Here is a 67853-nt window from a genome sequence, read left to right on the forward strand (position 1 = left end):
ATATTATTAATATATATATATATATATATAATATATATATATGTACTGTATATATATACTGTATATAGAATATATAGAGATGAGAAACCTACATGCATAATGGTGGCATGCCGGCTTCACATATTGGTTCTCATGTCTCAGAATAGCCATATTTCTTTCCTGTGATTTAGCCTAAATAGTGAAATAATTAGCAGTTAAGTGTCTAATAAAACATAAAAAAACTTGTCTTTGTCTTTTAAATGACATTTTGTTATTGGAATAGAAATACTAGTGCGTAGACATCATTACATTTTAATGGGTATACAGAATAAACAATATAATTAAACTAAATTTAATGATTAATTAATAAAAATATATATATACAGTATATATTACAAAAATTGGTTACACTTTATTTAAAGTGTCTTGTGTTATGGTGTAATCATATATTTAAGTACCAAGTATTAATAATTTTATTATAGGGTTAGAATTAGGGTGTGGTTTAGGGTTAGTTACGTGTCATTATTCACAATTTATAGTAAATACTTGTAACAGGGACACCGTAAAATAAAAGTGTCACCAAAAAATTTAAATAAGGAGTAAAAAATATATCAAATGTAGACTTCACAAACACTTACATTACATTACGATTATTCATTTAGCAGAAGGTTTTATCCAAAGTGACTTACAAATGAGAGAGCTTCAACACAAACAGCAGCATTTCCTGAGAATGCCCCTTAAGCATTTCTAATGCTCTTGATTCAAATATGAAAAAGATCAGTATCATATTATAAGGCCGGTGTCCAGACCAGCTTACTCTCAAATGTTCCTTTAATGCAGTTTCCCTGCACTTTCTCCACCGCGTGCAGTTTTCAAAAAGCTGCTGAAGACACACACATACAGTACATCGGCATCCCAAACGTCACTTTTCATCAACAGACAAGTTAAAATAGAAGCAAGAATCTCCAGGTCTCTAAAAATGCACCGCGTTTCTTCTGGAATTCCTTTGGTGTGAAAACACAGGCGACGGTGATGCGCCTTGAAGAGAAAGACGGGGAGAAAAAGGAGAGACATTTCTCAGCCGAGCCGTTCCAACAAATCTTAAATAAACACAGATGCAAACAAACCGTCCTCTTTGCGCAGAGCGGCGGTGCAGTGTTTGAGGTGCAGAGCTCTGTGGGTCGGTTCCACATGAAGAAACAATTGATGAAATACCACAAGACAGCTTGAACACATTTCCAGAAAAACCTTATCGCTTATTATGCTTCACCTTATTGTGTGCCGCATGGGATTGTTTAGCCAAATCAAAAGCATGCGAATCAATATTCCACCACTGTCCTTGGAGGTGGGCCAGAAATGATTAGAAAAAGTCACCCAAGCTATCTGCAGACCCCCAAACTCCAGCCAAATTAAACATGTGTGCCAGCTCCCCCCCCCCCACCCAATTACACCCGAGTTTCGTGCAGAAAAACAGAAACGCACACGCGGGCTTCAAAAAGATTTCACATCTTCCCCTACACACGCTGTCACAGAAAGCTAATATTTTTCCGTACAAATTGGGCTCACCATTCGAAGAACACAGCGTGCATTATTTGATCAGCTTTTTGAGGAGTATCGCACGGATTCTCATGACTCTATCGCAGGCCCAGAGAAGGTTGCCTTTGTGACAGCGTTCTTGTAAAGCTCTCTGCGAGAGGCAGCCCTCTGCGGAGAGGAATCTGACGCTATCTCTGGCTGTTTGTCAGATACTGGAGTCTCGCGAGTCTAGAGCCACTTCAAAAGGGCGAGGAGAGACGCGAAGCCGAAGAAAAGATTTGAGGGAAAAGAAAGAGCAGCTGAGTTTTCTGGCAGAGGCCTCGGAACAACGAAATACTAATCCGTTAGAACGAAATACTAATCCGTTAGAACGAAATACTAATCCGTTAGAACGAAATACTAATCCGTTAAAACGAAATACTAATCCGTTAAAACGAAATACTAATCCGTTAGAACGAAATACTAATCCGTTAGAACGAAATACTAATCCGTTAAAACGAAATAACATCTCTTTATGTCAACTCCTTGATACCGGAGTTAGTGGCGTTTCATGACAGACGCTTTTACTTTGCTGCTGTGCTGACACAATAGAGGACAATTGTGTTAGATCTCTATTCATTCATTTATGTTTCATTTAGTGTATGTGCCACGTGACGTATAAACGCACAACGTGCTTGAAAAGACCGTTAAATGAGTCATATCTAAAAGCTGGTTATCCATACTTGCGCGTTCTCAGATCACACACCAGTGGTAGCCGATCGGACACTAGAGGGCAGTGTAATACAGGGGGAGCTCTCGACCTGATGTTAAACATCATCATAGTGCTCAAAATTTCTCAATAATTGTACACTATAAACGTCTATTAATTAGTTTTATATTGTAGCACTTGAACATCTTTTTGGCTTGCACTGTATTGTAGCCGTTCTTACATTATCATTAATTTACATCAGGCATATACATGGGGTATATGTTTAAGGTCCTACTGCACCAGAAGTGCTGCTCTAGACATTTATTATAGATTGTTTATAATGGATCTTAATCGGATTGTAGGTTTTTATTTTTATTTGGGTTTACAGCAAAGGGAGATTCTGGAGGTTATTAGCCATCAGCACGGCATAATAATGTGTCTTAGAACGCTTCAATCGATACTAAGGAAGAACAGGCTTTGCAGAAGAAAGGACTTTACTGACGTGTCAGATGTCGCTTGCTTTATTATACAGCAACTTGAAACATCGGGCCAGATGCTAGGATACAGGACGATGCACCTGAAGTGCATTCAGGAGGGACTTGTTGTGCAAAGGGAAACGGTCAGACTGCTCTTAAGTGTTTTGGATCCAGTTGGAGTAGCATACCGGCGAGCGCGAAAACTACGACTGAGGAGATACCACAATCCAGGGCCAAATTTCATGTGGCATCTCGATTCTTATGATAAATTAAAACCTTACGGCCTCTGCATAAATGGATGTATCGACTGTTTTTCACGGCATCTGATGTGGTTAAAAGTGTATTCTACAAACAGCGACCCGAAGGTCATTTCAGCATACTACATTCAAGCCGTAAAAGAAAGGCGAGGATGCCCTCGAAGGATCCGTGCTGATCGGGGAACAGAGAACGTCGGTGTTGAACAGATGCAGATGTTCCTTCGACGTGATGCTACAGATGACTTTTCCTACCACCGCAGTTTCATATACGGTTCAAGTAACCACAACCAAAGGATTGAAAGCTTTTGGAGTACAATGCGCAAGCAAAACGTTCATTTTTGGATGAATTTCTTTCAGACTCTGAAAGAAGAAGGATATTTTACTGGGGATTTCCTTGATCGATCACTTGTGCAGTTTTGCTTCATGGGAATTTTACAGGTAACGTTAACGCTTTATGAAACAATCAACAAATGTTATGTGCAGTCACATGGTTTTTGCGATGCGCGGCTGGAGGGCAGCAAGTGATTTTCCTCCATAGGAATTCACTGTCACAAACTCTAAGTACCTATGTTTAACGACCTGAACAACGACTAGGTATGGCCAAATTTATGTCAAACCTTACTTGTAATGAATACTAGCTTCCGTTAAAAGAACGAGCCCTTATTAAATGGAGAAAGTGAAAAATCTCGCGTTAAGCGTTTCTTCCCCATAGAAGTCCATTATAAGGAAACAGCTTAACGTACCAAAACAACAGCCACGGAAAACCAAAATAAATATATTTGTTTATCACTGATATCAGTGCTCGAATTGAAGGGGGCTGGGGGGATCCGGGACTCCCCATAAGGCATTATGGACCCCATAAGAAGTCAAAAATAGACATAGGGGGTCCTTCAGATATTTTTATTTGAGTAAAAATGATAATGACAAATGTGATTAAATTCATGCAATGGATATGGCAAATTTCGTGAATTAATTATTTACAATAATTTATATTACGTTTGTTTATGGGCTAGTTGTCATATCTCTTTAATTTTTAAACGCCCCACATCGTTGCATGAATTCGGGAAGAGGAAGCTTGTATTATTATTAAGGGTAATTTTCTCTCTCTATATATATATCTATCCACTATATTTATCAACTCTATGTCGGGACTTTTGTATTCCTTGCGTAAATTATTATTAGGCCTGGTTCTGGGGAGCTAGAGATTATAAAGTGAGTGCTCCTTGTGCGGTTTCTGTGCTATATATAAATTAATCCATTCAGAATTGTATAAAACTTGTTTTTCATGCTGCTAAGACCAACTGCCACATACACGCTGCAAAGTTTCGGGAATTACATCGGCATATAAATGCGGGATTCACTCTTGAAATAGCTATGATTGACATATTGATAGCATACAGTTAGTTCCTGAATAAAGCACTCACTCATAACAGTCCCTTGCCGCCTACTGGACGTAACTATTTAAACTGCACTGAAATCGTTGAAAAATCCCCACAACACTAACACACAGACTAACATCTGGTCTTGTCACAATTTGTATTTTTAATATCTAATAAACTAGTTTCTTGCATTTAAAACAAGTCTTTTGGTACAAACATTGTTATCACAAAGTGTCAATCATCCAGTTGTTTTTAGGGAAAATAGTAAGATACATTGGTAAATAATGATAGAATTATTCTGTTGGACGTACACTACTGTTCAAAAGTCTTTTCTGTTCACCAAGCCTGCATTGATTTGATCCAAAATACAGTAAAAGAAGCCTGTTCTTTTATGTAAGCCTGTTTTTAATAAAAAGCAGGGCTCGACATAAGGAAGCAGGGCTCGACATTTACTGGCCTTTCAGGGCTAGTAAAAATTGGAATCACTTGCCCGACTGGGCCAGTAGAAAAAACGCAAAACATAGGTATTTTGAGTTTGTTATAGTGAATTCCTATGGATAAAATGAATCATTTCCTGCCCTCCATCGGCACTTCGCGCAGTGCCGTGACGTCATATGCAAACCATGCATGCACATATTCTGTTATGTCTTCGTATTTATTTTACCCATATTTTTATGTAGACTATTTGTGTTTCGACCATATTTTAGGTGGAGCTCGATGAGTTTGCTCAGATGTGGAATGCACATCGGATAAGAACACAACGGAATACCATTGCACCGCATGGACGACCGACCGTAATGTATATGGCTCCTCATCTGTACGGATCTGCAGATCATATCTTTCACAGTGACCCCGCCGACGTTCAAAACTGCCAAGAAGAGTGTGTAACGCCGACTCATCCGTGTGACGACACAGTTTTTGAACTCTGTTGCCTGATAATGGAAGAACTTAATTTCATTGTCCCAGAGGATGCAAAGAGTGGCAGAGAGCTTTATTTAAGGCTTAGGCAAGAGATGCTACTTATGCTGTAATTTATATCTTTGGGATTGAAAGCCTGTAATCAATTACGATTTGAAGTATGAGTAGGAACATGAGATTTAGGTTTTAAAAGCTGCCGTATAGCCATATTCTACCATACTTCACAATGTATTTTTGATTACTTCTGTTATAAAGTCTATATCAAGAAAGTTTTAAAAAAGACTTAAAAAATATGTTTTATAAACATAAAACATCAATTAAAGTTAAAACATCTGAATGTTGTAGTTCTTTAAAGGTATAATGCACACATTATCAAATAAGACTGCTTTAAGAATAGCATTACAATGTTTATTTAACAAAGATGCACTGTAGACATTTAAGACTTATTCAGTCAGAACAGTCTTTAAATGCAAATGTAGCTACAGGAAATTAGAACCAGTTCCAAAATGACCATCACTTTAAATAACATTGCAGGCAGGCCATCTCTTTTTCCAGTTAAAATAATTTGTAACACTTCGAAATTTCTAGGAACAACTGGTTTTCAACAGACCATATTAAAACTGAATCACATGGGACTGTTACCACATCGACCTTACTATGACTTGTAAATGTAAACACTTAAATGTGTAAGCTGAACAAATAAAGATTACTACAATGTATGATTATCAAAACAGACTAGTTTGGTCACTTCTATGTTTGTCCCAAATAAAACAAATGAATACTGTATTTTAAATGGAAGACTGATTGTCTCACTGTTGTCATAAGAACATTTCAGAACCTTGTTTTTAACTAAACACATGTATCATTTACTTTACAACATACGGTCACCTTTATAACAGATCCATCTTCAAGTAGTTTGAATCCAAGACACTCCCAAACTCCCTACGAAATTCTGAGTAGGTACTGTATGTGCAGGGTATCTGTAACAACGGACCACATGTATGCGCCACTGGACACCTCAGTAAACCCTTCAGATCTGTAAACTCTACATCAATATGTACAACACATATAATATCAGCACCAGTGGTGAAGCGCAGAAATTTTTGTAACTTTTCTCGATCAAGTGAGCGAATGAACAGCTTCAGAAACTGCATTGTTTTGCTGTGAGCAGGTTGTTTCTCATCGGCTCTAAGCAGCGCAATGATGCCATTTGCTGTTGGAATTTTTGCTTCATAAAGGGCTGAAATTGCAGCCACTTTAGGAAGGAAACCTTTCAAAGTAGATTGAGCACTTCCAGCCATCATCTTAAGAGCATACATAGGCTCTTGTATTAATTGTTTGTGCGCTGTCTGTATGATGGTGTCTTTTATGGCATCTCTGTCAGGTACAGTGTGTCCACCCATTCTGGAAAGCAGGTCGAGTAGGTCATCCCTGTCATACTCTCGTCCTTCTAGCACAGATGTGATTATGTCCTTCTCAAATTGAGTGACAAACCTTGTACGAAAAAGTTTTAAAATGATTATTAACAAATATCTATCATACCATTCACTTGTAAAACTGGTAACAATATTACATACCTCAAAAAAGATTCAATCAGCATGTCTGGTGTCACTTTGGATTCCCCATGAAGAAGACAGACTACAAAGGCCAACGACAGCTTCACTGGAAAGAATCCATGATCTTTGTATCCTTTTAGAAGAATTCTGCCTACTGCTTCCCATTCTTCTTTTCCGTACTCAGGCTGAAGTGCTGGGACATAATCAATTTCTCCATCTGCACAATTTAGAAAAAAAGCTTCCCAAAAACCAGAGTATGCATCCCGGGCAACACCTGAGGCATCAATGCCACATTCATCAACAAAGAAAATCTACAGGTTGGCCTCCACAACACTGGCATCTTTAAACTTTTCTACCATATCATGAACAATGTTGACACGACACAGTCTCAGCACCTTTGGAGCAGATTCTTGATGGGTTATCAAATGTGATACCTCTCTTGATGTAGATGGCATTTCTTCTTGAGACATTGATGGTCTCTCCTCTTGAGACGTGGATGGTATCTCTTCTTGAGATGAACCAATGGGAAGAGTATCGTCAGAAGTGTAGTTAGGAGACTCCATTGGCATTGGGCCAAAGTGTATTTCATCATCAGATGAGAAATAGGTCTCCCCCGTTATGTAACAATCATCCTTTTGTTCGGATGGGGTGTCTGAACTATGAGTATCTTCAGAAGCATCAGATTCTTCAAGCTCAAATGTTGCCAAGTAGAATCTTAGTACTCCCAGTTTAGCGGATTCGTACAGTTCTCCAACTGTGATATCATGTGACATTTCACATTCTTGAAAATCATATATCTTGAAAGAGAAATTGGCTTCTGGGCCTTTCTTTGACTGACCCTTAGGGAAAAAAAGCTCCTTTCCCAGATTGATGAGGTCATCACAACACATAGTTTTCTGAACAGTCACCTTTCTTGTCCCGCCACCACATCTGGCTCGAACTTGCTTTCCATTGTGTAGCCATCCAATTTCGATCCGTCTTCTGTTTTTACAAGCATTTTTGTTTCCAATCAGTAACTTTCCTCTGGTTCCACTTCCCGTCTCTTCACTTGTGTCCTCTGAAATGTTTGAGGCATGTCCAAGTTTCATTTTCTTCCTTAGTTTTTCTAGAAGATTTAGTTTTCTAGATTGTTTTTCATAGTTGCTGTTGCCGCCACAGTAATTCCTTAGGGCAACCCTATCACCTATGGCAGGCAGGAATCTCTCCAGAGAGTTGTCATCCATTGTAACTACTGTTGATTTGTCAATCTGAGACCATACAAATGTACACGTTTAGGGATACATACAATCTGCAGTTTCAATCATCATGAGCAAATTACAGACACTTAAAACTTACAATGAAATTGTTCAAAGACAGACTATAGATAATGTTTTTTAGTTACACTTTTAGCTTTACATTATAAGATACATTATATAATGTTTTAATTTATAAAACAAAGCAATATGTGCAAACAAAAAAGTGAAAAGAAAGCAATGTAAAAAAAAGTAGGCTTACAGAACAAGCTACAGAATGCAACCAGGTAAGGTTGCACCAGCCATTCGTAAGTTCTTTCTTAAATGTGAACGTAAAGTCCACACTAGAGGCTTAGTAACTACTAGCTAGTTTGTAACTTAATCTGTATGTTATTCGGTTGCACCATGTAGTCTTAAGGCTGAACTTAGCTACTAGTTAGTAGTTTGTAAACTCTCCGTAAAGTAATGCGTAGTCGCACAATATGACGTTTACTTTAATAGTCCAATAGCAGCCTTTAAATTCGTGAGAAATAGTTGTTGAAATGTTGTGAATTTCAAAACATTCATGATTTAAACTTATTTTACCTCACGTAAAAAAAAGAACGGTAAAATATATGTATTTTATTAAATGGAATATTACCTATCATGAATAACATATTTCAAATAAGATTAATAAACAAATGCTGATTAAAAACAATACAGCCTAATTATGTAAGGAATAATTGACTCTGGGCCATTCAATTATTCGAAAGTTAATGCACACTCCAGGTGGTGCATTAACTTTGGTCCTTTCAATTATTCGAGAGTCAATTAATCTGCTTATACCACTGTTACCACACCTCAGGACATTTAATTTCAATGTTTGTCATGTTATCGTGTTTAAAATGCTGTTGATTGTAGGACTACTTCCTTGCGCATCTCATTTCCGTATGGACTCGGAAACTTCAGCCACGTGGTGTGTGTGAGAGATCCTGCTCACACCTGTATGTTTGCAGAAATGTGACAGAAACAATACGAGGAATAAATTATTTATTATCACTGGCTTTTCCATCTTCAGCAGTAAAAATAAAAACACGCAAACTTTTGAAAGAGTAGGTTTATCAAAATATATTTGTTATCAGTTATAAGCAGCATGAAGAGGAAAACGAACCAGTAGGCTATCAGTGTTTATTAATGCATTTTTTTTTCAATTTAGTTAATTTATTCAATTTCAGTATATGCATTTCTTGTTTTTGAAATGCTTTACTGTTAATGGAAACGTGTATAGTTTCGTTTCAATAAATAAAGTTTGACATTATAAACGTCAGATCAAGAGCAGGGTGCTGTGTGCGGTGGTGGCCTGTAGGCTACACTATAACCTTTCTGTTGTGTAAACTTGGCGAAGTGATCTAGAACACCTTCAAAGGTGTGGCTTTTACTGAAAGTTAATGCATACCCTATAGAATGTTTGTCAACCAATCAGATTGAAGCATTCAACAGCCCCGTGGCATAACGCAATAATAAATGACATGCAATATGGGTGATTTCATTTTACTGCCGCCTTTCAGTTTACTGATTTTATTTTGATCGTGTAACGTTATATCGTGCACAGATATACACACACGGAGGCGTGCTAGGACGGTTCTTCTTAGAACCGTCGAAATTAAATGTCATTACATAATGTTCTCTTATTTTAACAGATAAGTGGCTGTAAATATCAGCATTATCATGTGTGTAAATCATTGAAGAATGTGAAACACGAGCATTTAGTTAGTTCAGTGATCTGCTATTTTATTCTAGTTACTCCTGACGGGAGGCTTCCGTAAATATTTAGTTTATACGTAACATTACGCTTCAACTAAGTTGAAATGGTGCAATTCAAAAATATTTAGTAGTGCGTAAGTTGTAACTTAGTGCCCGTTTAAGTCTAAACAGGCTAAATTGTAATTTACGCACAACTGGTGCAACTGGCCCGTGATCTCGCGCAGAGCGAACAAAAAGTCGCTAATAAAGCAGACTGCCCATATTAATTTAGCCTATAGGCATACAGTAGGTCATAAACAATCGAGTCCGCATGTCATTGTGTTCTTGTTGAAGAAAAAGCAAGCATTATGCTCGGATGAAAGTCGGCTCAATGTTTGTGAACAATAACTTCTTCTGAGCAATCTGCACAGACTTAAGGTGCTACGTTACACAGATAACGGTGCTACGTTACCAGTTTTATTCAAAAAATAAAACTGTTATTCAAGCGCTTTTTTGTTATAAACATTACAATCAAATTAATTTCTAAATGCTTTCAATCTAGAATCCGAGACATTCTCACCTCAGTTTTAGTCCATGTGCTCAAGATGCATTCACCGCATTTACAGCTCATTCTGCCATCAAATAACGTCAATCTGTCTTTAATGCATTGAAATTAAAATATTGAAATATTGAGTTATAAAGAAGTAATGGTTAACATAACTGCAGGTAGCAGTTCATGCATCTACTTTTACGTGTTATGCCTGCATTCCGCGCTTTTGTTCGCGTTTTCCGCTACAACCAAATACAACTTACATTTTGAGATTTAAGACAACTGTGAGGATATCTTAACTTTAAGATATTCACAGCCACTTTTTCGAGAATTTTTCGTGTTTTCCTAAGATCTCTAAGTCTTCAGCGGCTTTTAACGTCACTTGAAGTCGCGATACTTTGACGTCATAAAAACGGTCTGAGCAGCAAAGCCGCATGGCGGCATGAAGTCTGTAACACGTGTAATACTTGCTAACTGAACACACAACGAGAAACTGCACACGTCGCGGCGAAACACCAAAGTTGTCACGAAATTGTCAACACTGTCTGTTACCGTGTTGTTTGTGTGGGTAAAATTAAGCGAAAGCACTGGACTAAGTTCCATCAAAAAAAGGAAGAAATTATGAATTGTAACTTTTTCAAACTACTATGATTCCAACAACTTAAACTGCTTGGCATTTACAGCCCAAAACATCATCTCGGTCCAGACTCTCGAGCCGTACATGCGGAATATGGCTAAGGCTAACCGCGTGTTTCCTAGCAAAATAGGTATCATGAATGTGTCAGATGCATTTACAAATATATAAGTGACATAGTTAGGTTAAATCACCTTTTGCTCAACCATGCGCTTTACAGTGTCCTCTGGCACTCCTCGATTGCGCAGGAAATCAAATAACCCATCCTCCTTTGCCGCCATCACTGCGATGATCTGCGCAGATAAATGGAATGTAGTGTGTGACGTATCGTTTGCGACTGGATGGGAGGCTCTCCCGTGTCTTGTGACCGAATGCGTCATTTCGTTGGCTTTGAACGTGAAACGGTATTGGCTCCCGCGACCGACTGCATCTAGCTGTTCCGGTTTATCTTTTGAATTAGCGATGGGAAGTCCGGCTCTTTTCTGCGAACCGGTTCTTTCGGACAGTTCGTTTCAATGGACCGGTTCAAAAGACTGGTTCACCGATTCTCTTACGCCCAGACGTAATGACATCACTCGCCGTGACGAATAGCAGCCGACTTCATGCATTCACGGACACGCACCATAAACTATAAAGTTATCGTACGGCTTTGGTGCAAAAAGGTCTTCGAAACGAGTTATATTTTGTAATGCTTTTGGTCAATTTGTGTAATAAATACCTGTGACTGTACTTTTATTCGCGTGTTGTGTTTTATATGGCTGATAAGTGGTTAGGGTGAGGTTGGGGTTAGGTGCTACAAAACATTAAAACCATAAATAATTATGAAATGCTAAGAATTTTACGCATCTCGGTCTGGAGCATTTAGCAAACAGCGACGCCAAAGGGGTACTGCGCGTTCAAAAGTGTACACTGATTTTACTCCCTGTCCATTGAAGTGGACTTTGCTGACAATAATCGCTCATTTGGAATGCCCTGCAATGTCATCAAAGGCAAGATTGTGTAATATGATAAGTATTGTAATGTAGGCCTACTTTTAAAATAAATATAACATAACACGTGTAGGCCTATAATCAATAATCATAGCTTTTGTTTATGCAAACAATAACCTAATAAACATAATAACAATAAAAAAAACATATTACATTGCGTGACTGTACCCCTCTGACCACCTCGAACATTTCTCTATAGATTTTATGATGACCTTGCATGACACAATGTAAGTTATGCAAATTAACTTTAAGTCATTAAGGACAAGGAGCTATTCGAGTTGGAAGGGGACGTGGTGAAGTGAAAAACCTACCTTAGAAAAAAACTTTCGCCGATATCTTCGGACTGGAGAAGTGCATGTACTTCAAATTTACCACAATCGAAGAGGGCGCTACGCACAAATATCACATATCAGACTTGTTGCGCACGCAAGTTTTTTAAGGTGTTTCAAATGTACAACTGTACAGCTGTACCTGCATGGTCTACCCTAAACCTAAAAGAATAGCCTAAAAATAATGTATGCGTCTTAAAGTTAAACTTTTACATTAGTTTGTATTAGGCTATACCCAGCAAACACAGGTTCTGACGACGTCGCCAGTTCGTCTTCGTTTGGTCACCGTGCCATTACTTTGTGACCACGTTCTGAGGACGTCCTGGTATGGGATCAGAATTGTTGCAATCCGCAACAAGCTCTGTGCATTCGTGGATTTTGAAACATTTCTAACGTCAAAACGCGCGCACAATCCACAAATAGGTGGACTCCGCCCACTATCTACGCAAGCCAATCGGGTAACTTCCGCTTTCGTTGTCCAATAGGGCACGTTCTAACTTCAGCCAATCACGTTTTGTTCTGCACTAAGATTCAGGGAGCTAACATGGCGGCTAGTGGCGGTCTAAAATGCGTGATATACTAAGAAATGTGAATGGCCTCTTCTTTATACTACTCAGTAATGATTGTTTGTGTTTATATGCATTGTCCGTATGTTAGTGACAAAAATCCACAAATGTTAGTTTTAAAATCCACAAATGCACAGAGAGCCATCCACAAATGCGTGCACTGATCCACAAATGCGTGCAGCGATTCACAAATGCACAGAAAGCGATCCACAAATGTGCAGAAAGTGATTTTATTTGCAAATCTCATTGTATTTATTTGTGAATTCCATTTCTTTTTGTGGAACGTCTAACATTTATGGTTCGCTTTTTGTGCATATGTGGATTTAAAAAAATGTTTGTGAAACTCTATATTTATTTGCGGATTTATTTATTCAGAATATTGCAACAATTCTGATCCCATATCCTGGCAACCTTCCGTTTCTTAGAATTTTTGCTTACATTCGAGAAACGTCCTAGCCACGTCCTCATATAACGTCGTGAATAAATCCCATGGAGAACGTTGCGTTTCCCGAAACCTTCTTAACACTACGTCGTTCTTAAGTTATACCTTAAGCTGTACCTTATCGTTAATATGTGTTTTCCGAAACCTTCTTAGTTAAGCATACTGTTCCTTCTGTAAGTCGTACTTTCGTAAGGTTGGTCTGGACCGCTCTTACCTTATCGCCGTTGATGGTTCATACCTCTATGCAAAAAGCTTTTCTACATCTCAATNAGGTTATTGTTAAGGACATAAATCTGCCATAAAGAAAATGATGTTTCAAATGTATCTGATGATGCTTGTGCTTGTGCTATTCATTAAATAAAACCGACTAAAATGATGAAACTACATTCAAGGTTTTAAAATAGACTTTTCAGCTGTTTAAGCTCATTTCATGCTTTTCAGAAAGGTTGCCAAGAGTTTTCTGGGAAGGTCATCAATGTGACAGCCATCTAGGGATGTTCATCTACAGTATATAAGGATTCGGCACTTTAAATTAATAATGAGTACATTGACTTAAGTAGTTAGGGGTCCGTGCACACAAGGTACTTGTTCACATTTTTATTACTCTTTCTGCCATAAAGTGTCTTGGTGTCAGAGACCATAATGGTAGAGCCCCCCAAAACTTTGATTGTCCCAATTCCAACCCATTACATACACGAACATCTATTCAACACTAGGTGCCACTATAGAAAAATCACTTAACACTATCACACTTCAAAGTGTAGAATACCTTAATTTACCCCAAACAACTCATAAATTAACAGCTGTTAAATGAACTCTTCCATATGAATCCCAGGATGTCAACTGCTGAATGGTGATCTTGATCTCCTGCCGGTATTGTTTTTATTGGCAGTTTAGAATAAAGTATTGTCATCATTATAGAGGATGGACAGTGAAGCATGACTCATTTCCCTCTGGTAGATGAAAGGACCGGAATCACCTTCCTATTTCAATCACAGTCCAGCCATTCCAACTCCACATTTATTATGAAGGATGAACGAGGTCATCAAAACAAAGTCGAACATCTTCAATAAATAACAAAGGCAAACCATAGTAAAAGTTGAATCGAACCCATCTCAAGCATTAAAGCAGATCTTTCTGCTTGCATCACTGCCATGATGGACGACCAGGGTGCGAATCAAAAATAGATCATGACTTGCAAACATAAAGTGAAGACACCAAAACCGCATCTTTACAGTAGCTAGTAGTGCTATTTTAACTAAATAACTTTTTTATCAAACACAACGAGTCAAGAGAAGATTTGCAATCCCTAAAGAGACATAATATAAACATCATAAAAATAATTGAGATGCTCTTTACTTTATTTTACAATGTTTCCAGTGCAATTAAATGCCCTGCTTCATTTTAGCATAGTTGTACGGATTATATAGGAAATCTAAAATTAGTTATTTATTTACTGTCTCTTTAGCATGTTTTGACCGACATGTTAAAGGAATAGTTCACCCAAAAATGAATTTTAATCAATACTTACCCTAATGCTATCAGGTGTATGACTTTCTTCAGCTGGACACAATTTGAGTCATTTGAACAACATTTTTGTTGTTGTTTATTAAATGTTTTGAGCGTATTTAGCAAATATAAGCTGCGTTAAAGACTTACTATATATATATATATTATATATATAATTATATAATATAATATTATATATATGTACTGTATATATATACTGTATATAGAATATATAGAGATGAGAAACCTACATGCATAATGGTGGCATGCCGGCTTCACATATTGGTTCTCATGTCTCAGAATAGCCATATTTCTTTCCTGTGATTTAGCCTAAATAGTGAAATAATTAGCAGTTAAGTGTCTAATAAAACATAAAAAAACTTGTCTTTGTCTTTTAAATGACATTTTGTTATTGGAATAGAAATACTAGTGCGTAGACATCATTACATTTTAATGGGTATACAGAATAAACAATATAATTAAACTAAATTTAATGATTAATTAATAAAAATATATATATACAGTATATATTACAAAAATTGGTTACACTTTATTTAAAGTGTCTTGTGTTATGGTGTAATCATATATTTAAGTACCAAGTATTAATAATTTTATTATAGGGTTAGAATTAGGGTGTGGTTTAGGGTTAGTTACGTGTCATTATTCACAATTTATAGTAAATACTTGTAACAGGGACACCGTAAAATAAAAGTGTCACCAAAAAATTTAAATAAGGAGTAAAAAATATATCAAATGTAGACTTCACAAACACTTACATTACATTACGATTATTCATTTAGCAGAAGGTTTTATCCAAAGTGACTTACAAATGAGAGAGCTTCAACACAAACAGCAGCATTTCCTGAGAATGCCCCTTAAGCATTTCTAATGCTCTTGATTCAAATATGAAAAAGATCAGTATCATATTATAAGGCCGGTGTCCAGACCAGCTTACTCTCAAATGTTCCTTTAATGCAGTTTCCCTGCACTTTCTCCACCGCGTGCAGTTTTCAAAAAGCTGCTGAAGACACACACATACAGTACATCGGCATCCCAAACGTCACTTTTCATCAACAGACAAGTTAAAATAGAAGCAAGAATCTCCAGGTCTCTAAAAATGCACCGCGTTTCTTCTGGAATTCCTTTGGTGTGAAAACACAGGCGACGGTGATGCGCCTTGAAGAGAAAGACGGGGAGAAAAAGGAGAGACATTTCTCAGCCGAGCCGTTCCAACAAATCTTAAATAAACACAGATGCAAACAAACCGTCCTCTTTGCGCAGAGCGGCGGTGCAGTGTTTGAGGTGCAGAGCTCTGTGGGTCGGTTCCACATGAAGAAACAATTGATGAAATACCACAAGACAGCTTGAACACATTTCCAGAAAAACCTTATCGCTTATTATGCTTCACCTTATTGTGTGCCGCATGGGATTGTTTAGCCAAATCAAAAGCATGCGAATCAATATTCCACCACTGTCCTTGGAGGTGGGCCAGAAATGATTAGAAAAAGTCACCCAAGCTATCTGCAGACCCCCAAACTCCAGCCAAATTAAACATGTGTGCCAGCTCCCCCCCCCCCACCCAATTACACCCGAGTTTCGTGCAGAAAAACAGAAACGCACACGCGGGCTTCAAAAAGATTTCACATCTTCCCCTACACACGCTGTCACAGAAAGCTAATATTTTTCCGTACAAATTGGGCTCACCATTCGAAGAACACAGCGTGCATTATTTGATCAGCTTTTTGAGGAGTATCGCACGGATTCTCATGACTCTATCGCAGGCCCAGAGAAGGTTGCCTTTGTGACAGCGTTCTTGTAAAGCTCTCTGCGAGAGGCAGCCCTCTGCGGAGAGGAATCTGACGCTATCTCTGGCTGTTTGTCAGATACTGGAGTCTCGCGAGTCTAGAGCCACTTCAAAAGGGCGAGGAGAGACGCGAAGCCGAAGAAAAGATTTGAGGGAAAAGAAAGAGCAGCTGAGTTTTCTGGCAGAGGCCTCGGAACGGTACAAAGAAAATGAGCCGAAGATCCCGACACCTCATGTTTTCATCGCTCAGATGCCTACGTCTCATATTGTAATTATAGCATCAATATCAATCAGCAGCTCGGAGGGAAAAAGCATCTGACTCCTGGGCAGACGGTCTCAAAATGAAAGTGTTTATCGCTTTCAGCTCCTATTACCTTGTTCTTGGTTTGAGAAAGGGGTAGAGTTCACATTACGCCCAGGGCGTTTCAGGCAGGGTTGATGAATTATAAGCACATAAGACGGATCTGACAGAATAATGGAATTCGGCCGCAAAACAGGTGCTTGTTGGCTGCATATCATTTTGAGGGAAACCGCAACACTTCAGTGAATTCTGGCATGTGTCAACACTGTCAGAATGGAATGGGCCTGTTGAATTGGCTTCACTGTCGAACGCAGACATCATATCAAATACACGTCTCTTACTGTAATGGAATCTGAATATTTTCTTAAAATATTGCAATAAAATGTGATCCTGTGACTATCTGTGCCGTTTTTAAACTGTTTTTATGTAAACAAGCACTAAATGGATGTTTTTCACTGTTGCTAACAAAAGGTCAGGCTGGTTAGTGTGGACCAGTTAACTTCTGCTAATAGATAACTACAACCCCTGAACAAAGCTGCTGTGTACACAGACTAGGCTTTTAAATCACTTACAAAAATATATATATTTACAAGGTGCCGATTAATTTGATTTATCACAATTAATATCAATTAATAACAGAGAGAATTAAAGTTTTTCAAATGTTCTCATTACATTAGACCATTGTCACAGTTGAGAACAAAAATAATAGGGCTGCGCAATAAATCGAAAATAAACCGCACGCGATTTGGCGGTTGCCTGCAATTATTTTGAACAGTTTGTCAGTGCAGTACATGTTAAATGCTGTTGCATCTAAAAGCCAGATGGCGCTCTCGCACAGAAACTCCAAATATATGCCACCTTTTCAAATGCTTGTATAAGCGACTCAAACTCGGAATGATTTCGGATTGAGCAGCATTTCCTACCGATCACAGAGTCGTGCTTCACAGACAAACTGTGCATAAAACATTTGCGATATCAAGAAAAGTTCATCTGAAAAACAAAATTGTGTTATTTTTTACTCACCCACATGACGTTCAACGTGTTTTAAGACCGGCGGGAGGTCTTAAAGCATGTTGAACATCATGTGAGTGAGTAAACACAATTTTGATTTTGAGATTAACATTTCTTTTAAGACAGGGGATTTGAAACTTTATGATGCCAGGTGTCATGATTCTCGGTGAGACACGGTGACAAGGAACAAAGGACCCAAGTGCAGACAGGAGGTAAGGGGTTAAACAGACTTTTAATAAATAATTAACAAAACAAAGACCCACGTGGGGGTAAAATAACAAACTGTAAACATGACATATAACAAGAACATGGACTAACTACACTAAACTAAACTAAACTAAACTAAACTAGAGACAACATTTGAATTAAATACAAAAAACTACACTACACTGACAAGACAGGAACTCACCAGACAAAAGACACGCACACAACAGTACAATGATCCAGCACAAGACAGAGGACAAAGGGGCATTAAATAAGGGATCAAATCAAGAGGGGACAGGTGCGGGGCATGAACTAATAATTATCACTAACGAGGAAACAAGAGGGCAGGAACAATGACGAGACCTGGAGAGTATGGAAGGCCATCAGCGCCAAAATCCCCCTCTCCACATGAAACAGGAGGTTCTGTCAGAACCATGACAGCCAGGGACCCCAAATCCAATGAACTTCTTGTGAGGACCCCCCATCCTAGAATACATATCCACATATCTGAAAGCTGAATAAATGTGCTTTNCCATTGATTTAAGGACAATATTTGACTGATATATAGTCCTTAGTAGGGATGTAACGATTCACCGTGAGCCGGTTGAAAATCGGTTATAATGAGTGACGATTCAATTCGGTTGAGGCTTGAACTGAATCGCAATACATTTTTTGAACAGCAGGGGCCGCTATTTTCACTGCAAACCTAAATGTGGATGCTGATATTTCTTAAATGCAAAAAAATCCAAGAAAAGCACAGACAGTATTAGTTTGTTTAGATTAAAGAGACTTTTTCTATTATTAATTTGTTATAAAATCGCAGTTTACTTTTGTTATTTGAAATAAAACATTATTTTATTATGCAAAGAAACGTAAAGCATTTAAGAAATAATGCAAGGGAAGTTGTTCATTTCTAATTTGTTTCAACTCATTTTTTAAAAATAAATCGTGAATAAATCGCATCGTGAGATCAGAATCGTGAATCGCATCGCATCGTGAGCTGAGTGAATCGTTACATCCCTAGTCCTTAGCATAACATATTACTCACAAAAATAAAGTTTAGATATATGGTAGGAAATTTACAAAATATCTTCATGGATCATGATCTTTACTTATAAAAGAAAAATCGATCATTTTGACCCATACAACTTGGCTTTTGCCAAAAATATTCCCGTGCTACTTAAGACTGGTTTGTGATCGAGGGTCACAAATATATTTGTCCAAAGGAACATTTATACTATGTAGAAAAATAGTAAGTATCATATAAAAATTTCTCTTTGGCAATTTTCATGACAGTCTTAGAAGGAACAAACCTGTGAGTGAGATAAAGGGAAATGCAGTGAGAAAACTCATTATAAAGAAACAAAACAAAATTCTGGATAGTACAGTATGTAGCAAGAAATAAGAGATAAATACTTAAATATGAACACTTATGAATGAAACGGTAATAATACTCACTTTCACCATTTGTTCTTTGTCTTTTAATTTCTCTGAACTTTTCTGAGGACCCCTTAGAACCTTCTGGAGCCCCCCTGGGGTCCCCGAACCCTAGTTTGAAAACTCTTGGCTTAAGATAATATACAAATTTGTTTGTTTTATTTAATAAAACTTCTGCATATCCTGGATTGCCGTGGCCCACAGTCCCCAACGGTCCATTTAGCATTTGTGTTTGATGATCTGTCCATTCACACAACACAAGTTATTGCTTTCAAGCTGCAGTTAAAAACTCAAGATCATGTCCTGTATAAACGGCTCATTCTCGCTCACTTGTAAGTGTGGTTTGGTGAGAAACACGCTTTACTGGACAAAACCATGAAGGTGGTACTTCAGGCTTGAATTGCCTTTTCTGAAGTCCTCTTAACAGCATAAAATGGATTTGGTTTTTTCCTGTGTCTACCTTTCCCATCACAGCTCAGGACAGACTCTTGTGTGACTTCTTGGGACTACCATATGTGTGATCTTATGGTTTACTCGCACTGTCATAACTTTCCTTCTGTCCAGATATGATAGACTTCCTCGTGATCTACTGTGGAAATTTACTAACGGATTAGTATTTCGTTCTAACGGATTAGTATTTCGTTTTAACGGATTAGTATTTCGTTCTAACGGATTAGTATTTCGTTTTAACGGATTAGTATTTCGTTATAACGGATTAGTATTTCGTTTTAACGGATTAGTATTTCGTTATAACGGATTAGTATTTCGTTTTAACGGATTAGTATTTCGTTATAACGGATTAGTATCTCGTTTTAACGGATTAATATATCGTTAAAACGAATTAAATTTTTTGTAATATTTCGTTTTAACAAATTAAAATTTATTGTAATATCTCGTTATAACGAATTAATATCTCGTTTTAACGGATTAATATTTCGTTATAACGAATTAATATCTCGTTTTAACGGATTAATATGTCGTTATAACGGATTAGTATCTCGTTTTAACGGATTAATATTTCGTTATAACGAATTAATATAATTTTTTTATCACTTGCGGTTCAGAGCCACCGTAATAACATATTACTCACAAAAATAAAGTTTAGATATATGGTAGGAAATTTACAAAATATCTTCATGGATCATGATCTTTACTTATAAAAGAAAAATCGATCATTTTGACCCATACAACTTGGCTTTTGCCAAAAATATTCCCGTGCTACTTAAGACTGGTTTGTGATCGAGGGTCACAAATATATTTGTCCAAAGGAACATTTATACTATGTAGAAAAATAGTAAGTATCATATAAAAATTTCTCTTTGGCAATTTTCATGACAGTCTTAGAAGGAACAAACCTGTGAGTGAGATAAAGGGAAATGCAGTGAGAAAACTCATTATAAAGAAACAAAACAAAATTCTGGATAGTACAGTATGTAGCAAGAAATAAGAGATAAATACTTAAATATGAACACTTATGAATGAAACGGTAATAATACTCACTTTCACCATTTGTTCTTTGTCTTTTAATTTCTCTGAACTTTTCTGAGGACCCCTTAGAACCTTCTGGAGCCCCCCTGGGGTCCCCGAACCCTAGTTTGAAAACTCTTGGCTTAAGATAATATACAAATTTGTTTGTTTTATTTAATAAAACTTCTGCATATCCTGGATTGCCGTGGCCCACAGTCCCCAACGGTCCATTTAGCATTTGTGTTTGATGATCTGTCCATTCACACAACACAAGTTATTGCTTTCAAGCTGCAGTTAAAAACTCAAGATCATGTCCTGTATAAACGGCTCATTCTCGCTCACTTGTAAGTGTGGTTTGGTGAGAAACACGCTTTACTGGACAAAACCATGAAGGTGGTACTTCAGGCTTGAATTGCCTTTTCTGAAGTCCTCTTAACAGCATAAAATGGATTTGGTTTTTTCCTGTGTCTACCTTTCCCATCACAGCTCAGGACAGACTCTTGTGTGACTTCTTGGGACTACCATATGTGTGATCTTATGGTTTACTCGCACTGTCATAACTTTCCTTCTGTCCAGATATGATAGACTTCCTCGTGATCTACTGTGGAAATTTACAAGTTCAAGATCCGTGCATTCCGTTTTAGTCTACTGTAATGCATCCATCTGTTTTCGAACACAGAAACACGTCTTGCGTGAATGACCCTTAGCTTCACTTGTTTGCTTTTCCGAGGCAATTAATATTCCCATCGTGTCCTAATGTTCTGGTTTTGGCTTTTAATGTTTTTCATATGGATTCTGTAGGGCTCATTTAAATCAATAAACGGCTGCAATTACGCTTGAGAGCCGATTCCAGTCGATTCGCTCTTTCCCCTCTAGGCTACATTTTATACAACATTCACTCATTTGCCTTCATTGTCTATAGAAATTGCAGCGCTTTGCCTCACATCAAGTGGCGTTTTCATTCCGTCGCTGTCAACACCAGCATGGCGACTCCCCCGGGATCCACGTTCCTTCGATACATTTGTGCAATCTGCACATACATCACCCCACCGAGATCGCTGGCTGGTGATCCATTTTCCAATTTTTATGGAGACACTTAAAGTATTTGCATAAGTTATGATATGTATGAAAATCTCATACATAGAAAATGACACCAACATCTGCCCGAAGGTCTGACTGAAAAGGTTCGATTGGAGAAACGTTCCGACGTTTTCACACATCATACAGTGGACATCGTTTATATCTCTTGATTTTATCAATAGTTGTTGCCGATAGAAATTGGTAGCGAACCTGCTCAAGCATACATCTCTAATTAACCTCTGTCTTCAAAGCTCCAACATCTGTCAAAACCCAAAACACACGCTTCTTTGATTCCACTCGCCGCAAACCTCGCCCATGCGTGTGAATGTTAAAACAATGTGCGAGTAAGAGAATGTCAGTGGGTAATAAATAACGAAACACACTCTCCAGCCACCAAGGTACATATTTGATATAAGCTTTGTCGAACGGCAAATGAAAACATCCCGTGAATGGCGCTCTCGCTTTCACCCTGACATTGACTAATGCTCGACTCTGCTGTACCTTCTGCTGAACATTTATATACAGAAACATGCTTGAGAAACTCTTACTCAATGCAGAACAAATATTTCTGGGGGTATCATACGTATAAAATGATCAGAGTCGCTGGATGTTTGTCTATTAATCCTCTAAATGATTTCTCAATTTCATTCCCATTCGAACGGTTTTTAATATCCGTACCGTTCTGGGATCACAGACGGCGGATACTCTTTCAAAGAGATGGAAATCGGGCCGACAAACTCCGGCTGAGCTCTCGTCTGTCAAACGTTACGTTAAAGGGCTACGCGGTGCTGAGAAACTCGAGCTGCAGGCTACATTAGTGAGAAGTTCATTTCAGCATGCATCCTTCCCTCTGCTTCGCTTGCACACTAGGTATGACAGTGTTAGATTACCAACACTTACGCCCTCTCTGAGGAACAACGGCGGTCCGAGATTAAACTCACCCACCCCCTGTGCTAAAGGACACTGGCACTTATTTACCTCGACACTACATGTATCTCCACGGGATGATCTTGGACTCAACCGGGTGTCCTCCTCACAATGAATCATAATTAATTTCACACATGATAAACAACAAATGAGGTCTAGCGCCTGAAGCATGGTAGTAATTCTCACAGGCCTGGATTACATAACGAGTTAAACCTTTGATGCTAGAGTTGTGATCACCAGGACTGAAAAAATATACTATATGTGGTTATTTCACAAGTTTGGGGACATACTTTTTCAATTTCAAAAATCCTATTAAAAGGAGACATGCTAGAACTCAATTCGAACGTTGAGCTGTCTACGAAAAACAAAACCACAGTAACTGACAACTCAGGGCTTACATGAATTTTTCAAAGCATATTGTACACCAACATTTGAAAAAGAACAACACAATATTCTTTTTGTAGAATAACACAAGCTTTTACGTCCGATGAAACAAAATTACTTACTGAAAATGACTAACATTCTTCCAAAAATCTTTCTCTCTATGTTCATCAGAACAAAGTCATTAAATTACATGAGGGTGAGTAAATGATGACAGAATTTTCATTTTTGGGTGAACTATCCCTTTAAATGGATGTGACAGACAAGCATATATATTTGAGGCTGACGGGAACAGATCTGACGCTTTGCACAGCTCAGATGGAAATTGCTCATTTTAACCACAGGTGACACGAAGCTCTAAGTAGCGAACACACAGGAAACACCTGAGCATTTTTATGCTGTTGAGGGTCTTTATCGAAACGTTCTGTGATACAGCCACGGGCTGGTATATGACAGACTGAACATGAACAGGACACACAGCAGCTGACATGTTACATAATGCCGCCATGTTTAGTGCAGACGTCTGCACAGGCGGCACGATAGTATATCGCCTGGCAATGTACCTAAACGTCTGCTTAAATTTGAACATACTTCAAGCGACAGATAGTTCACCCAAAAAAGAAAATTCTGTCTTCACTGACTCACCCTTAAGTTGTTCTAAATCTATACATTTTGGTTCTGATGAACACGGAGAAAGATATTTGGAAGAATGCCTGTAACCAAACAGTTCTTGGCCACCACTGACTAACATAGTAGGAAAACAAATTTGCTTTATTAATTTCTTTGATCTGTTGAACACAAAAGAATACATTTTGAAGAATGTAGGAAAGCAAACAGTTCTGGGGCACTTTTGACTACCATTGTTATTTTTCCTACTATGGTAGTCAATGGTGGTCAAGAACTGTTTGGTTACCAGCATTCTTCCAAAAATCTTTATGTTCATCAGAACAAAGAAATACAAATACAATTTTGGAACAACAACGATAAGAGAATTTTTATTTTTGGGTGAACTGTCCCTTTAAGTACACCGCAAAATAATGCATTTTAGAAAGTATTTAGTTCTATAGTACTCTAGTTTAATAATCAAATCATATATTTGTTTTTTCATGTCTAAAGAAGACAGTTCACCCAAATATAATGTGTCATCGTTTATTTACCCCCATGTCATTCATAACCTGTGTACGACTCTTTCTTCTGTGGAACACAAAAGAAGATATTTTGAGTGGTTTTGTGTCCATACAGTGGAAGTCAATGTGGGCCAGTCTTGTTCGGTGACCAACTTTCTTGAAAATATCTTCTTTTGTGTTCTGCAGAAGAAAGAAAGTCATACAGGTTTGAAATGACATGGGTAAATGATGAAAGAGCTATCTATTCTGGGTGAACTGTGTCTTTAAGCACAAGCCTCAAGATACTATTAGATGTAAGCTTAAAACAAGACAAATATATTCTCCAAAAACAAGTTCAAAGACCATTTTTACAAATGTTATCTTGTGCAAATTAAAGTTGCTTAAAGATACTTTGATATTTTTACTAGAAAAACTTTAAAGGGGCATTTGAGGTGAAAACATTTTGAGGTTTCCCATAAGCACTCCTCAAGACCGTCTATGCATATGATTTGTGTACAGACATTTAATGAGTTTGGTTCTTGGGAAATTAGTGAACACAGTAAACTAAAGTGCAAGGTCACCAACTGCATACGAGCGAACAACAGCATTCTCTCAGGGCGTCTCCATCGCCCTTCCTAAGAAAGTCAAAGTGAACCAGTGTAAGAATCGAGAGGACAAGATGATTAAATCTCCCCCTTCAGCCACACGGGCTCAAAACACGAGAGAGCATACAGCAAGGTCACAACATTTTTCACAATTCAGCCCAACGAATAGTTTGCTTGATTGTTTGTGTTTGTTTGTTTGTTTGTTATACGTCTCCCTCCCGTCAATTTGGTGAAAGGCAGACGAGACAAGGCAGGATGGGTAAAGGGGAAGCATCAGCACGTCCGGCCATCATCAGTTCCTATGACACTCCAGAGGATCAAAAGCAATGAGCTGCTGACTGTTTAATAAACTGGAAGCTTACGCTGCAGTATGCACTTAACTATGATTCATTACTGTCACTAGATCCTGTATGAAAATAAAAGAGGTGCCTGAGGAGCCTGCTCAATTCCGCCTCGCTAAATTGCCGTAAATTGCCTCTGCATTGCACGGCAAGACTTTGTATGGACTTCACTTTTTTCACGCTTCTTTTTTTGTAAGAGCCAATTAAAAATACATGAAAAGAAGAACTTTAGAAAATCTTCGCAAGTAGCTGAGGGGTTTTAAAGTTTATGTATTGGAAGTGCAGGTTGATGTTTTATTCGCCCGGGTGTTTCGTTTAATTATAAAGGTGGAATTTCTAAATGCTTTTCGAAACAATCCAACGGATGATTCAGATACAGACGCCAGTCAGCCTGGTTAAATGTTTACGTTCATTTTGGAATTGGTATACTGAGATTACAAGGAAGCTGTGGATAACTCTTAACGTTGCGAAATAATGAATAATAAAAGCTGTAAATGAGTGGAAGATAACATTAACTACTGCATTCCAATAACATTCAGATGCCTGTGTGGCACGTAAATCGAATCGGAGTCTGTGTGCTGTGCCATGCATGTTAACACTGATGTTAAAATTAAATGTGTGATATATGCAACAGACTTGTTGCATTTGCCTGTGACAGTGCCAAAAGAGACGCCTTACAGAGAACATCAGACAAGGTGCAGAGCTTACCTTCAGGAGAAACATTTCTTACAGTGTTCCTTCACCGTGCCCTTGCCCCCACCTTGGTCGGGAGAGAAGAGGATTCTGGGAATGTAAAAGAAATCAAAGGTGAATGGCCAAAAACAGTTCCCACATAATAAAGTCTTCACTCTCCCCTAGTAAAACATGATCTATTATTCATTTTCTGCATTCATTATCATTCCTTCGACTCTCAGCTGGAGAAACCGGATAGTGCAGGAGGCTCTCGTAAACGGTTGGGTATTCTTTCTTTAAATGTCAATTACCCTGAAAAGCCTGACAAAGTTACACTTTTGATGAATATTTCAAATTCACAAACTTAAGTCGAGATTATTCACAGCGCTTAACAGCTTGAGGAGCATTTCAAGACTGACAGTAACATATGGAGATGCCAATCTTCTGAAGACGCGATCACCAACAAGTGAATTCAGTGAAACGAATACAGATGTGAGAATTTAACAACGTCTGATGCTGAGATTAGAATAAAGTATAAATATCTGTGGTGGTAATCGGTTGTGAGAGGACACTTTGCCCAAAAGGGATTTTCTTCGTAATACATGCCACAGGAGCAGATAGAAAGCATATTAATAAATACAACTGGCACTAATGGTCATGTACTTAAAGTGATAGTTCACCCAAAAATGACAATTCTGTCACCATTTACTCACCCTCTAGTCATTTTTTTTAAACCTGTACGACTGACTTTCTTCCGCAGAACACAAAAAAATATTTTGAAGAATGTTGTTAACTGGTTAACCTATTGACTTGTATTGGTTTTGTGTTCATGCAATAGAAGTGAATGGGTGCCGCTGCTGTTCGGTTACCAGCTTTCTTCAAAATATCTTCTTTTGTGCTCTGCAGAAGAAAGAAAGTCATACACGTCTGAAATGACAAGAAGGTGAATAAACCAGAATTTTCTATCTAATCACTTTAAGGCTTTGATTCTGTGCTGGAAAGATCTGTGGGTTAATCTATAGTATGATGCCTTGTGAACTTGAGTTATTGAGGGAATTTCACCTTCAGTGTGTTTGGGAGCAGGGCACTTAATTCTAGATGGCTCCGGCGGGACTGTTCCTGCAATTAGTTTACTGCAATATGCTTTGCATGAAAGCATCTGTTACATGACAAGCAGCGAAATGAGACACAAATGCTCTGTTTAAACAGCAGAAATCCAGCATAACAAACAGGTTAAAACATGTTCAACGTGCTCAGGCGTTGCAAGGATGTCCGTGGCATTGCACTCACAAATATTCTCTTGTACAATCTGACTCTAATATTCATTTAACATTATTTTAGTGTCACCATGCTTAAAAGAGTGTAAACTCAACTGCAGAAACTAGCCGCTAATATTGGGTTTGGGATCTGAAAGAGCACATGCTTGGACATTTAATGGTAACGTTAGATACAGTATAAACCTGCCCGTGGTTTTGATTGACATCAAGCAGAAACACTATTACACTGGACGTCAAGTTTCTGTTTACTTTGTTCACAGTTTTAATAATACTATTTGCCCACGGGTTTTAGATTTGATTGGTACTACTTTAGAGAAGTGGATATATAACCTTAAACAGAGCTAAAAAAAGATCGCATACAGTACGAATTCATTAACAACACAGTGAACACAACAATGCAGGGGTATCCGCGTATATCTCTCAATAACAACAATATAATATTACATCTAACATCAATTTACCTGTACAAGACATTCTCCGTTTCTACATAACATAGTCTGAATTTGTTTATTGTGAAGTGTTTGTACAGTTAAACAAGACGCGATTTATTCAACCATAGTCATAATAATCATTGGTTGTTTGTTTACAGTGTGCGGAAGCCGGTGAATTTACCTCATTTCAAACATGATTCGACACAATTCTAAGTAAGTAGTCGTTGGTCAGAAATCTATTTTGATTGGTCACTGGTCATCAATACTTTACTCTGATTCGTCACTTTAGTAACAAGAGGCGGGCTTATGCGGTCAGCGTCAGTTCATCTGATTCGCGCTTGTGTTTAGACGTGGTTTGTTGCTCTGAAATAAAATAAAGGTTATTTTTTCTTCATCTGAGTTGTTGATATTGTTAGGTAAATGGATTAAAACAACCGTTTTGAAACTTCTGTTGCTAAGGGAGGAATGTATTTAAACACTGAAGGAAGGTAAAGGTACATTTCTGATGTGACTATTTTGACTATTTGAATGACTATTATGTCGAGGTAAAATGACTATTTTATGCAAGAACATCATTGGACCCAACCGTCAAATAGTAAAAGCGAATCCCAAACAGAGCGTAAGCATTACGATAAACACATAATAACTCAAGTGGCCACTATCAAAAATACGTTTTTAGTTGTTTGCACTGTTATTATTTTTTAACACATTCCAGTAATTTGCCAGGCAATGCACCCCACAGTACCATATCAACAGATTATTCCAGCAGCTGTTAATTTAATACTGTAAATCAGCCAATCCAATTGCAGATGCTTGAGACCTAGCTGAGTTTTTTAGTCTCAGCCTCATAGCAGACCCATAATCACACAAATCACCTAATATATTTGTTTTATAATCGGACAACAAACAAACACAGAATTTGATGATGAAGCTGATTATGACAGAGGCTTTTCTGTTCACACTCATACTAATGTTACATTTGTAATCACTGTCAAATGAAGCTTTCATCGTTTCAGTAGGATTAAAACTAATTCTTTTGAGAACGTGGAAAAGAACGCCTTTTTATTTTCCAAAGAGCAAACTCCACCCACAAGTTATTATGTTAGTAATGTGTCTGTTGACCTAGAAAACTAGTCCTACCTGAAAATTATGATTTACTATAGTTAATTGTGGCCAAATAATACTAAATAAATGAGCAATTCATGTGAGAGCTATAAGAATATTACAAGTTTCACATTTCTGCTTATAGAAACTCTGATGCACCTGCCCTACAGACCTCCATTGTGAGCGCATGATTTTTGTTTGTTTTTATAAACTGACATGAGTACAAATTGAGGTTAAGTTGAATTTAACCTGAAAGACATCTCCAACTGCTGCACCTTTTGCTGGAATTTATTTTTATTTACTTGATATTTATACGTGGGTTTGTTTGAGTTCATGTGTGGCAACTGAACAACCTGCCAAAGTGTTAAGGTTATATTAATTGCAGGTCTTGGGCTGAAGAATTTAGCAGCTGCATCCTAATGGATGTAATGTGAAATCCCTCTAGCTGACAAATCTATTAAAGCACCAATTTACTTTCCAGAGCTGCTGTAGGTGATATTTATGATGCAAATGTACGAAGGGGAGACAGAGCTGACAACCAAGTCATTAACAGTAAATGTATCTGCATTTGCATTTTGAGTGTCTCGGTTTAAAGATGATTTTTAGACATCCTGAGCTTTTACCTTTATATTTCCCTACAGACCGAGCCGAAAGAAGGCCTTTAATGACAACCTATAGGCCATAATGGTGGCTTGCGACAATGAGTTTAAAGCCAGTCTTCTCACTTCGGCAGGCTTTTAAACGGCAGCTGTATTCAAGGACGCTCATTTGCATATTATCACTTTACAGGTTTAAAATAATACTGTAAAAAATAATAATGTCAAAAGTCTGCAACCATACATACATGAAAATATAGAATACAAAAGTTTATTTAAAACTGGAAATGAGCGAAATGACCCATTGTTATTATTATGTCTAAAATTTTCCAATATGCAACAACTGAGCCAAAACCAGATGCACATATTCAATTGTCTAAACACATAACAGATGATGATATGTTGAAAACAGACATTAAGGCAAAAACGTCTCAAACCCTGCTAGGCTGCTACCATCAGGTTTTACACAAAATGTTGTGGTATTTGTTGAAGTCGGCATTTCAGTCAAATGAAGTATGTTAAATAACAAAATAACAGCACTGGTGGTCTCAGTGATATTTTGGAGACCCCTATATCACCTAAACACTTTCCATTTCACTATCTTCTTCCATAGACAAAAATAAATAAAGAACAAAATTCTACATAGTGAATGTGAAATGAACGAGAAGAACTGAAAAATACCCAATTCTACATTACCTTCATTCGCATGATAGTTAAGGGGGTTAATTAAAAAGCCAGAACAAAGATTCACGAGCTCATTAGCTCTTTCAGCTAAGCTTGGAGAAATATTAGAAGAGCCTGAACTTCGTGCATAAATAAATAATGGTGAGGGCTGCTTATGAGGGCATCAAGGTCCCCAGCCCCATATTAGCACTCAAGGGGCTATGCATCCTGATAAAGCTCTATTCCACTTCTATTGTGACTGCCGGAAAATGAAACATTCCAATTACCAAAGCATTGTGGAAATGAGAGAAAGGTTTTGCTGTGCTCTTAAGGCAAATACAACATAATATGAACGTAAAGTAGGTTTCGTTTTTTATTACATTTGTATATTTGTATAGTCATTGTGTGATTTAATAAATAAAACTCGGACCATAAACTGTGGCGGATGCGTTCCGCCTGTTCCTTTCCTGCGATAATAAATCTTTGCAATGTTGCAGGTGTACAGCTACCTGATCGCGGGTTTAGTCGAGACATTATCATGTTATGAGAAGCGCAAAAAATATAAAACCTATATTAGATGCCAAAGATAATTCATGACAGCAAAGTTTTAGAGAGGTGGAAGCCATAAAGAGGAAAATCTGTTTACCTCTAGCTATCAGCCTTTGTTTGGCATTATATTAATCAAAGTGTGAAAGTATGCGAGCCGCAGTATGACCTAATTGACAAGTGCAGAAACTTCATTAAATATGAGTAAAAGCGTCAGAGGTAAATCAAGGCAGTAGGCATCTGCTGTCATGATGAGTGAATACGCATCAGCTCGCTGCGGTGATATATGTTAGCAGGGTTTGTGAAATGTGATCATTATGTATGTGCGATCAAAAGCAAGTCCATCTCTCGCTCGCTCACAAACACGTTCTGTCATGATTGTTGCATGGCTCTGAAGAATCAGCTTTGATCCTATGTTCATGAGCATGTTCGGTTTTTTGCATGTGCCTTTCAGCATATAAATGAAGGCCAGTGAGAACACTTATTGATCATTTCATGAACACGGGCGGAAAATTCTCACTTCTGTATGTGCTGGTGTTGTGCATCATTAAAAACTGATTTGAACTAAATTGAGTTTTATCATTGGTTTGAATTACGGCAGATAAAAGAATGACGGTTTAAAATTGAAATAAAGAAAGTCAAATGGTGCCATTTTTATAGAATTAAAATTCTGTAAATGGGCAATTCTATGAAAATGTCATGAAAAGGAAAAAATCAAAAAAGGTTAACCAAAGGTTTTCACCATACTGATGGTTTAAATATGTGCACTGTAAAAACAACTAGTAAGATTTACATAATTGTGTGTGTGTGTGTGTGTGCGTGCGTGCGTGCGTGCGTGCGTGCGTGATATATAAAGTGTCATTTTCATTTGTTGGGTATTATTGCTTCCGGTTTGAAAATTTGAATGAACAGAAATCCGGAAAAACAGAAATCCTTTTTTGTCACACCCATACCACATGTATTTTTGCCTCTTTTATAATAGAAAACTTTCTCTTAAACTGATGTTTTTCTGATTTCCATATACATGTATGCATTTGGCAGACGCTTTTATCCAAAGCGACTTACAGTATACAATACATTGCATTGTATTATACAGTTTTGTTTCTGACTGTGCAATACCCTGGGATCGAACCCGTGACCTTGGCATTGCTAGTGCCATAACCACTGAGCCACAGGAAAGCTGTTGTCAGTAATATATCATCAGAGGCAAAAAAAGATCAATATATTGGTAATATATGCATTCTCTGAGAATTTATATTTCAAGTTTTGTCTGAAAATTTCACATCCAAAACGCTGGAATTGCCCAAATTCCTCTACATTTTGTCTTTTCAAGTCAATCTTGTGGGGCACACGTGTATTTTTACACCCAACACACACACACACGCATGTCTGGTTTACTATCTCCGTGGGGACAGTCCATAGGCGTAATGAGTTGTATACTGTACAAACTGTGTATTTTATCCCTTATCCCTAACCCAACCCCTAAACCTAAAGATCATAGAACACTTTTTGCATTTTTAGATTTTAAAAAATGTATACGCTTTTTTGCCCGTGGGGACCTCAATTTTGGTCCCCACGGTGACACAAGTCCCCATGTGTTGGTGTGCATTCAGGTTTAGGTCCCCACCGGGATATACAAACATGAACACCCTCACACAATATAGCAAATATTCACAACATTTTTGGTTTGAGTGTTGATTTTCATTTTTAACAGTATTTCTCAGAAATTGTTTAGATGAACCTATGACACCTTTAATTTTTTGCTGCTTCAACTCTTCAAGAGTTTTCTACTACTTACTGGAACATGTCTATAGGGATTTGCTCCCATACAGACACAGAAGCATCAGTGAGGTCAGGCGGTGATGTTGGGAGATGGGGTCTGACATCAGTGTTCACATTCATCCCAAAGGTGTTCAGGTCTGGGCTTTGTGCAGCTAGTCAAGTGTGCTTCCACACCAGAGTCAGTAAATCATTTCTTTGTAGAGCTTGATTTGTGTACAGGGGAATTGCTGCTGGAACACAGTTTCTCGAATGCCACTGTATGGAATAGCATTTACATTTGGCTTCACTGAAAGTTCTGCTTATGTCAAGGCGATTTATGGACACATATTTTTGCCTATCCCAATATCTCAGGTCGCTTGATACACCCCGGACAGATGGTCAGTATACATCGCAGGGTGAACACTCTTACTTAAAAGACTGTGGCATGACTTAAACGATAAAACTACGAAGAATTGCGGTAATGAATTTTAAAATGAAACTTTCCAAACCTTACATAAAGTGAAGCACAGATTGACTTACAATCTCTTTAAGCAACTGATCCAATACATATTGAGTGATTTCTGCTTAATGGCATGAGTGCATGAGCCCCAAAAGATCTACATTAAAATCAAGCTTTGGTTTGGATCGCTCCGATTAGGATCTCACTCAAACACACGTGCTTTTGTTTCCGTGCCAGATTAACTGTATTTGTTTCCATAGATAACATCAGACAGTTAAGAAAAGGAAATTATAAGCAAGTCATCTTCCAAAACGAGAATAGTGGTTCTGAAAAAAAATGTTTCTCCCACACGCACAAATTGGCTTTTCTGAGCGTGCATGGGAGGATGAGTGTACTGAAGCAATCTTCAGCGGTGATGATGAGGGTCTAAAACAGGGGGGAGGCTCATAAAGTCTGCGGGGGGTCTGGTGTCCAGAAATCCCCGCAGGGGTCTCGGTTTACTGCTCGTGTTGTATCTCTGCAGTGGTCTAAGACGATGTCCTGCATCAATCGAAAAGCTGTCGGCCCGGATGACCTTATTGCACTGCGGGACAGACAGATCTCGTACCTCTTTATCTGCAGCCGCGCTCTGGGTTCGTTGTGCCTGTTGTAACTCCAGTCTGCACACATCGCTCTAGAAAGGCAATGACAGAATCGCCTGAGGAAAGAGAGGCTGACACACTAGAAATAAAAATCAAAAGTGTACATTTAAGTTTAACAGAGATGGGGAATATTGTGTACAATTTAACAAAACACATTGTTTTATATAGTGTTTGTTCCCATTATCTTTATTCCGAATGTGTTTTAGCAATTTACGTAAGTGTCTGAAATGGTTTTTCTTTTGGACTGGGTGAAAACCATGTGGCCAACTAGCTATTTAGAAATTGTCTCAGAGTACTGTTGTAGGTAGTGTTGTCTTTACAAAATCGGGCCAATACAGTCATGACAAGTTATCATTTTGACAAATTTTACTAGCCTATAAGGATACGTGAGTGCTTTTGACAATATATGTCCTGGTCACATGGTTTCCCAGCAGACAGAGACTTCGATAAATGTTTCTGGAACAAATTTGTCCAGCTCTCCGCAAGTGACCAAATTTTACTCTGGTCAGGGTTGCCAGATCTGTATAAAATATTAAAATGGCTTATCAAAACTATCCCAAATGACACCAGCCCAAATATACAACCGTGGAATTAAGAGACCATTCCACATTTTAATTCAGTTAGCATTTCTAGATGTATTATGGCCATTCCAGTCCAATGTCTGTTGAATTTCAACCTCAGGAGTGACAAAGTCATCCAACAGCAATGTGAACGACTGACAGCATGACAAGACACATGAAAACTGTTATAAAAAATCAAGGTCATCACATAAAAACTAATCTCAAACTTTTCCTAAATACATGTAGAAATATTACTGTTGTATTGCTTAAAAGTGCATGAACTTGAAAAAATCTAGAGCATCTTTTCTGTTATTTTGACCCGTTTTGATTTTCTGCAAATAAATGCAAATAGAAACAATGTTTTTACTTGACATTTGGTAGACATACTGTTGGTAGTTCACAGAATAAAACAAAAAAGATCATTTTACCCAAACTCATACGTGTGGAGTATAAATAGTACATTCAGAAAAACTTAAATGCTCTTTGAAAAGGTCTTTTTTCCACGGTTTCTTTCTGTGTAATCACTGTATAGTAGTAATTAGGAACACAGTTTGTTTTCATAAATGATTTCATCTTACCTCACCAAATGAGAGCTGATGAAGAAAATTTAGTTATACAATTCTGTGGGAAAACCAAGGACCTGGCAACCCTGGCATTGGCTCCATTCGGTAATGAACACCCACTTTGATACAATCCAATTAAATCAACAATAAAATTGATTTAAAATAAAAACTGCTAAAAGTCCCACCCTACATTTTTTTTTTTTGTAAAACTGACTAATATAGAGAAATATGTTTGTAAGCCACAAAAGTGTTACACAAAGTGTACCGACAGAAAACTTTTTACAAGTACACTAAGCATACAACAAAGCTGTCTAATCCAAGATCTTAAACCGTGCCCTTAAATAACCTTTAGAAAACAGCTAGCCTCTCTGTAATTGGCACCCATCTTCACAAAGCTGTAAATGCACCCTTACTCCGGCTCTTTTTGATAATCGGCACCTCTAAACTTCATCACACTGGTGACCTTTAACAGTGTTTGTTGCGTGCATGTTAAACCCAAGATCTTCTGCCTCTCATGCCGATGCTCCAGTGCGGAGCTCTGAATAGTGTCTCTTCAAGTCTAGCCTTGGAGGAATCAATAACTATTGATTTTCTTACAAAGTTCTGTTCACTCTCCAGGGCCGAGTCAGAGGAATGGGACAAAAGGGATGGAAACCACTGGTGAATTACTGAGGTAACCTGCTGCACTGAGGAAGACTGAAATAATTGATTGCAAACAAGAGGAACACGGCACAGCAGACGAGGTGGGCACACGTAAATGGCATCATACGTGCACTTTAAACAGCTGGTCGTAGTGGAGCGTGTATCTATACTGTCTACCTCCTGTTGTGTTGCCTCCAGACATCTTGTACGACTGTACGAGAACAAGCAAAACAGATGTTGCCATGCACTATAAACAACAAAAGGTTAGAATGATATTAATATACCAGACATTCAAATTATTTTACAATAAAGGCTACAAATTAAAGGTTTCCAAAAGGTTATTTTTCAAGCTGTATGGTTCCGTAAAGAACCTTTAAGTGTTCTTACAGCAAAATCGCCAGTGTTAAAAAGGGTCAAATTAACTCTCACGGTGTTTATATAATCCACGCTGTGAGAGTGTGGATTAAATATACACTGTGAGTGTTAATTTGACCTTTTTAACACAGTGTTTCCTTTTTAACACTGGCGATTTTACTGTATGCAGACAATAAAAAGCTATGAAAAATGGTTTGCTTAAGAGGCTTTTGCACTATCATTTTAAATTGTTACAAGACATAAACACACGGAAAGCTAATGCTAGTGGCATTTACTTGTCATCTTTGTTGGCACATTGTGTTCTTTTATCCGCTTTGATGATACTGTACATAGCACTGCATTGTTGTATTTCATCTCTTAGTCCTACTTTAGGCACTTTCAGTCGCAACTTATCTACATTCTACATTTATCACAAAAGCCACAAAACAGCTCCAATCATGGTGTCCTCAAGTTGTTTACATTTTTGAATGCCGCGCTTGTGAATATGTACACCGTGTCTACACCGGACGCATCCAGTGTGGACAAAATGTTTAATTATAATGGGTTCTAATGCATTCTTTATGTATGAACACAAATGAACACCAAGATTTTTAGTGAATAACTCAATCTTATCTCATGGGAATGAGTCATTATTTTACGCAATCGCTAATTTGCATGAATGCGTACGTTGTGAATCGTACAAAAATGTAGATTACTAGAAAAAAGCAACACTGAAGCCCCGCCCCTAAACCTAACGTCACTGGCGTGAAAGCAATCGTCTTGCAATTTACGAATGAGATCGTACAAATTCATAAATGACATAAAAGCCAAAATTAGCCACATCGGGAAATAGTTACGTTTTGCCATGAAATTGTGTTGTCTGTTCCTCACTCAAAAGTAACTATCGCTTAGGAACACTTCAAATAGAACACAAATATACTGTATCAGAGCTTGACACATTGATTTGCATTCTGTGAAAACGTCCAGCATGACCATTCTACTTATGTTCACCTTTTTTTTTCAACAAAATAAACTCTTTAGACAAAGTGAGGCTGAGTAAATAGTGACATTTTCATTTCATCCAAACTGACCTTTTAAGAATCCTTCTGGGTTTTTTTAGATAAATTTACAGCAATTATTGTTGATTGTATTGAACCGATTCTCTTATATCCGTGCCTCTAATGAGACAGACGCATTATCTTTCTTAGCGCAGTCACAGCTAGAGGTCAACATGCACACAAAGGAGGCCTCCGTTGATTGGTATTCAACACATTTTTCCATCCTTTCGGCGTCCCTCTGCCCTTGACTAAAGGCACGGCACAAACGAAAAATTTGCATCTCAAAGGTAAATAAGCATAATTTGACGGTCTTGTTTATTCGCACTGCCTTCGCTGAGGCTGGACGTGAAACAGTTGGGAGCTTTTAGAGGCTTTCTAAAAATGGGCTGTTCCTTCTGTCGCCAATCTTGCTAAAAAATATATCCCGAACATGTGCGCAGGGCTTACAAGGCAGATTTAAGGCTTCCGGTGCACGGGTCTTGTGGGATGCGGACTGATGGCACACACAGTAGTGTAACACTGTAGGGGAATGAAAGGAAGTGACATGATATCACCTGTGGGCTGAGCTCTAATGGCCAGTGAATGACTCTTACAGTCCCACTACTAACTGTCAGAATTAGCTCATACTATCAGGTCTTCGTGTGGCCGGGAATGAATCGTCGATCTCACTGCAGATACAGGCAGGATAAGAAGCAGAGAAATGGTTTATGATGGGGAAACCAATGTTTTAAATGCGCCTATGATAAAAAAATGCCATCTAGCTAGGAAGTGCTGTATGTTTTGACACACAACCAAAATTCACAGAATTTGGCGATCAACAAAATTTCTAGGTTGGAGTTTGGAAATCTCAAACTAACAGTAAAGAGGAAAGCTTTCAACCTAATGGCAAACATAAAATGCCGCCAAGAATGGAAATGTTACCGATGAGACTCCTCCAATCTGTAAATCGTTTATGGATTAAACTGTATAAGAAGTGCTTTAAGTGAGCCTCTTCTAGAGCGTGTAAATTAATATCGCAGATGTTAAATATTCAGCAGCGCGTTTGCACTCAACACCCAGAGCACTTGCCAGTCCTCAAAAATAGCTGCTAATGATAACACTACTGGAAAAAAAGGCAGGCTGTTCACGAACACAAAAGGCTGTCAGAATAACAAAGGGGAAAAGAGAGATGCTGATGATGCTGTATTTAAAAAAGGCAAACAGAAACGGAAAAGAGAGGATGTTTGAAATGCAGTTCATGATATTAAGTCTGCTGGTGCCTCCGAACACCATCAATGCAGTTTGCTTAGCGACGGCTTTCACCTCTGCCGAGCAGTGTAAAAACCGAGTGTAGTTAAGCTTAAAGCAAACAATAAATATTCTAGTTGTCTCCTGGGGTTGGAGATGCTGAGGGAGGGATGAGCCCTCAAAAATGTGCGTTCAGGTTAAGGCGTATATTGAGGCCTCAAATGAAATAACAGCCTACTTTTCTCTGCAATGCACAAACGTTTTGGCTGCTATTCAAGCGATCATGCAGGACAACACGGGCGGTTTGGATGAGAAGCAGAGATGACAATTTCAACCCGCTCCTGTACTGTGGAAAAAATGAAAAGGCAGACGAGGAGCAAGTTTAGGATTTCAACATTGGTGGAGCTTAGCCGCACAGATCTGAAATGATTAGGCTACATGCATTAATCTACATGTGCACCTTTTGCTTTGAGTGTAAGAGGTTGCGGTTAGAAATCTTGACCTGGTGGTAAACGCACAAAATGATTAAAGAACGGGAAATGCATTTTGGTTCCAGGTCGTGATTTCAGTGGATGATCACAACAATAACAATTTGCAGAAACAGAAAGTCCTTCATTGTCAAAGAGAGTTGTACATTTGAGATGACATGAGTGCCCATCAACAAAGTTGAGCAAAGTGCAATTGAGAAACAATTATTTGACTAGACGGCAATTTACTTTAATTTATTTGTTATTTCTTTTTTAATGAGAGAGAGGGAACTTTTAAGTAGGTGTAGGCAACAAGTAATTTTGGTGCCAGTTGCTCAGTTAAATGCAGGTTTGTAAGAGGAGCTCGCGTAATTAAGTGGCTTAGTAAATATCACAGAAAGAAACAGCTCTATTAACTTAATAAAAACTTTTTAAATCATTTAAGAGTTTTTTTAGTGGGATGTATTAAAAATGTTATTAAAATCCAACTGTTAATTTCTCTAAAATGCACATATTTCTTTTCATTAAATAAACTTAAATAATACAAGTATTTAAGCAATAAATTATATTTTTGTATACACTTAATATTTTTGGTGAATTCTAATAGAAATATTTGAGTTACTCAAACTTACTTCATTTTTTACATACATTTACTCAATTTAAACGGTATAATTAATTGATTTCACGGCTTTAAAATGTACCAATTTTTTACTGCAAATTGTTGCACCCAAACATTTAGTAAATCACAGTTAGAGATTTTAAGAGTGAAACTGTACTTCTGAAAGAAAGGCTATCTGCTCCACCTTGTGGTCAACAGTGGACAATACAGTGTATGTAGTTTTCATACCGTTTTCCATAACTTTTAAAGTTCCTTCTTGATATGGAATAAAGAACTTTTAGGGTTTTTTTTGCAATTACATAGACCAATTACTAAATAAATATTTAGAAATAAAATCACTACAGAAATCACATACTTTCCCATTTTTATGGCCTTTAGAGAAGCATGTGCTTGGTCTGACTCTGACAGCAAGCAAATTCAAATGAATGAAAATAATTATTTCAAGAACAATCTGAGCTCAGACCTTTAATGCAGGTCCATCTTTTAATTATAATTCAACCTCCAACTTACATTGGGGAGACATGTTATGAATACAAATGAAATGCGTTCTTTAAAACAATATAAAAACCTCAAAATAAAAAAGTGCATACACACATAAATGTACAAATAAATTAAAGCATTTGACACAGTCTCATGCAACCAAACATTTACATGGTTCTTGTTTTAACCAAATATTATTTTCCTCTTATGGTCGACCCAGACTGCTGTTAATATAATAAAATGGCAGCCCAGTTATCGGCCCACCGAGTGGGTACCAGTTTGTGAACAGTACATTACAACTGTTCTGGGACAAAAAGAAATCACTCAAGTCCAGTGTGTAAACCAAGAGCACACATATCATACCGTAAGACTGATACAGCTTTATTATAATGATAAAATAATCTGTCCTATCCTGATAAGACCATCTCGTATTGTTCATCTGAGCCAGCCTTGAGCGGTTTAAAAGATCCCATATGCAACAAGACTGAAGAGGTAACAGCACTTCTCAGAAATCTCTGTACAGATCTGCCATATGGTTCGCACCATATGTGTCGTGGTGCGACAATTTCATAACTTAAGACATGGAATGACGTGAAAGACATTTAGTGTGTCAGTACTGCAGGGAATCGTGTGCACCGAATGAATACCTACAGTATAGTGAAGAAACACAGGTGATATTAAAGTACATACTATATCTAAAAGCATGATGACCAGCAAAATCAAACTATAGAAATACTATAAAAATATAAACTCATGGAGGGACCCTTAGACACCTTAAGGAATAGCTCACCTTCTGCAGAACACAAAAGATATTTTGAAAAATGTCGGTAACCAAAAACCGTTGGTCCCCATTGACTTGCATTGGTTTTGTGTCCATAGAAGGTTTTTGATTACCAACATTTTTCAAAATATTTTCTTTTGTGTTCTGCAGAAGAGAAGACATCTATCAAATGATGACAGAATTTTCATTTTGAAAGTGAACTATTCCTTTACGAATTAAAACAATAACAGCGTTAATAACAAAAGGTAGTGTATAAATGGAAAACAGCATGAAAATACAATGCCGACGTGAGCTGTTAAAGCTAATAATTTATGTTCTTATATTACAGTTTTTTAAAATGAAGTTCTACAAAAGTGTGCAAAAAAGCAATAAAAGAAAGGATTCATGCTCTCTGTTGGAATCAAAAAAGCAGACATCGCTAACCAGACTAGTCTTGTTTAGCAACGGTCACTTGCATAGTTAAGTGCATGCATCATGCAATACTGCTTTTGTACAAATACTTCTTCAGTGCACACAATACGGGCCAGTTGCACGGAAAAAAAAAGTTAGGTTGCTACACATTAGTAAGGTCATTGCTAAAGTATCTGCGTTTTGAGCGATAAGGGTGCGTCACCAAGACCAAAAGCAGCATGAACATGAGAAGTTTTAATAGTTGCATCTGCACTGCGTGGATTAATGTTTTAATTACAGGCCAGCGAGCTGAACGACAGCTGATTTAATGACACCATTATGCAGATGTCACAGTATTCAAATGACTTGCTTAACCATACATTCCTCCCATCAAAAATAACATTCGCACTAGTCCGGATGAACTTGTCCCAGCTTACTGGAGAAGGGAAATATATTTCGCAACTGGACATTAAACCCAGCGCTAATCACATAACCTTGGCACAAAAAAAAACCTGTTAAACGCATCTGAGGCATATTATGGCGAGGCGGAACATTCCTGAAAATCCGTCTGTGATGCTTTGATTAAATATCTCCCATTACTATTGCATATGCACAGTATTTTCCTTTAAAATCTATTGTTTCTATTAATTTCAATGTGTTTCTTGTCAATATATTTTCCCCTACAACGTGTTAAAAACTATTGCACAGCTTGTCCACGGATCAATATGAAGGTAGAACTGTCACACAAGGATTCAAAGCAAGCAAAATTAACTGCTGATAGGTTGGCATTGGATTTGGCAGAAATGAAATGGTTCAAGTATGACCATGTGAGTCTCTCATTATAACCCCCCCAAATATACAAAACAAAATCATGCAGGGCCTACACTTCCTCCATGAAGATCACACAGGAATAAACAGCTCAAAGATTGTCCTCCACTAACTTGCTATTTGATCACATTCACACAGTAACATTTCAGCTAACGGTCAATAGTCACCATTGTTGCACACATTTGTAAGGGCAGTAATGCTACTTGAACACTTGTAGCTACTCTCAGATACAAAAAGAAAACGGTTGGGGTTCGAGAGCAGGCTCGGAGAGGTACCAATGAAATCGCGAAACCCCAGTAGGTCGCAAAATTTCATGATGTAACGCTACTGTATCAGCGCCCGTGGCCCACTGGACTTTAAATAGCACCAAGTGTAGAAGTGGAGCAAGCTGGTACAGCGCTCCGAGGAATTTCATCACGTGACCGAAGAAAGAAAGTTAAAAAGTATTTTACATATCTTCTGTTAGAGTTAAGCAGTATTGGAGAGAGAAAAATATATACAAAGTGCTATGTTAAAACATTCCTAACTGGTGAACAGTAGTAGATTCATATACCATACCTTGCCAGAGGCAACGATTTGGTTCCATGGCAGGATAGAAAGGCGCTTCTGATCATTTACATATTTTCTTTGAGAAAAGTAAAATACAGGTATATACTATATACTTTATATTCTTCTTAGGCACATCAAAAAATAGCTGCATTACAGAAAATAATGAAACTGCTATTCGGATTTTCATTGAGGCGTCTGTGTTGGCCGTGCAGAGGATTGCATGCTGGAAGAAAGCTTTCTAGAGGATGCCATCTTTTCAAGTGGCCTCTTGCTGTTGACGGGAGACTGAACATTCGTCTCCGAATTGGAAGACTTCGACTTGCCCACTGGTAAAAGAGAGCGTTTGACAGGGGTCGACGTTTTCGAGGAGTCTTTCTCCACGGTGGCCTTGCAGGAGCGTGGCTCCGGAGAGACCTGCTTGGAGGAGCTCCCCGATCCTTCTCCGTCTTCGACACTATTGAGTTTATTTTGGCTGCTGGATCTGGCTGTCCTCTCGGAAGCCTTCTTGGCGAGAATCGTGGTCTTGCCCAGGTCGGCAGACCGTCGGGTCTCTTTCTGCCGAAGCGCGCTCTTGAAAAACGAGAGTCCCTTGTCTTCCGACTTGTTGCAGCGGTGGAGGTCTCTTGAGGAGATGCTTGGGGAGCGCAGGCTGGTGACTGAGGAGCTACTGCTGGAGCTTCTGATCGTCCTCCTCTCCGGACGGCTTCCCTCGCCACTTCTGAGCTGGGATGTCCTCGGGGTGGCGTTGGCTTTGGACTTCTCTGCTAGGGGACTGGTGGGTGCCAAGTCCTTGCTGGAGCCCCTCTCCGCCAGCTTTTTCTTGCAGGAGATGGAGTTTCTCTCAGCCGCCAAGGAGCTTTTCTTGGCAGTGGGTGATGGAGACGCAGAGGATTGTGGTGTGGAGGTAAGCGACGGCTTGACTTTTGTGCCGCCTGACACTGGAGACACCTGCGCTTGGGACTCTTTCCTTCTGGAGGGCGTTCCTGAAGGTGTACCCTTGGTGCTCTTGGGAGAATCGCTCTTTTCTTTAAGATTGGTCGATTTGGTGCCCTTTGTTTGAGGGCTGGAAGACACTTGTGAAGATGGAGACTTTGTTATGGATGAGGTGCTCTGCCGCTTCTTCGAGGACTTCTCTTGATCGCCTTTAGTCTTGGTGGAGCTCTTCTTGCTGCCGGACACTTCTGCTTTCTGACCCGATCCTGATACCTTATGCTTCTGCTCTTTGGAGAGCGCTCCGACCGTGTTTTGATCCACAGCGTTAATCTGGTTGTTGTTGTCTACAGGCTCACCTTTGGAGCTCTTCTTGTCAGTCTGTACCGGAGCTCTACAATATGCCTCATCCAGGATGTGTTTCCCGTTGCCGTCATCGCTACCGTTACCCTCCATCATGGCCAGAGGGGCTTTACTACTTGGTTGACGCTCATGTCTGCTGTAACCGCCGAAACAAGATGTGGACACCTTGTCATCACAAGCTTCTCCAATCCTCTCCAGAGGAGGAGAAGAGCGGGAGTCCAAAGAGAATCGTGAGGGCGAGTTGGATCTCATCTGGAGTTTCGTCGACAGGGACCAGGAAGGTTTCATCCCGTTTTCACTAAAAGCTAGAGGACTGGTAACCGAAGATCTGGAGGACAAGCTCTGCCGTTGAATGCTCCTCACGAAGGGCCGCGTTGAGAATCCTCCTAAAAGGCAAGGACAGAGAGATTGAAACCAATGCGCTGATACCAGACTGAATGAAAAGAGCATTAGCATGCAGTTGTCTCTTAACTGAGCAAGGCGGGAGATCCTGTGTTAGTAAGCGCTAAAGCTACAAGAGAGAAGACAATAAAAGAAAGGCAAGAGTGAAACACTGGCACAACACACAGAATAAAAGACACCAAGAAGATGAGTGCATAATGTGGTACTACTTAGCTTCTACAGATTTACATAAAGCAACAAGAAAAGATGAACATCGAGGTTAGAATTAAGAGATGTGACAGTGTTCCTCACCATCGTCTTCGCTGCGGTCACCGGGAAACTCCACTGACTCGGCCAAAGAGATGAGGGATGTGCGTCTAGAAGAGGCTCCAGATGCCACACTGGGTGGCCTGCTGCCCGGGAGCCGGTTAACCCAGTGATCACATAAAGACGAGCTAGTGGAACCTGAGATAGATACAGTGTAATCTTGGTCATTGCTAAGATAAAATGAAATGGTCTGATGAGCAGGTTTCTTTCCTGTGTTAGCACATTTTATATTTTGTAAGTTTGTGCAAATTGTGTTTCTTAACCAGGAACTAGCGCTGAACAGCTAATAAAATTCTAAAAATTGTGCTATGAAAGTCGTAAATAATTATTCAGCCGCCGTTTAATGTTTTATGTTCTGCGTGTCTGAGTGAATCAGTGGCATGGTTTCATGTACTGCACGCGTGATGCTTTTAGTGTTTTTTAGCGTCTGCATCTCACTCTATATCAGGGGTTCTCAACCTTCTTGACTCCAAGGCCTGCCATTGTGTTCAACAATATTCAAAGGTTCCTTTCCGCCTCACAAAAACTGACAATTTCTTTCCAATAAAATAATTTTGAGCTTGACATTAACTAGACAATTGTTTATTCATGGTTTTCCGTTTCTTATGTATTTCAATGCTCTAATTTTAAATTATTAGTCATTTTGAGGCCCTCTTGGAAGTTGGCTGGGGCCCCCTTTTGGAAAACGGCCCCCTCGTGGAGAACCCCGTTAACTATGACACACCCACATAAAAAAATTACTATCCTATTTTATTTACTTTGGTAAATTAAAATAAATTAAAATGTATTAATTAAATCAGTAATTAAACATTAATAGGCTTAAAAAACTGATGTAAAATACTGATTTATATTAACATAGGTATACCCTGTTTTTAGGTTAAAAAAAACACTGTATCATCCAGTTATTTTATAAGTCTATGAGTAAATTCTGTAGTACACTTATTTTCCATGTCTGCAAAAATGTATTACCTGTGTAGTAAAAAAATGAAAAACAAAATCCTAAACATTACAAAAGAATTTCATAGGGCTCCAGTTTGTTCTGGACATATCAAAGGGCTACATTTTTTATACAGCAAATGTCCTTTTTTTTGTAACAGCCATAAATCATGACTTTCTACTGGTTATTGCTAGTCTGTGGCAGGTGGTGATAGGGAGAGGAGACGTTGTTAAGCTATACAACATTTTATTGGACTTAAATTTGCATAAGCCCTAGGGTGGAAGACAAGTCATCAATATTTTTGGTTCACTTCCCCACAATTTTGTCAACTTTTAAGAGAACACTAAAGTTTCAGAATACAGATTCCTTGAAGCTAGCAGACAACCACTAAATCCTTCAAAAAAAACATTTCTGATTTTTTTAAGTCTGAGGAAGAGCTCATTTACCAGCACCTCCACATTAACAAGACAAATAAGTCAGCAAACATGTCGATACAAAACCCAATAAGAAGAGAGTCACCTGCAACAGAGCTGTTAGCCGACCAGGAGGGAATAGTCGTCCTCCTTTGATAGAACAGAATGTATGCGGTCTGCTGGCAGACGTCCTCATCAGCTACAGGCTGAACTTCACTGTCATCAAAGCAATACCACTGCCCATCAATGGAGTTCTTACAGTAAGCTGGAAAATGTAATGTAAATACATGTAAGTAAATGACAGAAATGAGGCCATTATTAAATCCAACAAACCAAAACGCTCACACAATATAGTATTAAACTAAAGGCTTGTACTACACCTGTGTAATGTCCTCCGTGCATGTTGCCGTGATGATTACAAACCGCATACAGGTCATAAAGGTAGTCGTCAGGGTTACGGCCAAGTCCATAGGGTCGTCTCCATGGTGACCAATGGGAGGGCAGGCTCCAGCTACTCTGGCTTCTCTTCACCACATGGGGTGCCATATCCATGCCAATCAAAGGAAACCTCACCATGTTCTGCATCTTCACCCTCCTGTCACCTTCCTAGAAGACATAATGGAGATTCATAAGTATCAGAGAGGAAACAAAACATACTTGGTAGTCACAACCTTACCCATCCAATCGCAACAGAGGAAAGCCATACGATAATTTTTAAACATTTTGTAAACATGCTAAAACCACTATTTTGGTCAATTTTGTTGTTCTAGCACAGTACCTGTCTAAATCTCTTGAGATGTAGTATGAGAACATCAGGCAGGGTCCACAGGCTGAGTTTGATCCGGCCCTGTTGAAGCTGTCTGCAGTGGGGGCAGCGCCAGGCATCATCAGGTGCCAACTGGAACACATACAGGAAGCAGCCATGAAGAAAAACCTAATGTTTCAAGAGAGTTTTTACATTTGCAAATCTGGCTACGTCTTCATTTTCCAGAAAGCAGCTCCAAACCCAGATTTGACCGAGGCCAGTTCTGGCTAACCACAGGGTATATTTATACCCTGTGTGGAGACTTTCCAAGGTTTAGGATGTTTACAAAGAACCGGCAATTTAAAAAAGGCACTGACAGCAGAAATGCAGCAACCTTGACGTTATGTGTCCACAACAGCAACAGGAGAAGAGTATACGTTTTGCAGGGGTAACAAACGGATGAGATGGGAGATGATGGTTACCTGCTCCTCTTTGGTGTAGAGCTGGAAGCATTGAGCGAGGGTGCATGCCTGTGGCTGATGGTGCTGTTCTCTGTGCAGATACACACTCTCAGCATCAGGGATATACTCTTCCTCAGTGTGTCCAAACAGACTGCAGAGAACACAACACACACGGCTCACAAACCTCTCATCAGAGCAGTCAGGCACATCTGCTAGCTTCCACCGTGACGTCAACATTTATTTATTACGGTGGGTTTATTCTCAAATATTCGGCCAGAGAAGGTTTATTGCATGAATGCATTTGGTAATGTTCAACTTCAAACAGAATTTTTCAAGACCTTTCTTTTGTAGTTGGACAGAAATGTGTTCGGTTGCTGTATAGTTTTGAGCTCATGAGTGGGACTTGTAGACATTTACTTACTGTCTGGATTGCATTTACAAAAACCACTAAAAACTACCAATGCACAGTGGCCACAAATACTGGGATACTAAGGCCATATTTATTGCTTCTAAATGATTAAAAATACCAAACTCAACTGGTGCTAGTTAACCTTAAAGGGATAGTTCACCCCAAAATGAATTTACTCACCCTCAGGTTGTTCCAAACCTGTATAAATTTCTTTAGATCTGCTGAACACAAAGGAAGATATTTGGAAGAATGTCAGTAAGCAAACCGATCTCATCCCCCATTTACTCCCACAGTAGAGAAAATTAAAACGATGACAGTCAATGAAGGAATAAGATCTGTTTGGTTACTGACATTCTTCTAAATATCTTCCTTTGTGTTTAGCAGAACAGAGAAATTTACACAGGTTTGGAACAACCTGCGTGTGAGTAAATGATGACAGAATTTTCATTTTTGGGTGAACTATCCGTTCACAAGTTCACACAGGTCCCGTGTGAAACAAAGTGCACCAAAATACACATAAATGTATTTAATGTATTGTATTTTAACACACTGATTTTGTACCTAATTTACAAAAAAATAGTCTTTAGCACTTTTTAAGATAAAAATACAAAGATCTAAATGTACTCAATTGTGCCATTTTGAGAGACCATGAATATAAGAAGCAGTAAAGACTAAAGACTATATTTTTAGTATATTAAGTACCAACATTGTGTGAAAATAAAGCACTTTAAGTACTTATGGAAGTGTACTAAGTGTAATTAAATAAAGTGCATTTTAATGCACAATTTCTTTACTCATGGGTGTCCCTGCAGAGCAACCACATGTGTATTTCATTTTATTCTTTATGGACACATTCCATTATTTTTGTTTAAAAGAAACCGTCCATACTCCAACTCTTTTTGTGAAATGTTTTGCTTGAAAATTATATTTCAGTGTCCAATTATATATTTAGGGCCACTGTATAAAATAAACTTTTAGCAGTTGTTGTTCACTTTCACTTACTATTCCTTGGTCTCTTTGTCCCACTCCACGACAATCTTAACATGAGGAGGTCCTCCAGGCCCACAAGATTTATATGCTCTACAAAAAACGTTTGAAAAAAATGAAACATGTTTGTTCACTTAATCTGAAGTTGACTATTAAAAATAAAACAATATAAGCAAGCTTTACTTGCTGCCATGAACACAAAAACCAACTGTGATTCAAATCATGTTACAGATGACATAACCAAAGATTTGTTACCACATCGACGACAAGTTTTGATTAAGCTACATAAAAACAGTATGTATGTCAATGACGTGAAACAGCCACTGCTGTAGCACTTCTGCTGAGGTTTTTTCAAGCATTCAACTGGATAAATGACTAACAGAACTGCCGCTCAAGCATCTGTAAAACACAGACACCTCCGGTCAGAGAGTGCAGCACAACACTGGCTAAATCACTGGACTGAATTCCCCTCTTGACATTCACTTCTCTACAATATGTTTGCAGCACAGACCGTAGTGAAAAGCTTCTCAGTTTCCTGCTAACTGTGCACAGGTGGAGCAGACTAATCTGCTGTAAAGCTCAAATCATGCTCTTCACAAAACCCAACATGAAGCTCCATTTAAAAGCTGCATTCTTGGTGTCATTATATTGCCAATGTTATGCAAACGTTTTTGTATAGATCAAGACACCGTTGCTTTAAAAGTACTTTAGTTTTTATGAACAGAAAGTTATAACACAACAGCACAAAATAACACAATGTGCTCAGTAAAGAGTATTTATACAAGACAAACCTTTCCACAGTGGGGTGACACAGTGGTTGCTCCTCCTGTGGCAACAGGTATGTGATTCCAACCACACCGACCACACGCAGACTAAAGGGTCCCACCTAAAGTCATCAGTCAACTTCATTACAATCAGGTTGAAGCACTTTAAAACTGACATGGCAAAATAAGTTTCAGCGTTGTGAAATAGTTTATTGTTCCCACCATTGCAATGTTTAGAGCTATGTTCGATTAAATGGCATCACTGACCTGGATGTAAACTCCTGGCCTTAGTAGGTGTCGCATTTTCTCTAGAATTTCTTTCTGTAACACATCCCAAGTCACACTGCGCTCCAAATAAAGTACAAAAGGCAGTCCAAACCTAGAATACAAATATAGCATTGATTTTCTACTTTGTGCTACATTGTCTTAGACTGGCAATGTTCCTAAAAATCATTTTCAACTTTTTCTTAAAAGAGGTCATTTAATCATATTTTCTCGCTTTTACAATAGAACTGTGTTAATACAACAGCGAGACAATCATCTGAATATTTGTTTATTTTCACCTTCGTCCTTGATGTCCAGTGCAGGCTCGGTTACAGATCAGCAGAATCATTTTCTCACATCCACTGTTTTTGTTGGGTGATGCTGGATTCACCGCACCCTGCATGAAGGATGGCGTCCGGCTGTTTTCTGCTCCGTATTTTAAATTGTTTTGATTCAGGTTTGCGAGGAGGCTCCCTGGAAATTGTTGGAAAATAAATTGCTGCCGATTATCACCAAAACAAACAATAAAACAGCTAGATACCATCTTAAACTCTCAAATACACTTAAATAGTGGCTCCGGATCTAGGTTTTTCATTTTTATGTTTCAATAACAACATATCCAATTTCTCTAAACCAAAGTGCAATACATAGAAAAAGTACCTCGTTTAGAGCGAATGTTTTCTAATCTAAAAGTCTCAGGCGTTTCAAAAGCAAAGATTGAGTCACTTTCTTGAATGATATCAAGATCGTCGTCATCGTCACAAAAGGAGCGGTGGAAACCATCGTAATACATTTCAGTCAGGACAAACTGCACAGACATAAGAGATACAGACGTCAGGACTGATTGAAACTCAAGGCAAACACAGGAAATAGCTGATATATGGTGAGACGAAACATGCAAACAGCAATTTCTCGGTTAAAGACCACACCTCTGTATAAAGCCGATACTGTATTTAGGGCAACAGTGAAGATTTTCTGTTTCAAAGAGGGATCAATGATTCGCTTGTTTCTTCTTGGCCACATCAAACGCAGTAAAATAATTTCCATTTTTAAAAAAGGACTGAAATCTTATTTAATAAGCTTTTATCCTTTAAACCAAGCAGTGAATGACTCATGATTCGCCAAACTGGTAATTCTTTTGTGCCATCTATCCAATTCTAAGAGCTTTCTACTGAATTGTATATTATAAAATGCTTTCCTGTAGCTCAGTGGTTAGAGCATGGCGCTAGCAACACCAAGGTCATGGGATCGATCCCAGGGATTGCACATACTCCGAAACAAATGTATAGAATAGTGTATAATGCACTGTAAGTCTCTTTGGATAAAAGCGTCTGCAAAATGCGTAAATGTACATTTATTTCTTGGGCTGTCAATATATTGTGAAAACTGTGTGTGGCTTTTCTCAAATATTGACATGTATGATTAATCAGTTTCATTAAAATCTGAATCAACGGAATGCCATATTTATTCCTTTAAGAAAGCCACAGTACAAAGATAACATATTTGCTTTAATTATGTTACTATACTAGATAACTCTTCTATCTATGGGGTTAATGCACCATTATAAACCAGTGATATACTTTAATCACATAATAACGCCATCGTACTAAAACTCCATGGACTGCACCTGGTCTGGCGGTATCTTTGTCTCACGTGACACGGCCTCTCTCAGTCTGGACACAGTGCTGTTGAGTGGTACGGCCACACCGATCCTCATGCAGTGAGAGTACTTGCCTTGATATACCACGGTCACATACAGAGGCCTAAAGAAAGTCAAGTGAAATTGAACCTTATGAGTTAGAGGCAAGTCATGAAATGAAAGTGTTTATTGCATATTATTCGATCCCTCAGAAACAGCCTGGCGTTACCAGCCACCGTCACAAAGGCAAAAGATCACAAGTGAAGCCTTTAAAACTTACATTACAGTTAACAACACTGAGCTATAACCAGCAAACTCAAGTAGCTACACATCAACATCTGTGTATTGGCCCTAGATAAGAGCCCATTGCCGGCTAAATCAACAACTCTTCATTAACATCTGCCCACATCAAGAGCACATCATGGGACGAGTAAGGGTTGAATGGTCTGTGAAGTAATACGCATAGCAAGTGGAGTTGTTGCTCTGTACGCGTAAGAGACCTTAAGACAAATCCAGATGTAGCCAGGGAGACTATCGCTTAAAACACACATCACTGAACTTCCAGCCCATATTTTCTCGTCCTCAGATCAGTCATTCCTCACGCTGGCAAAGCCGAATCCACTATCGTGCCGTGCTAATGTTTTAATGTTTTTCCAAGAGGAGAGATGCCGACAGTGCAGAAAGTCACTGTGGGCGGACGGGTCACAAATCCTCATTTCTCCTTTATGATGTGGAACATCTTGTATTAAGAATGATAAGATATCACTGGTGGGGGTTTTATTCAAGACGTGAATCCTGCTCAGCATCTCTCCCGGGAGCTATTATTCACTTGTAGTCTTCTATGAGGGGCAGGTGTGCTGTAAATCACTCTTTCTTCTAACAGTATGGCTTCTTTAATCTTTCATGTGGTCTAATCAATTCAGCAGCTTTCAATTGGCTCTATATTAAACCAACTGCTCCACTTGATCAACTACTGTGACGGTCTCCTTAAATAGCATTACAGAACCTCAGGAGAACAGAAGCACTGGATAATTTCCGCTCTCAAATAATGAGGGAAAGTATATTTAGCACCTAAATCAAGGTGAAAGCAACTATTTCAGGATTTAAATTATTAAACTGGCTTTAAGGGAATATTATAGTTAAATACAAGTTAGTACTAATAATGGCATTTGGGGCATGCTGTCAGTTATCACAGAAAATCATTTCAGCCCATTCCTTAATGTTTAAAACATAAAACTGCATATTATTACAAGAGTTATTATAGTTTAGTTTTATATAGTTTTACTAATATTTCAAATTAGCTTATATTTTTATATTCATTTTAGTTAACGTTTTAGCAATTTTGGTATATGCTTTTGTCATTTTATAATGTTTATGTTGCTTTATACGATTAATTAATTTATTAGTATAGGTTTATTTTACTTTTTGTTTATTATTATAAATTGAACTGCTTTAAAATTATTTCAGTTTATTTCTGAAATAATTGTTTATTTCAATTCTTCCTTTAGTCAAGTTTTTCCAATAATTTTTAGGTCAATATTTTATTGGATTTATATTCATTTTAGGACGCTAAAATAACCTTGATTGTTACTCTACACACTTTTATTTACATGAATTTAAGGCTGTTCAACCATTAATCGCATCCAGAGTCATTTTAAAGTTTGTGTATACGTAATTTATGTCTGTGTACTGTGAATAAAAATTTTTTATAAACACACACTCATACCTGTATATATGTAAGAAAAATATTAAATTTAATTTTAATTTAAATGATATATAAATATAAATATATATATACACGTGTATGCATTTATAAATACAAAATAAATATGCACATATTATGTAAACACAAACTTTTATACTGGATGCGATTAATCGCAATTAATCAGTGAACAGCCCTAAATTTAAGTCAAATGACATCAAACTGACATGTATGTTTATGGTTAACCAAAAAAAGTTTGGACTGCTTTAACAACAACAAAATCAAGAGGACATGGATGTTACCGTCTACTCAAATATGTATCAACATGAATAAATAAGGCCAATAACAATAACAAGCTTCATGGCATGTCATGGGTCGTAATGCAGATCCTCCCTGCAGTTCTCGCAATTTAATGAAGCCATTAGTTTTGCATGCATGTAAATTGAACATCCATAATGGACAAAACTGACATCATTATGATAGTCATAAAAGCATTAACCCTTTATCGGGCAAGTTACCATATTTGGTAACTTAATCGACCAATCACAACGGCGTTGCCATGCCTCTCCGTGAGATTGTGTAAGCGCATGGATGTCTCCCAGTCAATCAATAGAGATCAGTCTACGTCACAAATAGTGACAGGTAAATGACAAAGTGTCCATATTTGGACAAACGCACGATGCGTCTAATAAGTCATACTTTTACTAATAATGCATTGTAACATAGGGCAATAGTATTTATTAGTGCATTGAATGTTGCCACAGATTTGTATAACATTATACAGTGATCCAGTAGGAAACTTAAACTTATTACAGTTTGTATTATACCTAAATGGCATATATTTGTGTTTACTTTACTGTGAGCCTTATCACTGCTAAAAGAAGTGGCATCAGCAGTACTTAGTGCTATTTTTCACTTCTTATTATATATTTACTATTTATAAGTCAAAATTATTTGTTTTCAGTAGATCTGCACTTCACTGTCACTGTTTTAAGTGTGTGTTTGTGTTCCTAAATAAAAGACAATATTTTCATAAGTAAGAGAAAAAAATCCTAAATAGAAGAAAAATGTTCCTAAATAAATATTCTATGAAGTTTATATATGTTTTATGCATTTATTTCTATTTTATATATACACGTCTTATATTATTTTATATATAAACATTTTGTGAAAAAAAATGACCATAGACCGGCGAGGAACCATATATGGTAACTTAATTGACCTTGATTTTCAACACAATTTTTTTTTCTTTTAAGTCACAAAAGTTCAAAAGTCTTGTAATAACATCCAATAACACTCCACGGTTGAAATTTTGAATTTCTAAGTAGTTCAAGGAGTGCCCTATAAAGGGTTCAAATCACTTAATCCACACTCTACAACTCCCACAGAGATGTCCAAGCATATGTGAAGATCCATCATATCACTAACATCAAAATGACTTTAAATCTGAAATGATTTCTTAGCTTACAGATACAGATGTTGTCATCAAACCATGCAGCATGGACAGTAAATCACAGTGACGTTATCATTGGAGAATGCTGGGCAGTGGGCACTTACCGTGTGTGAGGTAATGGAATCGGGAGGGAGATACAGAGAAAAGGATCAAAGGTGTTGCTCTGTTTTTGACAGTGCGGACAGGTAAGCGAAGATCTGAAAGCAACAGATGCCACAGTGAGTGATGACCCCAAAACGACAACTCGATACAACCGAGAGACAAGCAAACACTCATCGTACCTGTATTGAGCTTGAAAGAGCTCTTGGACAAATGAGCCAGCTGAAAGAGGAGGTGAAGGTCCCTCTAATGCTCCATCATCTTCCTCAATAGGTGGCTATGGTAAAAAATGTAGAATTATTTTAGAATGAAGACCCATGTTATTATACGCTGCCTGCATCATAATTCAGTAAACAGATCCATAAATATCACCAGCACTGTGATTAATAATGATCTGGAAACTTATCTGTTCGTTTGTAAATATGATTCTAGTTTAGCTTCTGCCTCTCCAGAGCAGTTCAAGCAGTCAGCCAGAAAACTGTCACCCTTGTGCTTCTTGTCACAAACTACAGGAAACCACAACATTTATCAGAATCAATCTGAATGACCTCATGCGAGTATGCAGGTGCCTGACCCCCAGCGGGACACCAAGGACTATAAAAAGAAACCAAATGAGGCATCCTCAAAAAAGGCACTAGGATGTGACTTAATGTCCCATGCATTTGATATACGGCAGGATTTAAGTCTTCTAAACTCCCTTGCCCTGAAGGTTGTCAGACTGATGTCTGATATAAGACTCCTACCTGTCATTCCAGGACAGAACGGCTCTACAAATCTACCCACGTTTGGCTCTTCTTCTCCTGTTCTGTTATTTAAACGATTGAAATCTCAAGCTTTTATGGAGCTGCCAATACAAACCCCTGTTCTTTGTAAACCGTTAGAGTGGTTCATTTTCAGCTGATCTTAAGGGGTGAAAGTATTAGATTTTCTTCTTCTTTCTATTCAGCAAGCATCGACAAAACATTCAGTTCTGTTCTCTCCTTTCATGATGTTGTTGACGCATGACGCATTTACATTAGACGTTTTCTGCTATAGACCACTTAGCAAGATGTGCACAAAGGTCCGGCAGCACTTTCGCTTAAATTTTTGTAGGCTTCTTCGTGATTTTTAAACCGGACGGTAGAGACTGACAGGAAAGTGCAGGGTGGAGAGTAGGGAGTAGGATCGGCGAAGGACCTCGAGTCTGGATTTAAAGACGGGTCGCCGGAGGTGCAGTTGCACTATATGTCAGTGCCGGCACGGCTTCATTTATTCATTTTATTTTGTTTAATCTTACATATATAATTACATCTTAAATGTATTTGTTTAACATTCTGATTCGATATGATATAAAGGCTGTGCTGGTTGTATTCTGTTCAAACGTTTGTGCAGTGTTAAAAAACTGAGACAGGAAGTTCTTGGACCAGCGTCGGTTACGTCTTCCGAAGTGGTCTGTAGGACCTATTATGTCATACCTTTACAGAGGGTCTGCTGTTGGGATGCACAATATGGTTTAGGTCTTCATGGACACGATCGAGAAGCCAGAGGAGGAACTCTTGGGCATCGTGCTGCGCATTTCCCCGGTACTGCATGGCACTCCTTGCCACAGCATTCTGCACAAATGCACACCCGTAATAGTCAATATTCTTTGTTGGCAATATAATACAGCTTCTGAAAGGAGCTATGAAAACGTATATGCAGTGTTGACCACTATACGTTGTGATGGTTTCTATTGTTTTTGAATTTTAATGGTGAACTGCAACCCAGACGGAACAACTTACTTTGAAGTCTCGACTGTGTTGTGGCGTGTACTCAAAAGTCCACAGGGCTCGGACAAGTCCAGACAGCTGCTCTGTCACCTCTCCCCGGTCCTGGAGGCCTTTCATCAGCACCACACCGTTGGTTTTGGGCTTCTCCTCGTCGGTCTCATCCCCTCGGTACTGCTCCAAAGCCAAATACTCCGCGAAGAGCTCCGTGTTGCTCAGGCATTGCAAAATAGCGTTCATGAAACACGTATTGCCGTGGTTTTTCAGTCCGGACACCCCGGGTATTTTGTCACTGGGTAGAAATCCCCCGCAGTCGCTCTCATCTGACACGACGGATCCCTTGCCCTCGCTCTTGAAGGCGTTGAATCCCCCGTCGTCCTTGTCGCCCTCCGGTGCGTGTAACTCCGAGCTGAAGTGAGAAAGCGTCGAGAGAGTCTTTAGGACTCTGCTCATAAAACTTCCCACGGACCGCACCGAGCCCCGGCGGAAGAGCTTCTTACTGAAGCCGGACTTTTTCTCTTTACTCGAAGCTTTGCTCGACATGGTTCAGTTGTTTAGGGCATCCCCCTCTCTCACTGACAGACAGTCAACTGTGTGTCAACTACGGGCTACGACGTCAGCTGAGATTAAACGTGAGATGTGTGTGAACGGCTAGTTATTTAGAGCATAAAATCGACTCGAAAACTAGCATGTTACCGTTTTTTAACGTCAGACGACCAATTTAGCTAGCTAGCTGGAGGCAGTGCCTCTATTATCCGAGCGATTGCTACAGTGACACCCAGTTGTCCTTTGAAAAAATGCATGGTGAAACATGCGCGCGCCTGCCACTTTTAGTAGGATGTTAAAAACCTGTTGTCAAATTGACTGTAATCAAATGGCCCGCAACCGGTTGTCAGCGAGCTAATCTCCCCATATCTATAAGATATTTTATTATAAGCTCACTGACCCCGGTGTTACTTCCCGTATAGTATATAAACAAGCCATTATTATGGACGCGGGTTCGCATGCTGTCTAGTGAACTGATTTCATACTAGCCAACGCACTGGCTAGGATAGGCCTGCTCGGGCTAACCGTTTGCCATGTCAATAAAATGAGGGGGAAGTTAATTTCTGCCGGGGATCTCAGGAGTCAAGGGTGCCCGTCCGGGACCGGCATCAAACTCAAACCCGTGATAAAACGCTACAGGCATGCAGATCACCGTCATAACACGGGACAGCGGTTAGCTTGCGCTGCTAGCGCGCTAGTTGCTTCGTTTCCCAATGAGTGCATGCATATTATACGACGCACAGCAACTCCACCCAATTGACGCTTCGTTCCAACAGCTAAATATCAAGCACGGGAGGTCACACTGTATGGGAACGCGAAATACTTTAGTTTGTTTGTCTGTTTTGAGGATGTATCCAGCAACGGCACCGACGGTTGTCCAGCGCGAGCCCGACGCTACGGGAGAAGCAGCAGAGAGGCGCGCGACCGAGCGAAGAGTTCACCGCGCGATTCCCCGTAACCGCATCTCCGAAAACAAACCCGTCATATGTTCTCGAGGTTTCTCAAAGCCCGTGCAGTTTCGAAATATCCGATGGCTTCCGACAGACCCAAATCTGATATCGGTCTGTTGGTGGGCCGCCTCGTCCTCCCAAGCACATCAGCTCTTTTCTAAAATCACACTGCAGGGCGGCGGTGCGGTGCGCCTTGACGTCACAGGCCGGCAGCAGTCTCGTGCAGGTAGTTTCTAGTAGCTGCTGTACCTGTGTTTATGGATTGGGGGTGTCCTCTTCCTCAATTGAGTAACAATACTTTGATTTTGCCTGGTCAGGCTACTTGTGACGTATAGAGTACGTGTAGAATAGTATAACAGGGTGTGTTTTTAAAAAAACGAGCCTTTTTTGTCCCATGCATCCCTACAGACCCATTATCAGTAGGGTCAAATACACTGTTCGACCACAAACCAGACACATGTTCCTCATAAAGTAAATTATACTGAATATTATTTAGCTAGATAATTTATGAATACAGATTACATGAAAAAATATGCAAAGTAATCTCTTAGATTACACATTTTGGTAACGTAGTCTGACTACTTTTGGATTACATTTAGATTACTGTTGATTTAAATCTTATTTGATGTTACATATATTGAAGCAGGATAATTTTGTACTATTTTGACTGATACACTGAGGAAAAATAGTCCATTATTTTATCACCAACAAGAACCTCAACATCTTTTTACAGTACAGTACAGACAAAATACTAAGTGCCACAAGATCTCGCAAGATTAAAATGTGACAAGATTTCTTGTCAAGGTCTCGTGATATCAGCATGATGGAGTTTGATGGTGAAATTAGTATTGAAGAATAAAATAGACGTAAAATTACATTAATTTAAGATAAATTTTCAAAATGCACCTATTTTGCATTTTGTGATTTTCATTTGAATAAAAGACATTTCATATATTTCTCTGGAAAAGGTAGTTTCTGCTCTGTTTGTCTTGGGAAATTATATAAATGCAACAATTGCAAAATTATTTGTCCAAACAAACAGGGGGGAAAATCGTAGAAGCTCAACATGAACGGTTACCCTCAAGCTAAATCCAAAGACAATTTTTGCTTTGTTTGCAGCAAGGACGGGACTAGATGTTAGCAACCACTGAAGCTTTTCAATGTGTGTAGACTTGTTCTAATGAACACCACATAGCATGTGAGATAAAAAAAAAGTGCTATTGAAGCTCTGTCAGTTAGATTAGTCACAAAGACGGCACAGAAACCTGTTTTAAAGTCATTTGAAAATCTTGTCAGACAGGATTTCAGTCCAACTGAAATTTAACTAAACATGGTTTTGCATAACCAGTAAAAATACCCAAAGTTTTTTCAAATAGAGTATTTTCTGATAAATCTTTAATAACATGTTACATTTTTCTTAAGGTTAAGATTACAAGTTGCCATTTATAGTAAGGTACCATTATGTTCCTGCTCTCTGTTGGCCATGTGGATGCGAGTCAAAATTAGCATGTCTTTCAATCATCAAAAAAGGATGATATTTATTAAGAACATGCTAAGATACTGAACATGTTACATTCACAGGAAGAGTCAGACGTGAGTTTTGGCCTGGCGCCACAGATGGGACAGTTGCTAGATAGTCAAGGTCATTTGACTGTGGTCTGCTGAAACATGAAACCAGCATCATCTCCAGCAGCCAGAAACCTCACTGTGCTTCACCCGCGGACAGCTTTATACCATCTATTCTGCGTAAACCCACATCCACACACAACACTGTTCTCTTTGCATGATAATAGCCGGGATGCTCAATATGCGACTCGGCATAACTCATATGAAATATTTATGAGCTGTAATGACTGTACATTTATATTAACAGACAACCAGAGATCTTCTTCATTATCCTTTTGTCTTGTAAATTCTGCGTCTATTTTATTCTTAAAGCACTAGGTGGGTTATTTCATCTATTGCAAAGATCTAAAATCATGTAACAAGATTATAACCACAGTCATATATAACGTTTACATCTGTATCATCTATGTTGTTCATCTTTCCCTACTTTTCTCTGTTATGGAATAGCTTTGTTGTACACTCCTTAGACAAAAAAAATGTTAAATGGTCTCTCATGTGTAAGTCGTTTTAGATAAAAGTATCTGCTAATTAAAGGGACAGTTCACCCAAAAATGGAAATTCTGTCATCATTTACTCACCTTCGAGTTGTTCCAAATCTGTATAAATGTCTTTGTTCTGATAAACACAGAGAAAGATATTTGGAAGAACGCTTATAACCAGACAGATTTTGCCCCCCGTTGACTCCCATAGTAGGAAAAAATACAATTGGTAGTCAAACGTGCCCCAGAACTGTTTGCTGTCCTACATTCTTCAAAATGTCTTCTTTTGTGTTCAACAGAATAAAAAGAACGATAAAGTGTACTATGGGAGTCAATGGGGGGCATGATCTGTATGGTTATAAGCATTCTTCCAAATATCTTTCTCTGTGGTCATCAGAACAAAGATATGTATACAGATTTGGAACAACTCGAAAGTGAGTAAATGAATTTTCATTTTTGGGTGAAGTATCCCTTTAAATGTAAATGCAGCAAAGTGGCTGCGTTAAAGCACTGTTTTGTTTTTCAAATACACCTTACATAATATTGAGCCATACAACACGAATCTCCCGTTTGGACAAATTCTCTTTAATAATCCTTAGCTCCTCTGTCACTATAACAAATCTATCACATCTGACTTTTAGGCCAATAGAAAACTGAGCTCCACGCAGGTTGCACCGAGTGATTGGCTGGCTTGTTGCTAAGAGTTGAAATGTAGTAACTCATCTGAGGGACAGGGCATTCCCACACTGCTGAATACAGCATGCACCCCGTTAAGCGGAGAAATATACACAAGGCAGAAAAGCGTGTCGCAGCTTGTTGAAATGTCATGGGAAATTGCATCAGTGCACCTGTACCAAGCTCCCCAGTTATACATTAGTGCACATTCAAAACATACAAAAGGGCACATTGGTTCAAAATAAACTCAGTCAGTTGAGAAATCGTCTTTAAATGTTTGTGAGCCATTAGTAAGGTAAAATATATTCTGACGAACAGTGTTGGGTGTAACTAGTTACTAAGTAATTAGTTACTGTAATTTAATTACTTTCCCCTTGAAAAAGTAAAGTAAGGGATTACTCTTATTTTTCTGTAATTTAATTACAGTTACTTCTGATGTAATTAAACTAAATACTGTGTAATATATTCAACAGTGGAAATGACATCAAAATTATAAGTCTAACTTTAAAATGTATGCTGTAATGTATCCTCACATTTGTATATTTTGGTCGGTTAATAAAAATAATTTGCTGTTATTTATTATTTATTTGAAGGATTTAAATAAGCCGTTTCACGTCTATCCTTGAATCAATTCTAATTAAGGTTGATGTAGGATATAGAAATTAATTAGTAATAAGTAATTAAATACTTTTTGGAGAGAGTAATTTGTACAGTAATCTAATTACACTATTGAATATGGAATTAGTAACTAGTAATTCATTCCTTTTTCAGAGTAACTTACCCAACACTGCTGACGAACTGATTTTCATGTTCTTTAATTTTTTTAAGTGAATTGTGCATGTCTATGGTTGGAATGCTTGATTCTGATTGGCCAGTCGCGACATTTGCAGTTTCGTTATTCCCAGATAACAACCACTCAAAACTAATAACACAGGTAACCCGGATGCAGCAAATCATTTAAATATAAATATGTCCTTTAATAACACATATGACATTATATTTACAAATGATTAAGCCAAATTGCCTGTTCGTGACATATGATTATCGTTTCTTACCGTAAAACCGAAAGTAAACGGCTTTTCCTCGCGGAAGGTCTGCATTCTGTAAAAGTGAGCTAATCAAATATTTCAAATTCACATTTCATGTACAGTTTTTTTCTCATGTATGGAGGACCGGAAGTAAAGTAATGTGTAAAGTAATAAAGCATTTCATTGTCCAAATATAAATAGGCGAAATGAAGTCATGTCTTTATAATTTCGCCTATTTATATTTGGATAAATAAATGAAGTTGTAAACAAATGTATTAATGCCTATTTTTATTGTAGAATTAGTTATTAAACAATGAAATGCTTTATTACTTTACACATTACTTTACTTCCGGTCCTCCATACATGAGAAAAAAACTGGACATGAAATGTGAATTTGAAATATTATTACGACTCTTCCGGTCCTCCATAAATGTCAGGGTGTTGCCATCCAGTGGTCTTAGATGTTGGTGGGGTGTTCTATGTACTGGCTAAGCCAAAATGGCCTAAAGACCAATTTTTTGTTTACAAACAGTGTGACGCGATTCTGTGGGCGGAGCCGAACTGGTGGCAGAAAGCATCTAAATTATGGTTATTAACTAACGTTACATAATTTATTTTGCATTTGTGTGTGATAAACAGTATAGAAAACATTACCTGAATTAAAATAAACACAGAGAAACGAGTATTCCAGATGATTTCTTCAGTCCAGCCTGTTCGTTTAATGGCTTGTTTAACTTAAAATGTCATATTCAACGACGGTATTCCATAGGAAATAACACCATAATTTTTGCCATTCCTATTCTGACATTCAATAACACAAAAACACATTTTTGAAGTAATTGTCTGCTACGTTTCATTCATTGCTGCTTTGTTTCCACTGTTTTTCTGCCACCAGTATGCGCACGCAGCTGGCAGTGACGTAACCGTGACGTCGACTCCAAATTGGTCTATACCCCAAAACGTTATGGGTCCATTTGTATTGCAATTGGTTTTGTAGTCTACTAGATAATAACTGTGAATCCATTTGTTGGAAAATAATTCTCTTCTCCTCAATAAACCAAACATTTGCATATCATTCATGTCAAACACACAAAAATGTACAATTCGAGCAATCCCATAACCCCAATATGAGCAATATAAATAATATTTGCCATTAATGAAGGAAATTAAGGCTGTTGAGCTGGGTGTTCTCAAAAGTGCTGAGCTACAGTCTTCTTATACATTTGATACTCTATAGTGTATGGATGCATTTGTTATGCTGTACATTTTGTTTTATGTATTTACTCAGCTTGTCTAAATTGTACTGGCTTGTGCATCTTAACATACACCTTTCGGCTGAGTGAATCTATTGCTGGTGTGGTATTTTGTTCAGAATATCTAAAAATGCCCTCTGCTGTGATAACCATGTCACTGCAATGCAAGTTTTTCTGCCTTTTCTTGCCCCGCCCACTGAGGTGCTATTGGTTAAATGTCCTTGCTGTCCTTCTGAAACCTAATATCTGCATATTTTGTAAAAAAATTTTTTTTACCATTAATCATTATTATTAGTCAATCTTTATGTTTGTCCCCGAGTTTTGCAAATCTAAATAATAGAAAAAAACAGTATTTCATCATTACACTCGAGGTTTCGGATGGACAGCGACGATGTTGTATGTATTTAAACATCTACAAAACCCTGAAATTTAAATCGAAATTAAAATGTAAATCAGATCCTTCTCAGTATATTTCATCTAGATAGAAAAAAAACTCCCTTTCAGATTTCAAAAGTGTTTATTATTTAGATTGACCAGGTCCTAGCATTACCATCATATACATTTTCCTCAGTCGTAACTTGCAAGTACCCAGCGACATATGTATAGTGTAATATTAATGTATATAGGTGTATGGTCTATTGATATAGCTGTGGTGAATACACAAATTGTAAGCTTAAAAAAAATACAAAAACATGTTATAGGATAATAAGTATATAGGAACAGCAGTGACAAAGTGAGGCAAAAGACATTTCAGTCAGCTTCTGCCCGTTTTCAAAATACAGTTTGCAGATTGCACGCTTTACAACGAGAAAGAAATGTAACCGAGGCAGAATGACATCATCTCGGACACCTACAGCTGCCGCAGAGGGAAAACCGGTGCCCGTTAAAAATAAGTTTACGTAAACAGGCAACTGAAATGCAGACTGTGGCTGACTGCATCCAGCAGACATAATGGAGAAGTGTGATAGACATCCTTCGCTTAGATCTGGAAAAAGAACATATTTAGGGGTAGCACTGCAACGCCCTACACAGTGATGACTATCACGCTCCAGCATCGCCTTGATTCTCGCTCTGGACGTCAGCGGTGAGTGATGGGCATGTTCAGTGCACTATCTGGACAGCATGCACTGTGGAGCCTCAGAGGCACATTTCACCATGAGACACCGACTCAGTGAGCAAGCAACTTAACACTCCACCGAAAAGAATTGAAACCTCCTCTCTAGTTGCTAAGACACAAGGTTGACAGGTACTAACTAGGTCATCGAGAGGATATGTAAACATACAGGTCTTGGAACCAAACTAGAGTGTGGTGTCACATAGTCAAGGTAAGTAAACGTGTATTGTCCTTTATAAAACACTAGCCATGTAAACTTCGCCTCGATCAGGCAATATTAAGAGAGATCGGATGAATCTCTGCAAAAAAGTATAGCTTGTATTCCACTATTAAAAGCCCTTTGTGTGTGTGAGAGGATTAGGAAAAACAACAACATGCACAGAATATTACGCTCCTTGGTCTATATACATTGTCAAATAGATATGCTTGTAGCCTAGCAAAGTGATGTGTTAATTCCCTGACCACAATTCCAAAACAAATTCAGATCTTGTGTAGGTTCATTAAAGGCAACATTGTCGAAATGTTTTTGAAACAAACTATAGGATGACATATATATATTTGGAATCGACTTTCAACTTTCAAGCAAGTCAGCGGTGTTAAACTGTGTGGATGTTAATAAGCCAATAAACGCACTCTTTTAGAAGCGTCCTTTCTAATTCCATCTGTGTGAAACAAGAATAAACAACAAATGAACAGTCACCGTCATGAAAGTAAAGTGTTGTTCTCAACGGTATCGCCAAAACAAATTAGACCAAATGCTTTTGTAGCCTTGCCTTCATTCCCCAATTGAATCAAAACAGATCCGGACATCACGACTAGTAATTGATCACAAAAGTGTTGGGTGTTTTTGTCACCCTCCAAAAAGAATTCCAGTTTACCCAAAAACCACTTGGAATGAATCCAGGAATGGAAGACACATATTTTTCTGTTCTCTTGTTAACCAACTCAAGGCAACAACAGTAAAACCTCACAACATGTAAGGTAACTTTTGAGGCTGTTACGGGTGTTCTTTCACCCTCCTGGAACAACTAACACTATGCAAGTCAAAAGAAAAAAACACCTTTGTTCCTACAAACATGCCAAAATGAAATCCTTGCTATAAAAATACCCTCACCAGTCAACATTACACGTAAACCACTATAATAATGTAATCTCAATCCAAAAAAATACTAGCTCCACTCTCTTAATATTAATCTTTGTGAGTTTTTTTTTACTTTAACTTTTCACAACTTTCTGTATGGCATACTATACAGTTTTAAATATGTTTTGACAAAATTACTCACTGGACCACATATATGATATGATTAACATATTGTGAAAGTCAATAAGAGACCCTGAGTAAACATGATTGGACCAGACATGATTGAGGCCCTTCTTGCTCAGATTACTAATGACATGCATATTCCTACCGTTCAAGCAAAGACTCCACCACATATATCCACCAACGTCATAAAAAACCACAGTCCGGTATTACTGTGCAGGCACAAACAAGTGTCAGTTAATCTAAAACAATATAGAGCATCCGGTCCAAATAGCTGGTCTTCCCGCTCTCTCTGTGTGATATGGTGCGTTTTGTTTTGCCCAGTGACGGCAGGATCGGGGAACGTAAAACGCAGCCGTTTCACATTCGAGAGCCTTGTTCTTGAAGAATCTGCAAGAGAGTAATGATTGTTAAATGAACTGTATACGTGATGGATGAATGATGGATCATTCTTGTATTCATTTAATCAACAACAGTCATTTAAATAAAGAAATGTATCATGACTGAATCAAAATGCACCCTTTTAAGTCATGTCAGAGCAAATGTGTAAATATCGAGAGATCATCAAATGGCTGTAAAAAATGTGTTTAACTGTTTTTACAGGGAACTGTATGGACCTCAAAGGAAATGTTCAAACAATGGCCCGGTGATCTCATCCTATGTTTGTTCTTTTGTTTACTGAACATGCCCCTCTCTGTGGCGCAAAAACTTATGACATGTTCTGAACTTTGACCTGATTCTCCATCACAAAACCATCAAGTAAGTGAGATGAAGCCATAGAAGATTTTCAGGATGAATCTGGGTGTAGCAGCTGACTGGGAAGCATTAAATATTGAGCAGGATTTCCATCATTATCCGGGAGAAGCAGAATAGATGAGCTGAGGACATATTTCTAGGGCTGGCTAATAGAGGCACAAGTATGGCCAGACAGCATGCGTCAAATTGAGCATGAGAGAGAGAGAGAGAGAGAGAGAGAGAGAGAGAGAGAGAGAGAGAGAGAGAGGGAGAGAGAGAGAGAGAGAGAGAGAGAGAGAGAGAGAGAGAGAGAGGGAGAGAGAGAGAGAGAGAGAGAGAGAGAGAGAGAGAGAGAGAGAGAGAGAGAGAGAGAGAGAGAGAGAGAGAGAGAGAGGAGAAGAGAGAAGAGGCGAGAGAGAGAGAGAGAGAGAGAGAGAGAGAGAGAGGGGAACATTGCATTCAGCAGAGACCTAATTATCAGCTTAAGTGATATGTAAATGATGCCTCACCAAGAAACACAGAAAAAAAACGTGATTTCCACATCCTCATTGCGCAAGCCATGCAAAAAAACAAACCACTTCAAGCATGAACACATTTGATCTGGTTAATCAACTCTGACTATTGTTATGCCATGTGACCATCTGAAGAGTAGAGCTGTGGGATATTTGCTTACGATCTGTGCGTAAGTGACTATTTCTGTCCGCGCACGGGGGAAGAAAGCGCGAGAGACCGTTGCGGTTCTGTCAGCCTCACCTTGGCCTTTTCACTGGGCTCGCTGTTTGTGCCGTACGACTGATTGTGCAGCTCCTTGGAGACCACGCAGAGGAACTCGGCTTGATCCTCATTTCCGTAGTTGTACGAAGAACCGATACTAACCAGCTGTCAGGAAAGCAAAAAGGAAAACATGTGATGACGATATTTCCAAATCTAAATTATTTTAATTAAATGCTAACAAAATACACCAAATTCTCATTTCTGAAACAACAGCAAAAAAACATTTGTTGTCACAATTCTTTGTGAGAGCGACTTGTTTATTCATTTGGATGGTGAACACACACACACACCTCTAACTCTTACAGGCAACTTAGGCAAGAGTCAGCTTGCCCTTGTTATACTGTGTCTCCGTCGCCCTGAGTAACATTACTAAGCATGTCACGTGTCAAAGCCAGATAAAGAATATCAGCAAAATCTATCACTAATTATTCGCAATCTAGAAAGAGAACAGCAGAGTTAACATCTCTGAAAGGTGAGCGTTGTCTTCACATGAATACTGATGGCTCTGTCTCTCTCTACTTCCTTCCAGGTAGTGATTACACAAACACCAGATGCTCCTCTACACCTACAACTACAACACCAAACCCTTCTGTGCCACAAATGACATCTTACCCTTTAACCATCCCACCCTAAAAACTGCACTTTGTTTCTGCATCTTACCCAAGTGAAAGTATAAATATGCAACAAACCGAACAATGTTCAAGCTATTTAAACTTTCCAAAACATGTTTACACTCTTCCTACCGTAGGAAAATGCGTCACCATATAATAATCGCTCATTACTGAATGAATTAGCTCACTGTAAATGTGTAAATACTGCCCTCTCATTCCTTTTTTTAACATGCAAGTTACAGTTATAGCCTACATAATGAATACAATTGTTTGTGTCACTCACTATTGTTGCAAAACTGCAGATATACACGCAACCACATCAGCTGCAGTTGAACTACACAATAATAAAGATGTGTTGCTTGGTAGCCAGCCATAAACATACTGTTACGTGTCAAGATCACTCCCATTATAAACAGCAAAGCGGTCTACACTAAACGTGCACGACACGTCTGAAACACAGTTTCAAGATTTGACTATAAATTCTATAACAGAATGTCAACCTGTTGACACACTTGTACCGTCTCACTGTACTCTCACACCATCCAGCGCTCATATCTATTGCACATAACATTGTTTTTTGAATTGTACAAAAAAGAACAAATGCAAAATGAAAATGCAGGTAAAGAACTTGAGGTATTTTATGTGTAAATATTAATATAAAGTGTTATAACATCCAATAACTGACAAGAGCGGATAGAGCTACACGATATTGAAGCAGAAAGGCAATATACAATAACTTTCTAAATAATGCAATATATATATGATATGGGACACACGAATGCTTTGAGTTTCTAAAATCCAATCTAAATTATAGATATATTAAGTTATATAACCAACATACGTTTCACATTCTTTTTTGGAAAATACGTAAATATTATGACTTCTGAAAGTGAACAGCCATGTTTTAATGCTTGCTGTACACAATTTGACAATTTTATAGCAAACCATCGCAATATGCATATTTCTATATAATGTGCAGCCCTGCAGTGTATAAACACACACAAACACAGCGTGTCCATGGCAGTTTCTACAATCGGTTTACAAAAGGCAAACATACATTAGACGGAATGCCTGGCATTCTGTCACC

General features: G+C 38.4%; 4 protein-coding genes across 5 annotated transcripts in view; 1 reads left to right on the forward strand and 3 right to left on the reverse strand.

The window, feature by feature from the left end:
• The first annotated feature begins 3002 nt into the window (after window positions 1-3002).
• Window positions 3003-5754, forward strand: LOC130562244 (uncharacterized). Its single transcript, XM_057347142.1, has 2 exons — window positions 3003-3374; window positions 5023-5754. Exons 1-2 carry the CDS (start codon window positions 3006-3008, stop codon window positions 5344-5346), a joined length of 693 nt encoding a protein of 230 aa, XP_057203125.1. The 5' UTR covers window positions 3003-3005; the 3' UTR covers window positions 5347-5754.
• A 456-nt stretch (window positions 5755-6210) lies between these two features.
• Window positions 6211-8068, reverse strand: LOC130562169 (uncharacterized). Its single transcript, XM_057347044.1, has 2 exons — window positions 6811-8068; window positions 6211-6727 (listed from the first exon to the last, which is right to left on the reverse strand). The coding sequence occupies exon 1, from the start codon at window positions 8010-8012 to the stop codon at window positions 7101-7103; it is 912 nt and encodes a 303-aa protein (XP_057203027.1). The 5' UTR covers window positions 8013-8068; the 3' UTR covers window positions 6211-6727; window positions 6811-7100.
• Window positions 8069-39519: 31451 nt separating this feature from the next.
• On the reverse strand, window positions 39520-57458 carry usp31 (ubiquitin specific peptidase 31). 2 transcript variants are annotated; one of them, XM_057345674.1, is made up of 17 exons: window positions 55730-57458; window positions 55424-55561; window positions 54152-54246; window positions 53975-54067; window positions 50704-50839; window positions 49737-49884; window positions 49376-49550; window positions 49080-49191; window positions 48840-48934; window positions 48064-48141; window positions 46674-46803; window positions 46225-46344; window positions 45827-46052; window positions 45553-45711; window positions 44082-44234; window positions 43861-43899; window positions 39520-43774 (listed from the first exon to the last, which is right to left on the reverse strand). In XM_057345674.1, exons 1-17 carry the CDS (start codon window positions 56255-56257, stop codon window positions 42279-42281), a joined length of 3921 nt encoding a protein of 1306 aa, XP_057201657.1. In that variant the 5' UTR covers window positions 56258-57458; the 3' UTR covers window positions 39520-42278. The 2 variants fall into 2 exon arrangements, with proteins under 2 accessions (XP_057201657.1, XP_057201658.1); XM_057345675.1 differs by lacking the exon at window positions 43861-43899 and having other exon boundaries at window positions 55730-57457.
• Window positions 57459-62929: 5471 nt separating this feature from the next.
• kctd5a (potassium channel tetramerization domain containing 5a) overlaps window positions 62930-67853 on the reverse strand; it is an 8005-nt gene continuing 3081 nt past the window's right edge. Inside the window, exons 5-6 of the mRNA XM_057347024.1 lie at window positions 66135-66260; window positions 62930-65036 (exon numbers count right to left, since the gene is read on the reverse strand). Coding sequence (XP_057203007.1) covers window positions 65007-65036; window positions 66135-66260 — 156 coding nt within the window. The 3' untranslated portion in view covers window positions 62930-65006. The remainder of the gene's footprint in view (window positions 65037-66134; window positions 66261-67853) is intronic.

Source organism: Triplophysa rosa, linkage group LG11 (genome assembly GCF_024868665.1).
Source record: "Triplophysa rosa linkage group LG11, Trosa_1v2, whole genome shotgun sequence".
In the NCBI taxonomy this organism is placed as follows: Eukaryota; Metazoa; Chordata; class Actinopteri; order Cypriniformes; family Nemacheilidae; genus Triplophysa; species Triplophysa rosa.

Excerpts from the sequence above, each read along its gene's own strand:
- LOC130562169 (XM_057347044.1), bottom strand. The coding sequence starts at position 8,012 with ATGGATGACAACTCTCTGGAGAGATTCCTGCCTGCCATAGGTGATAGG.
- usp31 (XM_057345674.1), bottom strand. The coding sequence starts at position 56,257 with ATGTCGAGCAAAGCTTCGAGTAAAGAGAAAAAGTCCGGCTTCAGTAAG. Across the intron at positions 48,142-48,839 it reads TGTCACCCCACTGTGGAAAG|AGCATATAAATCTTGTGGGC; the intron begins GTTTGTCTTGTA and ends CGTTTTTTGTAG. Across the intron at positions 46,804-48,063 it reads GACAAAGAGACCAAGGAATA|TCTGTTTGGACACACTGAGG; the intron begins GTAAGTGAAAGT and ends TGTTCTCTGCAG.
- LOC130562244 (XM_057347142.1), top strand. The coding sequence starts at position 3,006 with ATGTGGTTAAAAGTGTATTCTACAAACAGCGACCCGAAGGTCATTTCA. Across the intron at positions 3,375-5,022 it reads GCTTCATGGGAATTTTACAG|GTGGAGCTCGATGAGTTTGC; the intron begins GTAACGTTAACG and ends ACCATATTTTAG.